Source organism: Miniopterus schreibersii, assembly GCF_964146895.1.
Source record: "Miniopterus schreibersii genome assembly, chromosome: 18".
Lineage (NCBI taxonomy): Eukaryota > Metazoa > Chordata > Mammalia > Chiroptera > Miniopteridae > Miniopterus > Miniopterus schreibersii.
Genome location: NC_138121.1, coordinates 16,243,154 through 16,315,242, shown reverse-complemented (window position 1 = coordinate 16,315,242; position 72,089 = coordinate 16,243,154).

Below are 72,089 nucleotides of genomic sequence, written 5' to 3'. Positions count from 1 at the left end.
CATATTTCAAATGGATTTGGATTTTTTTCTTTCATTTTTGCCATTCATAAGACTTGTTTACTTGTTCATGTATAAAGCTTCATAACCAGCCCAAGAAATTCTTAGTATTGACTTCCGCAGTCACCTTTTTTATTTATTAGCAGGATCCAAAAAACATCTTTTTGTATATGCTTCTGGAAACTTCTAAGAGTTCCTTCCTTTTTTATTTCTCTGCAGCTTCAATTGCTTCCTACTCTTGGAGGAAAAAAGTCTTTTTCATTTTAGGAATTCCAATAGAAATATTTCAGTGATTTAAAACCAACTCCCTGATGCAATGTAAAACTATACATGTCACCTCTAGTGTCACAAGTGGAACTATCCAAGGAAACATGACAGGATTCCTCCAAACTTATTGGGGGGGCTGATTTTTCTCTGCCTTCATGCTCCTCAGTGCTTGGAGAGTTGTGCAGCAGAGTGACTTTTTTGTAGCATGCAGCAGAACTCGCGCTAAGAAATAAACCATCTTCAAATAGGAAACCCTTTCATATGCTACCCAGCACGGGGAAGAAAGATGAGCCCAAGTGGGAGATAAAAACAGCAACCCAAATATGTACTAGCCTGCTCCTCATGAACAAACACCACAATTAGGAGGAAGGGAGGAGGAGAGAAATGAGACAGACAGAATAGAAAAAAAAGTCATTTCAGAGAAAAGTATTGTGATTAGAAACTTCTGGTATGGAGAGGTCAGAAAACTTCCCTGTGTATATTCATGTAATATTCATTATCAAGTTGTTTTTATCACTGCAAAGTAAATTTCCTTTGTTCCTAAACCTTCCACAAAGTTCCTCAAATGTGTCTTATGCAAAGGATTTGGGGGGGTGGGGAGACCAGGGCTTACTTCCATACCCAGGTTGTTGTGGCATGCAGAGATTTCCAGAAAAAGGAAACTTGATAGAGTGTGGTCAGTGTGGGGACTGGGAAGTCACTGGAAGTAAGCCCTGAGAGCTAGGGCAGGCAAAAAAACCCAACCATCAAGTCCCAGAAATAAACTGCATTTTTGGTGAGAGCTTTGGGTCTCCAACAGGACATGTTGTCAAACCATCAATTTAAGTCTCTAAAGGCAAACTAATGTCAGCTGACATCTGGGTAATCCTTATAGTCCTCGTGTGGTCAGACATCTTCCTCTCACAGGCTTCTGTGAATCAACAACTTCACTAAAGCAAAGGAACTCCACTCAACCTTATTTCAGGGGGTCAATTTTGAAGTATGTACTTGTCTGCTGCCACCCATATGAATTTAATTTCTTTTTTCCAGATTTTTACAGTTTTTACTTTTCTATTTGACACTGTGTAAAAGAGGGGGAGAACCTGATTTGTATTCCCTTTGGTACTGGAAATGACTCATGAGGATGTCCTTGAACTGAGAAATCCCAGTTCCCACCGCCTTGGCTTTTAACCTGCTAAAGGAAGCTCAGGTTCACCCCAAGTCCTGCCTGTTTTTCCAGTGACCCCCAAGTTACAAAACTGAGGCAGTGGTGGGAGCAACAGTGATGTCTGAGGGAAGGCTTTGTGTTCCAGGTATATGCCTGCCCCTACGTGAGTGCTGCAAAACCAGTATTTCATTTTAATCAATCTTATGACGGAATTAGATCCTGGCTTATAGCTGAAAATGAGAAATAAATGTATTGTGCTTTCTGTCCCATGTATCCCCTAGTACTTCTTGCTTATAATAATATGGAGATAAAGATTCATTGTGTGTGCAAAATTGGTTTTCCAACAAATTCTGTTGCTCTTAAAATAAAAATAAGATTCCCAGGGTAAAAAAAAAAAAAAGGAAAACAACCAAAACGGGGAGGAAGTAATAGAGAAAAGAAAACAAACAGTAAAGGTCCATTGAAAAACAAGATGCATAATCTAGCAAGATTTGTTTCCCCACAAACTGAGATTTGATGGGTTTGAACTGTATTGTGACTCCCCTCTGGAACAAACCACAGAGGAAAGACATTTGTCCACTTGGGCTGCTCTCCAGGCAGCTTTCTTGGAAGCTCAGAATGTCAGACAGTCTGGAGTAGGAAATGGGAAGGTACATGTGAGAAACAATCTTGAGAATAACCCAACAGGCTGGCCGCAATTGCACAAGTCCTGCATGGCAAACAAGGTCTGCAAAACAAGCCAGACTGCTTTGTGGCTGCTAGAAGATTCTGGTCTAAAAATGGAACATTTAGGGTTTTGGGGGCAGGCTTGGATACATACCAAGCTTGAAAAGAGTAAGACAAACTGTCTTGTACTTATATAGTCAGCTTATGGGAAGCTAGCAGGAAAAATAATGTGTGTAAATAGGAAGAGAGAAAAAGTGACCAGTGGCTGCCAAAAAGGCAAGCCCTTGGTCCCCCAAAAGACATCTTTGGAGCTCTGTCTATGCCTTTTACTTATTTATTTATTCACCTGCCTACCTACCAACCTACCAACGAACTTGAAAAGAATCCTAAGGGACTGCCAAAACTTGAATCAGTCTTCTCCCCCTTGACCTTGCTGTAGCAGAGGTGACTTAAAACTGTATTCACAATGTTTACTTCTTTTAGACTCATCCTAATTTCTTTTAGGCTGAACGATTTATTTTATAGTAACAAATATGTTACTTAAATGTAAATCCCAGCAATTCTGAATGACTAATTATGTGTTGTTTTTGAAAAGCAACAGGCAGACTCTACTGGTCTTTTCCCTTTCTGAAATACATTTAAGAAGAAAATAAATAGCACTGGAAAACCTCTAGGACAGTGAAGACAGAGTGGCCCCTGAATCTGCCTGTTCATATAGACAATGTTTCTGCCAAGTGAATGGTGCCCTTAAATGGGGGTCCATGAACTTCGGGAAAGATAATCGCCCCCAACACTGTTCTCAATATTTGTGCGCATGTGCATCTTTCTGAACTCCCAAAGAGGGCACTGTTTCCAGCAGATGTTTAGAACCACATCTACCCAGTCACAAAGCACTACATATTGTGATACATGATTCCACAGATAGGAAATGTCCAGAACAGGCGAATCCATGGACACAGAAAGTAGAATGGTGGTTACCTGCAGATGGCGGTGAGAGGAAGGGAGCTGGGAGGAAATGGGGAGTTGGGAGCTAATGGGTATGGAATTTCTTTTTGAGGTGAGGAAAATGTTCTAAAACTGATTGTGGTCATGGTTGAACAACTCTGTGAATGTACCAGAATTATGTAAATATGCCATTGAATTATGCACTTTAAATGGGTGAATGGTATGGTATGTGAATTACATCTCAGTAAAGCTGCTATAAAAAAGAGACATTTATAAAACCCTGACCCACCAGAAATACACAATTTAGCCATTCCTGAACAATAGCAATAGCTGGAGGGGGCTCATCAGACTGAATGAACGAAGAAAATGCCAAGGAGAGTAAATATAAGGGCTCCCTTACTTACCAACATAAACCTCAAAAGGAAGGAGACTTATTTGGATCTTTGATGACTTTAGTTTAAATTTATTTTTCTCTGTAGCAACTGGAGCAAACACTACACTAATTGAATTCTCCATGGGTCAAACACCAACAAGTTAGTGGCGACATGTGAAAATGAACCTGATAACCAAAGAAATTCTGTAAGCCCTAGTGGGTCAGTGAGTGGATAACAGCGAGTGGTGACAACAGCACCAGCTCCTCTGAATCTTTTGCTTCTGGTTATCGAACCTCTCATCAGTTAAAGTCAATGAGTTTTCAACGTCCTAAGATGGAAAGGCAGTTGTAAAGCTTGCATAAAGATAATTCAAAAAATCAAAATATTTAGCAACATTTTCTGGTATATAATACTATCCTTCCCTAGGCAGAAATTGTATATTATAGTGCAAAATATCATTTTCATTAAGGCTGGGTGGGGTGTTTGTTACAAGTTGTGCAGTAGCCCCATACCATATGTTTTCCTCTGTGGACAAATTGTATTTGGAGTTTGTCCTAGGAAATAAATTTAAAGACAAGTAAATTTTTTTAAATAAATACTTATAAATGTTTCTTTTTAACCAAGCATTACTGACAAAACCTTAAAATCAAGGGATAAAATTCTCTAGATTATAGACACAAGGAGAGGGATTTTAGTACAAACACAATGAAACTCCTAATTCAAGATTCCCTTTCTAGCCCAATATTAAGATACTAGGAAAAGAGAGGGAAGAGAGCATGACTTTTAAAAGGCAGCAATCTGACATAAAGCTGAATGAATTTTACCACCTTCTTTAGGGAAAAGAGGCAGGACAATAGGCAGTTTCCTCATAGCAATTTTCATTTTTTAATTATTTGCAGCATAGCCCAACTGGCGTGATTAACATTCACCCATCCATCTGCACACAAAAGCTTTCAACTTTCAACATTTAATTTCTACAGAGAGTTTTAATGTGTTATCAATTAAACAAGTTTTTCCTTCCACTGTGGTTTTTGGACTTAGAGATAAATCTGATTTATTTTTATTTGGGTTGGAGATGATGGGAAGGAAGAGTGGGAAAAGAGAATCTGAATTACCACTTTATCAAACCAAAGTTAAATGTCATCAGGTTACAACTCTATAGAACTGACACCCTCTGTACCCATGCAGTCACAGGAAGCCAAGATCGACAATGCACAGATTAAAATGCACCTTCTACACATCAGCCACACAGAAAGAAAAGGTGTAATATGGACACATACACACTATATACACACAGACATCTTGCTAGTTGAGTAAGGATATACACTAAGTAATTTTTCCTGCATTATTTCCACTTAAATGCAAAAAGAGAGAGAGAAAAGAAATAAAAGCAACCAGGTGTTACTGTCCCAGCAAGGGTATGACAGCAATAATTTACAATTTCCTTCCATCTCATTCTCTCAGCCTCCATCCCTCTGCCTCTCACTGTGCCTGCCTCTCCACTCACCATCCATTCTCCATTTCCTGATAACTTCTCATCACGTTAGTACGTACCTAATATAAAATGGTGGTGTGTGGGAGGATGTTTAAAAAGACAGGAAAAAGAAAAGAGAGAGCATGATTGGGAGGAGGACAGGAGAAAGAGAAAGATTGAGAGAAACAGAGAGAATGTCAATGCCCAAGTCGCGCATTTGCCTATTTAAATTCAATCCTGCAGCCCTGGACGAGCTGAGCGGTAGATGGGCTGCGTTATGAATTTCTGATCAGACAAGTGATAGGTTATGAGAGAGGACATAATCCCATTGAGAAGCCTTTTCTTCTGAGCTGGGGCAAGTAATAGCCTACCCTTGAGAGACAGCTCCTCGCTCTGCTGTGAGTGTGTGTGTGTGTGCGCGCGCGCATGTGTGTGCATACACATGCATGCACATATATAAATTTTTCCATTTTTAAAATAAGTCAAAATAAGCATTTTATGATGATAAATATGTAGTAATAATTGACGGTCGCCTGCATCTGAAGGGTATGCCTTGACAAATCAGAAACACTTGCCAAATAAATTGGACTTTTTTCCTGTTTTAAACCTAATTAAAATTCTCTCCTTTGCCCATATTGATGACCTGATAAGAAAGTGAAAAGATCGAAAACAAATAACAATGCTGGTGTTTTGGGTACATTCTCTGATTTGCCTCCCTTTCAGTACTTTGTGTTTGCCTAAAAAAAGAAATATCATTCATATACAATGGACAATATAATTCATGTACAATATGCAAAGGACGAAACCAAGCCTAAAAGACTTCTGTTTAATTTCTACACATGTGAAACAATATTTTATATTGCTTTGTGTAGTAATTATAGGCAATTAATTACTCTAGCTCTGCTTAAGCGTTACACTAACCAAGAGGTTTGCAGGTTAATTGAAACAGGTGTATTAGCGACAGGGTATTAAGTATCCAAGTCAAGACTTTGCCACAGCTTATGGCTACCGCACTAAAAAGTCAGAAACCACAGCTTGGGTATCAGGTCTGCTGGAGTTGAGTGTATTAGCCTCCTGGCACTGGATGCACCCCCACAAAAAAGACCTCCAGGTCCAATTTACAAGCAGAGGGAAAAGTCAGTCAGAGTTATATGAATGTAATGGAGAGCATAACAAACGAGAGAGGTGTTTATAGATAAAAGTAGGAAACGCTTAATATGTAAGAATAGTCATCATCACATTTAAAGGAAGGAAGGCAGTCGGGTCTCAATCCCTACCCCCCTTTTGAGTGACATCGCATGGAGTGAACGGCATCTGTGCTCCTGGTTTTCCTTTTTCTGCCAAAGGGCATCTCAACACCTGATGGAAATGGACTGCTGAAGAGGAGAAGGAAGAGGAAGGGGTAGGCGTAGGTTTTACATAATGTCCATCTTATGGCACAGATCCACTGCAGGGACCCTCAGCATTCCATCTAACCTAGAGTCCTCTGAACCAGTGCGTGCGTGCATGCGTGTGTGTGTGTGTGTGCGCGCGTGCGCGAGTGTAAAACTTTTCTTTCATGATTTAGGGACATTTTTCTTCACCTGTAAATGTACCAATTATTGATTATGGTCTGCAAGATCAAAACTGTGAAAGTCTATCAGTACCATTCTGCCTTTCAAAATATACTTTTTCACTTATGTCACACACGTATGTCAGGGTGATTTCAGTTCTCTTTACCCTCTAAGCTGTAACAGATCCATTAAGCAAGTGTGGATTGGGGGAAGGGAGTGTGATCTGAGAGTGCAAATTATTTACCTGACTTAGATTCATTACAGTCAGGCACACCGCCTGCATTTCGCCATCTTTTTAAGATGGGGAACTTGCCCTCAAAGAATATTATGTAAATCCTTCTGTCACAGATTATTGCCTCTATACACGACTTCCACACCGCGCATCCGCCTTCTGCGCAGGTTTGTTACACACGCACAATTTCCCGTTTTAACCTCCCGTCCTTCCCATTCCTCTCCTTCCCCCAACACTCATTAGGGGGGAAATTACCTTAAACAGGACACTCCTGGTTTTCTTCCATTCAATTTACATAATTGTCGTTTTGTTGCGCTTTTCTCATGTAGAAATTTTGTTCCCCAAAGGAAAGCATCAATGTTTAAATGGCAAAATGGAGTTACTCTCAGGGTTATAAATGTAGGGGTGCTCCTAGCAATGCGCTCTGGAGCATTCTGAACCCACCAGTCTATAAGTCGTTTTCAAGGCTTATGGTCAGTGTTTTCCACGCCGGTGACAACCCACAGTAAAATATATGGCAGCCAGTTACTCTAAGCTTCCTAGAACCACAAAAATAGCTGTTTTAGGACTGACCCCTCATTAAATGTTAGTACAACACAGTGCCAAATCTATAATGAACTGACTTAACTTTGATCAATAATAACAATTAACATCAACATTTGTATACATATAAAGAAAGAAAGAAAAAAACTACTTTTTTTGAAAGAAGCAATTTTTAAAAGAAAGCAAGCTTTAAAAGAGGTACCTTTTGTGGCTTCCAGATTCACATTCCCTTTTCTGTAATTTCTACATCAGGTCCTACAAGAGAAATAAAAAATGTACTTTTAACCATGAAATATATTACAGAATAGTGCAAATACAGCAAACATCCACATAACCTCAAACCAGGTTAAAAAGCACCAACACCTTAAAAACCAGCCCTCCTCCTCTCTCCCACTTCTCCCTATATTGGGCTCTACCATGATTCTTTTCTTCTCACAACCCTGTAAAATGTTCCCACTCTCCTGACTTTTAAGATAGTCATTCCCTGTTTTTTATCATACAACTTTTCTATCTGTATGTTAATCTCAACAAGATTTTAGTTTTGCCTGTTTTAAACTAACATTCAATATTCTTCAGACACTATCTTATTTGCTTAACATTACAAGATTCACTGATTTTGCCATGTGCAGCCATGGTCCATTTGTTCTCATTGGTGTGTAGCATCCCCTTTTATGAATATATCAGTCTTTATTGATCCAATGCTGGTGACAGACATCTCGATTATTTCTAGTTTGGGGCTATAATAAACAACACTACTGTGGACATTCTTGTTCATGCCTCCTGGTACTCATGAGCAAGAATTTCTCTGGAGTATGTATAGTCAGGAATGAGGGGGCAGTGTCTTAGTAGATGAGTGAGCTCAAAATTACCAAATAAACAGAACTCTTTTCCAATGTAGTTATCTCAATTAAGATTCCAGCAAAGTTCCCAATGATCTTTGTCTTCACCAACTTTTAAAAATGTTGTTAAGGTGCTGGGTATATAATGATACCTTTTTCTGGTTTTAATTTGTACTGACCTGATTACCAGTGGGGTGAAGACTTTTTTCCCCCATATATTTTCTGGCCAACTGGTTTTACTCTTTTATGAAGGGTGCAGATTTCTCATCTATTTTTTTCACTGGATTAGTCTTTTTTTTTATTCATTTGCCAGAATTCTTTATATGTTCTGGAAACTACTCTTTGGTCAGTTATATGTGTTACAAATATCTTTCCCACGAAATGGTTTTTCCCTCTCATTTTCTTTATAGTATCTTATGATAAATATAAACTGTCAATTTTAATGTAGTCCTATTTATTATATTTATCCTTATAGTTAGTGCTTTTGTGCCTTTTTAAAGAAATTTTCCCTAGCCTGAGGTCATAAAGATATTCTCTTAAATTATCTTCTAAAAGTTTTATTGGTTTGCCTATTACATATTTGGGTCTTTATTTCATCTGAAATTCATTATTTTGTATACTGTGAGGTAGAGTTCCAATTTCATTTCTTTTTCTCATATAATCAATTGTCCCAACATCATTTACTGAAAAGTCTCCTTTCCCCACTGATTTATAAAACTTCTGCTATCTATCTAAGTATACATACGGATTGTTTTACTTCTTGGTTTTCTATTCTGTCCTATTGGCCTGTTTATTTATACCTGTACCGTTACCACACTGTCTCAGTGTGGCCTAGTAACACATCTTCACACCAGGTAAGGAAATCCCAACTATGTTTCTCTTTAATATACATTTATTTTTTGTAAGTTGGGATTTTGATTGAGACTGCATTGAAGTTTTAGATCAATTGTGAGGAATTGCTATCTTCCATAAACATGCTACATTTCTTCATTTATTTAGGTCCTTTGTAATGTTCAATAGAGTTTTTAATTTTAAGGTTAGAGACATTATAAATCTTTAGTTACATTATGCCAATGTTCTTCATATTTTTGATACTTTTAAAAATGTTATATATTTTTAAATTTACTTTTTATTTGTTACTTGTATATAGAAATGTGGTTCATTTTTCCATTTAGATTTTGTATCCAGCAACCTTGTTAAAGTATTGTTACTTTTAATAATTTTTCAATTGATTCTTTTGGGTTTTCTACATTAATAGTCATATCATCTATGAAGAATTATAGTTTAATTTCCTCCTTTAAAATCCTATACTTTTATTTTCTTTTTCCCACCTTATTGCACTGGCTGGAATGACCAATGCCATGTTGAGTGGAAGCTATAATAGGTAAATTTACCTTTTTCCAGATTTCAAAACGAAATTTTTTTATTGTTTACCATTAAAAACAGTGCTTGTTGAAGGTTTTTTAGCTATTAGTTATCAAATAGAAGGAGTGCTTCTATTCCTAGTTTGTTAAAAATTCTCACATAAGACATAATGAATTTTTTCAAATTATTTTTCTATACCTATTAAGATGATCTTATCATTATTCTCCTTTAAGTAATTATGTATTCATTATTACATAACATATAATAATTATATTAATTGATTTTCTAATGTTAAATCAACATTGTATTTCAGAAATAAGCCCCCGACATAAAATATTATCCTTTATACATGCGCTGGATTTAGTTTGCTAATATTTTTTCCTTAACTTTGTATCACTGTTTTTCAAACAGATAGGCTATAATTTTCCTTTTCTCATACTAGCCTTGTCAAGTCTTGCTATCAAGCTTATGCTAGATTCATAACATGTTAGAAGATGTTTTAAACATTTTGTAATTATAGTCACACAACTAATGGCAGAAAACCAGTGGTGCCTTGAACATTTCAAGTCAACTGCCCTTTCTTGTCTTCCCCTTCCTACCAGATTGGTCGAGGTTCAGGCATAAGACAAAAATTACCCAGGTTAATGTAACAGAGAAAAATTATATAAAGAATTGTTAACTGGGAATAAAGAATTCTTAACGAGCTAACTGAAAAGACAGAAAGAACCCGAAGGTATCAGATAAGTGTAAACCACCCTAAGGCTGGGAGAATAAAATGAAAAGGTTGAAATTATTAAAGCTAAGGGGTTTGAAGAAAGGGCCAAACTCAGGTCTCTGAGGGGGGGTTGCTAGATGGCTGGTGCTGGTGTATCTGAGGGAGATGTGATAAAAACTGTTCTGAAGATGTTAGGATAAATGCAAATAGGATTCAATTGCTCCTACAGTAAGGAACTTTTATGGACAGAGTGGCAAAATGATGCTGGAAGGATACTCAGAGGGGAAAACTGACAGGAAGTCCAAAAGAGGCAGACCAAAAGAGTATGCCACTTTTTCCTCTTCAGCCTTTCAGTATCCTTCCAGTGGTTGCTATTGTCAGAGCTTAACAGGGAACCCACTGGCAAGGCAAAAAATATGATTTGCAGGGTTCTGGCCCCCCAAATCACAAAGCAGCATATATAAAGTTGGGTTTGGAACTGAAAGAAAATAGTTCAATAAGTGGCACAATATTAAAATGGCACATGACAACCAAGACAAAAACTTTCTTACAATGATGGAAGCCATCTCCACCACCTAGAAACTTAAAGCCATTTTGAGCATCTGGATGAGAAATTCTATATGTCATATGAATTCAAAGCTAAAAATTCTCACCATTGCTCCATGTGGTAGATTGCAAATTAGCCACAAAATACTCTTTCCCCATATCCTTGCTCCTTTATAAACAACTTCGCAGGTTCTCCTATCCAGGGTGAGGTCTATTTCTTCTTCCCTTAAATCTAGCCTTAAACATCCAAGCCAATGGGTGGTTTAATCAATGGAATATTAATAAATATGATGTGTTCAGAGGCTCACAAAGTACTTTTCATCTCTTGCTGCTGGGCACCAATATCACCATGAGCAAAAGCACAGATTAGCCTCCTGGAAAATGAGAGACCATGTGGAAAGAGGTCTCTCATTAGCCTCATTAATCTCAGTTATGTCTAGCCATTTCACCTGAGGACACAGACATGTAAAGTCATCCTGGACCACCAGGCCCCAACCAAGTAAGCACAAACTACATGAATTGCCTAGTTAATATATAAATTAAAAAAAAAAAAAAAAGTTTGTTATTTTAAGTGACAAAGTTGCAGGGTGGCTGGTTACACACCAAAACTAACTACGTAATACATACCATGTACAACCAAGTGCTTTTACAATTCTTCACTTAGTGGGTACGAAGAAATCACATCAACAACAATCAAATCAAGTTCTTATTCTTGCTCCACAGGCTGAAAAAGTATCTTAGGCTTTCCTTTGAAAATCTATCACTCCCAAGAACATCTAAGAGTATTCAAAAGGAGGGTTCCACGTGTGCTTGCAAATTACCTTTCCTACAGACACTGTATAGCATCTGACATGTTTTGTTCTGTCTTGCATGCTTGTAAAGCAACTTGGGTATCACTGTTCTCAGTGCCTTTGGAGTCCATTATGAGAAAGTGAATAGCTGGGTCGAGGAGACTTTCTCCAGATGCTTCCAGAGTTGCTAGTCTCTTAGCATTCAAAGTGCAACAATGGGTTCCAGGTAAAAGTAGGGAGACTTCCCCTTTCCCAAACTCTGTGCTCTACTTTTCCTCCTAAGCACTAATAAGTACAGATTCCTAAAGACACAGAATCTCAAGCTCTCATGAAAACACCACTTTCAACTTATGTTAGCAACTCTAAAACAAGAAGACACACATTTTCAAATGAAAAAACAAAACAAGTTTTCTAAGACAGTGCTATCTCCATCCACTTACAAAAGAAGTATCTCCATAACAGAAATACTGTCTCTAAGATTCACTCTACCTATACCATAAAATCAACATTAAATTTTCCACCAAGACTTTCTAAACACCAGGCCAGTGGAAAATTTTAATGGACCATGGGTATATTTTTTTAAAATAAACAAATAAGAACAAGTGGTAAAACTTTGTAAGGAACACTTTCTTAAATTTAAAACCCTAGCCATTTTTCTGATCTTATGTCTATTTATTTTTACTAAGCTGTTCTTTGTTTAATGAAATGATTATTACTATTTTTTTCCATTTTTAACTTGCTCCCTTGGTAAAACTAAAGAGTTGGGTCTTCATTTTTTTTTCTTCCAGGAACATAAAATCAAAAGTCTAGGAAACATCAATGCAGAGTGATTTAATTTGTTGGAACCTCTGGACAAATATCTCTCTGTTTTTATTTGGCTTATTCAGGCATATTTCCTAGAAAAAAAGGGAACAGCATCCAAGTATCCTTCTCTTGAAAATTAGAAAACTATGTTCCAATTTGAAGTGGCTTTTTTTTTTTTTCCAGTGTCCACCATTCCCACAAAGATTTCAGGGATCTTAGGGCTAATTTCAGCCATAGTTCAGGTTCAAGATACCACATGCTTTTTCTCACCTCCAGAAGATTCTACACAAAGCTTCTAAGAATGGTGACTCAACTCTGAGATAAACAGATAAAAAGAATGTCTTTTCGCTGCAGAACAATTCCAGTAACAAAGAGAGTAGCTCTGTTTCACCCAATAATGCTGCATCAGTAGTCAAAGTCAAGTCAGAAAATGGAACCACTGGAGGAATTTCTAACACAGAAATTTAACACCAGGAATTGGTTAGAAAGGTATTAAAAGGACAGAGAGTGTTTAAAAGGTAGTAATCCAAAGACTAGTAACTAACTAGAGAAAGCAACTTTCACTGCTAAGGCTGGTAAATGGAGGTGGTTGTATTATCAGAGCCTGGAAGTACAGAAGACTGAACTGCAATGCCAGGACTAAGGAGGAGCACCTCATGACTAAAGCTGGGAAGCGTTGAGGGGGTGCTGAATGCTGGTGATGGGACCAAGGGAAAGGTTCCAAATGGCACGTGTTTGAACTGCCAAAAAATGCTATATTCTATAGCTGCCCGCCATTGCTAGAGAAATGTCAAAGGAGGCTCGCAGTGAAAAGCAGCTTCTCCTCATATTCTATCTTTCAGTCCCTCCCACGGCGACTAATCAGTAGGGCCTAATAGAAGCCAGTTGACAGAGGAATTTGGAAGAAGTCACTTGCAAAGCCATGGCATCCCTATCATTCATACATAACAACAGAACACAGAAGGGTGAGAACAGGGCGGAGACTTAACCAGCAAATGACTGACACAATTGCAATGTGCTTGTTGTGTTTTTTTCCTTTTTATTGAATTTATTGGGGTTACAATGACTAATAAAATTATACAGGTTTCAGGTGCACATTTCTACAACACATCATCTGTACTCTGTACTGTGTGTTCACCACCCCAAGTCAAGTCTCTGTGCAACACCATATATCCCTCCTCTGCCCTCTTCCACCTTTTCCCACCCCCTCTCCTGGGCAACCGCCACACTGTTGTCCATATCCATGAGTTCTTTCTCTTTTCTTTTCTTTTTTGCTCAATCCCTCCACACACACACCCCTTAGCCCCACACCCTTCCCTGACAGCAGTCAGCCTGCTCTCTGTCTATGGAACTGTCTCTGTTTTGCTGTTAGTTCATTTTGTTCATTAGATTCCACATATGAGTGAAATCATGTGGTATTTGTCATGTCTGACTGGCTTATTTCACTTAGCATAATACTCTCCAGGTCCATCCATGCTGTCGCAAAAAGCAAGATTTCCTTCTTTTTTATGGTCAAGTAGTATTCCATTGTGTAAATGTACCATAACTTTTTTATCCACTCATCCACTGATGGACACTTGGGCTGCTTCCAGATCTTGGCTATTGTAAATAATGCTACAGTGAACATGGGGGTGCATATATTCTTTCGAATTAGTGTTTCTAGTTTCTTCAGATATATTCCCAGAAGTGGAATGGCTGGGTCATAAGGCAGTTCTGTGGATGGCCAACAGACATATGAAAAGATGCTCGATGTCACTAATCATCAGAGAAATGCAAACTAAAACCACAATGAGATATCATCTCACACCTGTCAGAATGGCTATCACCAATAAATTAACAAACAACAAATGTTGGCGAGGATGTGGAGAAAAAGGAACTCTCTCATGCAATACTGGTGGGACTGCAGATTGGTGTAGCCACTGTGGAAAGCAGTATGGAGTCACCTCAAAAAATTTAAAAAGTGCTTGTTGTTTTTTCTTTTAACTTTTAATAACTGAAATTTCCTAAGAGAGTAGAACTCAAATGTTCACCACAACACACAGATAAATACGTGAGATGACGGATGTGTTAGTTAACTAGACGGGTGGAATCCTTTCACAATGTCTACATATATCAAATCACCCTGATGTATGATTTGAATATCAAAGGCAGGAATTTGGCATTGGTGGAATGTGTACACAGTATAGTTCTACTATAGTTATTTTTATCATGTATCTGGAAATTACATAGACTGATTCTTTCCACTTATTTTTTTTTCAAAAGTGGTTTAGCTATTCTCATTCCTTTGCCTTTTCATATACATTTTAGAATATTCAGCATTATCAACAAAAATCTTGTTGGGATATTGATAGGAATTGCATTAATCCTATACATCAAACCGGGGAGAACTGACATCTTTACTATGTTGAGTCTTCAATGCCAGGAACACAGTATGTATCTCCATTTATTTAGATCTTTATTTTTTTTCTAGTTCTCCGCATACAAGTTCTGAGCATGTTTTGTTAGATATAAATCTAAATATTCTATATTTTGTAAATTGCATTGGTATTTATTTAGGTTAATAGACTATTTTTGAGCAGCCTTAGGATTATATAAAAATCGAATAGAAAATAGAGTTCCCATATATATCCCCTCATGCTGCCCTGGTAATTTCCCCTCTATTAATATCTTACATTAGTGTAGTACATTTGTAGTACTACATAGTCAATAAGTCAATTTTAACATATTATTATAAGCCAAAGACCATAGTTTACATTAGAGTTCACTGTTTATGTTGTATATCCTGAGCTCTGACAAATGTGTAATGACATGTATCCACCATTACAGTATGGTACAGAGTAGTTTCATTCCCCTAAAAATCCCCTGTGTTTCATCTGTCATCCTTCTCTCCCTCCCCCCAACCCTTGGCAATCACTGATCTTTTTACTGTCTCCGTAGTTTTGCCTTTTCCAGAATGTCATATAGCTGAAATCATACAATAGCAAAGTTTTCAGACTGGTTGCTTTCACTCAGCAATATGAACTTAAGTTTTTCCATGTCTTGTCTTGTCTTGATAGCTTTCTTTTTTTAATCACTGAATAATATTCCATCATATGAATATACCACAGTTTATTTATCATTCACCTATTGAAGGAAATCTTCTTTGCTTCCAAGTTTTGACAGTTTCTGAATAAAGCGGCTAAAAATACTTGTGTGCTGTTTTTTACATAAATATAAGTTTTCAACTTATTTGGGTAAATACAAAGGAGCATGACTACTGGTTCATATGCTAAAACTATGTTTAGTTTTGTAAGAAACTGCCAAATTTTCTTCCAAAGTGGCTGCACCATCTTGCATTCTCATCAGAAATGGATGAGAGTTGACGTTGTCCCACATGCTCACCAGAATTTGATGTTACTAGTGTTTTGAATTTTAGTCATTCTAATAGGTGTGTAGTGGCACCTCATTATTGTTTTAATTTGCAGTTCCCTAATGACTTTTTTAATGATGAGGAGCACCTTTTCATATGTTTATTTGCCATGTTTACATCTTTTTTGGTGAAGTGTCTGTTCAGATCATTTGCCCATTATTTAATCAGGTTGCTTATCTCTTTATTGTTAAATTTTAAGAGTTCTTTGTATATTTTGCATATCAGATCTTTTATCAGTATGTGGTTTGCAAATATGTTCTCCTAGTCCACGGCTTGTCTTTTCATTCTCTCAGTGGTATTACATTTTAAATTTCAGTTTGCACATGTTCATTGCTAAACTATAAAAATATAATTGATTTTGTATGTAGATCTTGTATCTGGAGATCTTGCTGAATTCATTTACTGGCACTAAGAGGTTTTTCTTTTAATTGATTCTTGAAATATGCTACATAGACAATCTTGTCATCTGTAAATAGTTTTATTTCTTCCTCTCTGATTAAAAGGCTTTTTTTTTTTTTTTTTGTCCTACTGCCCTAACTATAATTTACAGTACTATTGAAGATCAATAGTAAGAGTGAGCGTCCTTGCCTTGTTCCTGATCTGAGGGGGAAAGCATTGTATTTTACTATTAAGTATGACGGTAGCTATAGTGTCCTGGTAGATCTTCTTTATCAAATTGAAGAAGTTCTCCATTCCCAGTTTTATGAGATCGCCCCCCACCCCAAGAACAGGTGTTAAATTTGTTCAAATGCTTTTTCTGCATTGATTGATCCATGCATTCTTTAACCAGTCAATATGATGGATTGGATCGATTGATTTTCAAATAGTAAATCGGTCTTACAGCCTTGGAACAAACTCCACTTTGTTGTGGTGTATAATTATTTTTATATATTCCTGAATTATAGTTCCTAATATTTTGTAAGGAATTTTTATATCTATGTTCATGAGGGGTAAGGGATATCTTTTTTTTTTAAACTCCTTTTCTAGGTTCTATATCAGGGCAATTCTGCGGGTAGAATTATCCAGTGAAACTATTAGGGCCTGGAGAATTTCTTTTTCAGGGGATTTTAGGTCACAGATTCAATTTTCTTAAGAGTTAAAGAACTACTAAAATTATCTATTTTATAGTATGTGAGTATTAATAGTTTGTTATCAAATTTATGTGTGTAGAGTTGTTTATACTATTTTCTTATCTGTTTGATGTATGTGGGGTCTAGTGATACCTCTGTTTTATTCCTGTTATTAGTAATTTGTGTCTTCTTTCTTTTTTCTGTTGTCAGTCTTGCTATGGTTTGTCAATTTTATTGATCACTTCAAAGAACCAGCTTTTTGTTTTATTGATTTTCTCTACTGTTTTACTGCTTTTTATTGCATTGATTTCTGCTTGTGTATTTATTATTTCCTTCCTTCTGCTTGCTTTGGATTTATTTAGATTTTCTGTTTCATTGAGGTGAGAGCTTAGATTATTGATTTTGATATTTTTTCCTCTTTTCTAATATAAGCTTTTCAGTGCTATACCTTTTCCTCTCAGCATTGCCTTAGCTATGTCCCACAAGGTTTGGCATTTTGTACTTTTATTGTCATTCAGTTCCTTTTTTAAAAAATTTATCTTTATTGTTCAAAGTATTACAGATGTTCCCATTTTTCCCCATTGACCCCTCCCACACCGCCCCAGGCTTTCACCACATTATTGTCTGTGTCGATGGGTTATGCATATATGCATATAAATTCTTTGGTTAATCTCTCCCCACCCACCGACCACCACCTTCCCGCTAAGATTCCTCAGTCTGTCCCATGCTTCTATGTCACTAAATCTATTTTGTCCATCAGAATTTATCTGATACTTCCTCTGATGCATGGATTATGTAGAAAATGCTGTTTAGTTTTCCACATGTTTGGAGACTTTTATCTTTCTGTTACTGACTTCTACTTTGATTGCACTGTAGTTAGAGAACACAATGTATAATTAAAATTCTTTTAAATTTGTTGAGTTTTGCTTTGTGGTGCAGAATGTTCTATCTCCACATATGTTCTATCTCCACATATGTTCTATGGGCAGTTGAAAAAAAAAAGTGTATTCTGCTATTGTTGGGTGGAGTACTCTACAAATGTCAATTGCTTCCTGTTTGTTGATGATGTGGTTGCATACTTTCATATTCTTGCTGATTTTCTGTCTGGTGGGGTTGTTCTATTACCTATTGAAAGAGGAGTGTTGACGTCTTCAATTACAATTATAGATTTGCCTATTTCTCCGTTCAATTCCATCAGTTTTTGCTTCACACATTTTACAGCTGTGTTATTTGGTACATACACATTTAAGATTGCTATGTCTTGCCCGGCTGGGCGTGGCTTAGCGGTTGAGCGTCGACCTAGGATCCAGGTGATCGGGGTTCGATTCCGGGTCAGGGCACATGCCTGGGTTGTGGGCTCGATCAATGACTCTCTCATCATCGATGTTTCTATCTCTCTCTCCCTCTCCTTTCCTCTCTCTGAAATCAATAAAGATATTTTTTTTAAAAAAAAAGGTTTAAAAAAAAAAGAAAAAGATTGCTATGTCTTCTTGGTGGATTGATCTTTTCATTATGTAAAGTGGCTCTCTGTCTGTGATCAATTTATTTGCCCTAAAGTCTACTTTATCTGATATTAATTTAGTCACTCCTGCTTTCTTTTTTGTGTTTGCTGGTATATCTTTTCCCATCCTTTTACCTTCAAATGCCTATGTCATATCTGAATGTGTTTCTTTCAGATAGCATGTAGTTGGGTAATTTTTTAAATAAACTCTTCCAATCTGTTAATTGGTGCCTGCAGATCATTTACATTTAATGTAATTATTGATATGTTAGGGTTTAAGTCTGCCATTTTCTTTTTTGTTTTCTGTTTGATCTCTCTAAATTATTTTTCTTTCTTCTTTGTTTCTCTGTTTCCCTTCACTTGCCTTACTTTGAGTTACTTAACCAGTTTTTTTTCATTTACTTTTTATTTATCTTTAGTTTTTTGTTGAGGAGGGTATCTCTTCTTTAGCTTTTTTAGCATATGCTCTAGGTGTTTAATTATATATACATAATTTATCACAATCTACTGACATTTACCAGCTCAAGTGCTTTAGAAACCTTGTTACTTTACGTTCCTTTAGCCTATTTGTAAAATAGTTGTGTTAAATATTATCCCTACACACATTGAGAAACATATTAGACAGTGTTTTGCCATTTTTTTCCTTCAATCAAGAAATATAATTTTAAAAACTCAAATTTATACTCAGGTTTCTGCTATATCTATTGCTCTTTTTTCCCTTCCCATTGTTTCAAGATTTCTCCTTTTTAAATTTTCTTCCTGTTTAGAAAACTTCCTTCAGCTATTCTTTTAAGATATCTTTTGGCAACAATTTCCCTTAGTTTTTCTTTATCTGAGAATATTTGATTTCCCCTTCATTCCTGAATAGTATTTTCACTGGATACAGAATCTGAGTTCTCTGTTCTTTACTTTCAGGACTTGAAAATCTTGTGCCTTTTCCTTTTAGGCTCCATGGTTTCTGAAGAGAAATACTCTGTCATTCAAATTATTTTTTCTATAGATAATGCATCATTCCTCTCTGGCTGTTTTCAAGTTACTTTCTTTGTCTTTAGTTTTTAAAAGTTCAACTACGATGTGCTAATGTGGATTCATTTGGGTTTATCCTGTCCAGGGTTTACTCAGCTTCTTGGATGTGTAGGTAGGTCCATGTCTTTTGCCAAATTTGGGGGACTTTCAGCCATTATTTCTTTGAATTATACTTTTTCAGCCCTGTCCTCATTCTCCTCTCCTTCTGAAACTTCAATGACATGAACATTAGATCTTTTGTTGTAGTCCCAAATGCCCCTGAGGCTTTGTTTATTTTTTTCAGTCTCTTTTCTCTGTGTTGTTCAGATTGGGTAATTTCTATTGGTCTAGCTTCAAATTTGCTGATTTTTTTTTTTCTTTTCTCCTCTTCATTCCACTATTGAGCCCATCTATTAAGTTTCTTATTTTCGTTATTGTATATTTTTTAGTTCTAAAATTTTTATTTGGTTCTTTATGTCTTTTATTTCTGTAATGAGACTTCCTACTTCTTTGCTGAGACTTTCTATATTTTCATTGGTTTCAAACATGTTCCTAATTGCTCACTAAAGCATTTTTAAGATGGCTGCTTTAAAACCCTCATCAGGTAATTCTAACCTCTCCGTCATCTCAGTGGCAGTGTCTATTAACTGTCTTTTCTCATTTAAGTTGAGACACTCCTGGTTCTGGATAGGAGTGATTTTTGAGGGATAACTGGACATTCTGTACATTATAACACTCTGGATCTTATTTAAATCTTCAGTTTAGTAGGGCTCCTCTGACACCACTCCAGCAGGGAAGGGGAGACATCACCTCATTAGTGCCAAGTGGGAATAGAAGTCCAGGTTCTCCACTCAGCCTCCATTGACACAAAGAGAGTGTCTTGTTATTGCTGGCTGTGAGTGGAAGTTAACACTTCCCAGCAGGCCTCCTCTTACACCATCACAGTACAGAGAGAGGAGGGGTGTCCTAATACCACTGTGCAAATCCAAGTTCTTCAGATGGTCTTTACTGATTGAAACTGGGGGTGGGGGGCAATAGGGCACCTCATTACAGCCTGACAAGGGTAGAAGTATAAGCTCTCCACTTGGCCTTTGTTGGTGGGAAATGGGGTAAGGCCAGAGGTTTTTCTGTGATGTGATGTGTCGCTAGAGCAGAGCAGTTACTGTTATGGGCTAAATTGTGTCATCCCAAAATTCATATGTTAAAGTCCTAACCCCCCCACCTCAGAATGTCATATTATTTGGAGACAAGATCTCTAAGGAGGTGATCAAGTTAAAATGAGGTCATTAAAGTGTACCCAAACCCAATATGACTGGTGTCTTTATAAAAAGGGGAAATCTGAATGAAGAGGCATGCACAAAGGAAAGAATATGTGAAGGAACAGAGAGAGAAGATGGCCACCTACAAGCCAAGGAGAGAGGTCTGGGACAGATCCTTCCCTCCTAGCCCTCAGATGAAACCAATCCTGCCAACACCTTAATTTTAGACTTTTAGCCTTTAGTACTGTGAGACAATGTGCTTCTGTTGTTTAAGCTATGAAGCCTGTGGTACTTCCTTGCAGCAGTCCAAGCCAATATACTGTCTGAAAGTTTTCTATCTTGCAAGGCTGTCTCTTTTCTGTTCCTATTTACTTCATCTTTTCAGAAGCAGACATTCACAATGTGTTTTCAATGACTGGTTAACATAGAAGATATTTCAAAAATGCAAGGATTTGGAGAAACAAGAAACCTCCAGACCATATAGGAGGGTCTCTATTGCTACTACATGTATTTGGGTTTTTATCTTAGGAAAAATTAAAAGAAATGTGTGTACACCATGTCACAAGATGAAGTCAGTTGAGTTTAGGGAGAAGTCATTAGTTGTATATACTATATTTTCTCTCTTTAGTCCCTTAATCTTATTACTAAAAAATGCCGCATACTTATGTGGTATTATTTTTTCAGATTACAAAACCATTGTACCTCTCATTTGAGCTCACAGATCTGTGAAGTACATGGAGATGATAATCCCCAGTTTGCAGTTGAGACTTGGTAAGTTTGCAAGGTTGCCTAATGTCACTGGTCAGTAAGAAAAGGAACCAGAACTCAAACCTATGTCTTTTGACATCAAACACAAAACATTTTCTACCCTACTTCATCAAAATCACTCCTGCTTATCACAGTGGCCAAAAGTTCCCACACCATCAATTGTAAGCTTGACAACAATCCCTTAAAGCTTTCTCTTTTTAAAATTTTTATTGAGTTTATTGGGGTGACGTTGGTTAATAAAATTATATAGGTTTCAGGGGTACATTTCTATAATACATCATCTGTTTATTGTACTGTGTGTTCATCACCCCACAGCTTTCTAAAACCTTTCATAATCACTCTGGGAAGGGTTATAGCATCTTGCTCCTTTGGTTTCACATTTTTTAATTCAGTAAAAACCCATAACTATTGGTTACATGGGTGATCCCAAATAACCTAAAGTAATGGTTTTCAAAATGTTTTCCTCAGAGCCCTAAGGTTCCTTGGGGTCTACCATAAGGATGGGTTATAGGGCTCAACACTTCTCTTTCCTGCTTAGCCACAAAGCCTCTGCTAAAATCTGCTTCATGTACTAGAGTTCCTCACAGAATCTGATGTGAAAAATGATGACTAAAACAACATTGTTTTCAGGGGCCTATCCAAGGAGAAGACTATGCACTTAAGGGCAGTTCTTGCTGGAATAGAAAATATCAGAGTTTGTGCTTGGCTCACTTTATAAAGAGAGTAAGCATAAATAATAGGTAAAGTGGTCTAGTCTTGGCTCTTCTGGTTTTCCCTGACAAGAAATCCCAAAAGTATTTTTCCTATCAATAATTATTTATTGAGCACAAACTTTGGGATGGTTTCTGATAGGTTACAAAGAAGCACATGTTAGAATTCATTCTGTCAGGAAGCTTAAAATCTAATGGGAATATAGGGAGAGTATCCAAGAACAGTAATACAGGCAGGATAGGATGTGTAATAATAAATATGCAAACATTACACTATCAGATGTCACATTGGACTGGGAAAATAATTTTAAAAGTAGTAACCATCATTTATTAAACATCTTTTCAAGCCACTTATTCTACTACATACATTAGCTCAAATTCTCATGAGAACTTTGCAAAGTAGAAGTCACTACCTCCATTTTACAGATGCAGAAACGGAGGTTCCTAAGGGTTAGGTTACTTGCTCAGAGTCACTAGAACTAGAATTTAAAGCCAGGTGATTAGTTGCCCAAGTCTGTGGCCCCAAAAGGCATTCACAAAAAGAAACAAGTCATTATGAGATGGATACAGGGATGTCTCATGAACCCAAAGGTTGTAAGGCAGCTAGGTTTGGAAAGGAACTGAAATGAGGAAAAGAAATGCTGTCAGAAACCGCGGCAGTCCTTTCTCCTAACACTCACCTCAACTCCCCTCTGAATTCTTCTCCCCTACTCTGCAGAATGATCTCCTCTTATCCACAGTTCCCACAGTGAGTACAGATGGCTGTGCCATAGCTACTAAATTTATGTTTCAGGTTCACCTGCTTAAAGAGAGAATTTCTGACTTTCTCTGGGTTCTATGTTTAGGCCAGTGGCCACCCTCATCCAATGAACAGTTAGTGAGGAGAAGGGTGTTGGTAGCATGAAGAACTACATGGTAGCTCTTGGAGGGAGGGAAATACATCCTAGAATGCTTATGGCTGAGATATGTAAATAAGCATATCTCCAACAGAACCTCAGGCTCAGAATTCAAGAGCTAATAAGGTTCTTATTGCTAAAGGTTGTTATGTACCTATTCCTGATCAGGATCAGTAAAAAAAACCCACTTTGCAATAAAGAGAAGAAAAATTAATCAACACTACGTGTCACTACTCCTCTCTGAAAGACCTTAACTTCAGGAATGTTCAAGTTCTACTGTACCACTAATTTTGTCTGACATTAGAATTATACACACAGAAAAGCCATGCATATATCAATCACAAAAGAAGCTAAGAAACAACATGTATGAGTTTAGCTTTGTTATATTTGGATATACAGATGAATGAAAAATATGCAAACAATCAAACATTTTATTAACCTTTCCAACCTTTCCTTTCATTGGTAGATAAAATCTAGTTATATATGCCATATAGCTATAATATCCTACTGATTTTCAGAATCTCAACCTATTCATTTTCAGGATCAAAGTCAAAGCCATATAGAACATAAAAGAGGTTTAAAGGGTATAGAGGAGAGAATAACTGGATCTAAAATATATCTAAGTGGTATATCAGGTGAGCAAAAATAAAGAAAATGCAGGAAAGGAAATTTTAAAGCATTAAAAGTGGTGAATTTTCCAGGACTGATAAAAAAAAAACACATGATTCCAATGGATCAAGAACTGCAAAGTATCCCAAGCCAGATAAATGGAGATCCATGCCTAGACACACTGTAGTGAAATTACAGAATGGCAAAGACAAAAAGAATATATTAAGATAAATCAGCGAGAAAGGACTAGAAAAATAACAAAGGAACAATTAGAATTATCATAGACATCCCAATACTCATAGTAGATACAAGAAGACAGCAGAGTAATTCTTTTTTTTTAATATGTTTTTATTGATTTCAGAGAGGAAGGGAAAGAGAGAGAAGCATCAATGATGAGCGAGAATCATCTACTGGCTGCCTCCTGCACACCCCCTAATGGGGATCAAGCCCACAACCTGGGTGTGCACCCTGACTGGGAATCGAACTGAGATCTCCTGGTTCATAGGTTGATGCTCAAGCACTGAGCCACGCCGGCTGGGCCAGCAGAATAATTCTTTGAAGTGATGAGAAAATGATTTTCAATCCAGAATACCATATTCAATAAAATTATCTTTCAAGAACAGTGGTTAAGTAAATATATTTGAGTCCACAGATACTGAGTATCTTACTATGAAGAGGTCTATATCTAAGGACGGCCTACTATGTCCTTCAAAAAGTAGGAAAATAATTCCCAAAAGGAAGCTTGAGGTACAGAAATAAATGGTAAGCAAATAAAATGTAAATATAGATTTAAATCAAACAGATATTGCCTATATAAAATACTAATGATGATGATGATATCTAATGCGTAGTATTTAAAAGAAAAAGGTGGAACTGCACTATTGAACAGCAACACTACATGATTCTTGAGGGTTAACTTGAAAGTTCTGAGAACCCGGACTTACTGGAGAGTAGATGAAGATGTTATTTACCTACAAAAATGATGAGCAAGCAACCAGAAAATAATAAGACAAGAAGAAAAAAGAAGCAAGAAAGTAGTAAATCAAACAGAAAACAGAAAGATGATGATGCAGATATGTCCAAAGGTCAAAATAATTACAAAAACTGAACCCAGGATGTTAACAGTTAATAATTAATAGACATAAAAAAAGATATTTGAAAAAATTCAACATCCAGAGACTTCTGGCCATGACAAAATGATTGCTCTCAGACTTGCTCCTTTCCCACTATAAACAACAAGAAAACTGGATAGAATACGTGAAGAATTAACAGAATGACAGAAAAAACACATGATCCTCTCAACTGGTGCAGAAAAAGCATTTAGCAAAATGAAACATCCTTCCATAATAAAAAACACTCATCAAATTGTAAATAGAAGGAAACTGCCTTTTTGAAAACAAAAATTGGGTTATAGCAGATTTCCAGCATGTAGCATATATTTTATTTTATAATTTAGCATATGTTAATATTTCATATAATATTATACAAGGGTGGGCAAATGTAGGTTTATGGTCGTGAATACGTGAAACAAAGTTTACTCTTGTATTTTTTATTAATTTTTGTATTAGTGTATTTATTATTTTTAACCTACTTTGTCCCACTCCTGTATGATATTATTTTTTAATTTTTATATATATGATATAAACATGCTGTACCTCAATTTTGGTCCCCTGATTCAAAGCCCTCCTCTTGAGCCCACCCTCACCCCCTTTGTGGGGTCTGGCTGACCACTGACTGAATTCCCTAATGCTGAAGAACACATTCTCTAAGTCTGTAGAGTATATCAAGAACTTGTTGTCTGAGAACTTATTCTGAAGAGACTCAGACATCTCTTCTCCAGAGATCCATCCATCGACCCACCCATTAATTAATTTATTTATTACGTGTCACGGACCCTATTCTAAGCTCTGGGGAGCAGGTGGTGGACAAGATGGATGGCATCCCAGGCCTCACAGAGCCAATGTTTGGGTGGTGATGTGATGCAAAAGAAAATATCTGCATCACATGAATGTTTTATACAATATGAAAGAAACATTTCAAAACTTCAATTGACTGAGTTTTCAAAACAGAAATTTAATAGGTTTGTAGATTTCTGTCTGACATTAGATCAGAGGATCACAAAATCCTGGAGCAAAAAGGTACCTTAGAGACTATCAAATCCAACAGCATGTTCCCATCCACGTCTCACAGATGTTAAAAAGCTGGACCAGGGGTCCAAATCTGGCATTACTACCAAGTCCATTTATCCATATTATTAAATGTATATATCAAAAGTCATGTTAAGCAGGATTTAAAATCATAGCATCGTTACCATTCCAAGAGAACATGTTTCTTTCCTGTTCTGGTCTCTCGAGAAAACCAACTTCTAGTTGCTCACAGTCACAGCCAGCACCAAACAAATTTACTGAATAAAACATATTTGGAAACAAAATCAAAAGTCAAACTTTGAAAGAAAAGTGAAGAGCACAGAAGGGCTGGCTCCTTTGAACTCTCAAATCACAAAGAGAAAACATTGTTTCGTACATTTTAAATATGGTTCCTAAAATAAACAGAACTGCACTGCCCTCACTCGAGCTCTTTATTTTATCGGGAGAGCACTGACCATTAAACATACTTGTCTTCTGTCTTTGGGAGATCATACCTTAATGGGGAGAAAAGCAGCCCTGAAAGACAAACTAAATAAGATTTCCTGGGTCACAGGTTAAGTTCACCAGATGCAAACTTAAGTTCTGTGGATGAGATTCATTTAAAATATTAGATGGTATTTGGACACCATAAAAATCGTTATTTTCCACCCAATAACCCAAGTAGTTCCCAGCACCTGTCTACTCATCACTTAACTACATAATACATTCCACTCTTTTCCTTAAGGTGAAGTTACTTCAGAGGAACAATGGAAGAAAACTTAAGCTACCACCACAAGTTTGGCTCTAATATTACTTTTATTCGTTAATCACAAAAATCCGCAAGTCATGGTATTCTGATTTTTTAAAAAGTTTTCCATTAACCAGAATCTTTTTACAGCATGGGAAACATAGCAAATATTAAAATAATAATAATAAACCTCCAGTCTTCAAAATAGCAGGTTTTTATATCAATTTGGAGAAAATTTGTCAATGACTAGGTTCTCTAGGAATTGTGATCTACCCTACTTTCCTGTGATTTCTGAAAATATTTATTCCCCTCATTTGGTAGTACTCAACGTTTTTTATTTTTAATGGGAAGAACCCATTATATAATAAGTTATTTATCTTTCCCCTGGAGGTGGCCTCCCAAAAAATAAAATAAAAACATCTATAATGCTTTGAAATTATGGTAGAGCACACTTCAAAGGGAAAAAAAGATTCTGAGAACATTAGTCTGACCCCAAAAGAGAGAAACACTTATAATCAATTTTCTTTTCATTAATGCAATAAATGCTGTCTGCACTTTGTGTTCCTAAAGAGAACCATTCTGAGATAAAGGATGTCTCCCCAACCTTTTATACTGAACCAGTGGTTTCCCAAACTTAATATGCATGAAGAGTGCACGTGAGCCCTCTTAAATCCAAGAACCAAACCCTGCCTGTGTAATAAATCTCACCACTATTCCACTATTAGACAGGGGATTAAAACTAATCTAGCAATCCCCAAACCAAGCACCGAGTGGATTAAAATGCAAAATGCATGTGAGCAGGAAGATGCTTAATGCTAAATAACAAACATTTCAATCATAGGAATCATTTTTATCTTCTTGTTTATGCTAAATAGATACTATTAGACTTAATATCTGTATTAACACAAGTGGAGGAAAGAAACAGTTTTATGAAGACCTAAGTACCTGAATGCCTTGCTATAGCTGGCCAAAAAAAAAAAAGCAAACAAAAATGAGTTTAATAAAGGACTATACTGTGCTCTTTAGATTGTTAACTTAAGGTCAACTCAGTGACACTTGACTTTTAAATTTTCCTTTAAGACTAAGCAGTCCATGCTATCAGGGTTGAATCAAGAAAGACCAGGATTTCCAGGGACCCTAAAACTAAAGCAAACTCTCTATGTATAATGCCCATGTAATTTTTAAACAATCAAATGTTTTGCCTGGCCGGGCTTGGCTCAGCGGTTGAGTATCGACCTAGAATCCAGGTGATCGGGGTTCGATTCCCGGTCAGGGCACATACCCGGGTTGCGCGCTAGCCAATCAGTGACTCTCATCATGATGTTTCTATCTCTCTCTCTCCCTCTTCTTTCCTCTCTCTAAAATCAATAAAGATATATTTTAAAAATAAATAAGTAAATAAATAATCAAATGTTTTAAGAACATCTACTTTTGCCAAAATTATTATCACAGCACACAATGGGAGAGCTGTCATTGCAATGAACCCAGAAGATGCCCATATAGCCTTTGAAAGCTGTAGCTGATTGCAAATATAGGTAAGGGACTATGTGCAGGCCCTCGTTAGCAAGTCTATCCAAAGAACATACTACACACACACACATCTGGCATCTCCTAACAGCTGTGGAACACATTATACACAAAACCATTCACTTAGCTCCAACTGCAATCCACATACTGCTGGAAGGAATCCGTAAAGCTTTATCTGAAATACTGTTGTACCTTTCAACTCTGTCATCCTCCTCAATTTTCCACTTCTGGGTCCTGTTATACCCTTTTTCAGACATCTACATTTAACTTGAATTCCTTCCAGGACCCCTCCCTACCCCACCCTCATCTATAAAATAAAGCATCCTCAAGGCTCTCCTGCTGTACTGGTCTAAGTGATTACCACCCAGTCAGGCCCAGACATTCTCATGTAAAACAATTGATACAAATGGTTATAATACTGAAAGGGAGCCTGCCCTGGGACACTTACCTCATACCCAGCATTTGTTTCCCAGCACAAAATCTGGGTGGAAAAAATGGACTATTATACCTAAGTGAACTACAAATTGGTAAGTAAATATATGTATAATACTTGGACTAGCCTAGGCATTCACAACTGGTTTTCAGTCCTCAAGCATTGGTGTTCATTCCATTTCCTCTCAATCAAGTCTCCTTGGTTCAGAAAGGTTTACATATAACACAGTAGTAAGAGGAGTTAAGAAAAGTTATAATAGAAACAGGAAGATTTCTCAGTTCAAACATTATGATGCATAAGGTTCTTCAGTGAAATTGCTAAGGCATCTCATGTTTGAAACAATGGAAAATAGCAGTGTCTACTTAGATATAGTGTGATTTCCTCAAAAAAAGCAGGTTTCATATCGTTTTCTACATGTAAAGGGCCACAAGAATTGCTAAATCTTGGGGAAACAATCAAAAAGATAAATGTGATATTGGGAAAATCTTTAAGGCTGCCTGAGTAAAAATTATGTGTTTTAAGTTAATGGAATACTTTCACTTTTTTCTGGCATATCTATTTCATCAGTGAAGATCGCCAACAGCCAAAGTTCAATGGACCTCCAGAAGTCACCTTGTTCCCTCAAGTAGGTAGAGTTCTAAACAAGCAGCTGGGCTTTGCAAGAATGGTTCCCAAATCCTAATCAGTTGGCCAGTGTTGGTCCGTGATGAGATTTTCACTGTTCTTCACTAAGCTACCATAAAGCTAAATCTATTTAACATATAGGCACTTCATAATTCTACAATATCTCCTTCCTGCATTTTCAGTGTTCAAATGTCTTTCTTTCTATGAAATAACGGTTATAGTACATGACAGATAGTTATCCTGTTTTCTAACTGCTGGGCTTTGGTTTTTTCTTAATTTGAAAACATCTTTCATTATTTTTTGCTTCTTATGGAATTTATTGGGGTGACACTAGTTAATAAAATTATACAGGTTTCAGGTGCAAACATCTTCCTTGGGGAAAAATTTTAACTAGCAAAATTTTGAAATTTAATGATCTATGAAGTACAAATTTCTGGGAATATATGGAATAAGAAAAGCGTAGTAAGATATATCCCATCTCTTTTCTTTCAAAATACTGACTAACCTGACTGGTGGCATAGTCTGGGATGAGCATGAACATGAACTGTGTTGGCTTCGCTTCGGCTAACTTGGGTTTAAGAACCAAAACCACCATCACACAGAATTCCGTTCTCTTGTCCAGACGCTGCCTGATTCTGAGATTGGGACAAAGTCAACAACACAAAACAGTATGGAATTTGGATGCCATAAATCCCCCCACGTAAGCAACCTTTCCACCACAGGCCTGTCAGCTTTCCCCATCCTCTTTTCCCATTGTCCTAATTCTTGTTTTCAGAGGCCTTGAGTTTGCTGTCTTATAATGTTTGAGTTATCTGGCTCCGAAAGGTCTGTAGAATTTCTCCAAGTTCCCATTTGCCCGCTGTGGATTTTATTGAACGTACATTGCTGCTGACCCCATATATAATGGACCTAGAAAATATTCACTAGAAATTCAAATGCCCATTTCTCATCTTTATGGGACTGTGTGTGCATGTGCGTGTGCGTGTGCGTGTGCGTGTGTGTGTGTGTGATATCTTAGGATGCTGTTTATAAGGAGGTGCCATGAGTCACTTAGAAGACGCACTGTATTATATTTTCAGGATGCTCCAAAAAGCTGGGAGAGTTTAATCTCCACTATTTTTAGGCACTGTCATTCTCTCTCGAGACATGGGCTTTTATATGGTGTCATGACTAAAATGATAGCAACATGGCAATTTTGGACCTATGTATGGACATCCTTCATCACTGCCTACCCAGTCCACCAAATCACTCAAAGTGAGGAAAGTCAATGCCTGTAGGCATCCCTGGTTGAAATTCCAGTTAGAAAGGAAAATGAAAGACTGCTGTACGGATGATTAAAACGTGGAAGATTCCAAATAATACTGGGAGAAAGAATATCTGATGACCTTTGGATCCCTGGAGTATTCCAGGTGCTACTGTACTTACAATATCTCATAAGCCCTTAGGGAAGGCAATTTTTATTATCATTGAAGGTATAGGTGAAAATCATCCAAAGTAAAAGATGTTACATGAAACTGGCCTGAACAAATACTTGTTGGATCCCCATACTCGTGCCAAAAAAATGACATCCAGTATCAATTCAGATGATCAGAAAGGATTGCTGGAATATGTGGCTCTTTGACATGGTTTTTAATCAGATGTCCCCAGAATTCCTCTCTCATGAATCACAAAGCTAAAAATGATCTCCAGCAATTGCAGAATTCATTTGCCTCCCTCTGTGAGGAGCTGTACAGAAAGCATTGAAATAAAACCACCTGCCCTTTTCTTTCAAATGCCCTGAAAATGTGCCGCAACTCAGCTTTGATTCTATGCTCCAGTGTTTCACTGCTCTTACTGGCAGGAGAGAATTTTCTCCACATGTGGATGTCTAACCTAAATCCTTCATGCTGCAATTTGCATCTGTTCCTTTTGTTCAAAATGACTGTTTCTTCTTACACCTGCTCCCCATTAAATGACTATTACATACTTCTGGGTAATCATATTCTGGGGGGGAGAAAGACATAAACTACTGCAGCTGAGGGCAGTAGCATATATTTCCACACAGATGTGTGAGTCATCAACAAATTGTGAAATCCTTGTGAGTAGCAGCACATGGGAAAGATTGTCTTTTACAGACGCCAACTCTGCTCTGATAACATGTTATAAGGAAACAGACTACAGGAGTGCAGTTAGAAACAGTAACACTGGACCTACACACACACACACACACATGCCATTTATGGGCTTTAGTTGGAATAAAATGTGAATTCATAAGCCTTTCGTTCTAAGCACTAAGTTCCTGATGCTTGGATACAGTTTCTTATGTTTCTGTTTTCTAAGGCAGGTAATAGTTATGGCTGCAAGAAACCAAACTAACCAGCTAATTCTGTTAAAAACCAAATCTGTCAATCTGTTGTTTTATGCATTATGGTCACAACATCCAGTAAGTGGTATGTTTCATATTCTAACTGTTTTGAAACAATTTTGATACAGTCTTAATTAGAAGACTGTATTGTTTTGCTTCCTGGGACACAGACAAGTAGCCTTACCTGGTAAGTTGCTCACTCACTATATGCCTAGTAAGTCACATCTTTGAAACTCCAAGTATGATCACAGGCCAGCAGCATCTGCAACACTGTGAAGCACGTTACAAATACAGGTTCTCAGGTCTCCTTTCCAGGGCACTGAATCAGAATCTGCATTTTGCCCAGCCAGAGTGGCTCAGTTGGTAGAGTAAACGTCCTGTGCACCAGAAGGTTGCCAGTTTGATTCCAGGTCAGGGCACATATGGAAGGCAATCATTCAATATTCCTCTCTCACATCGATGTTTTTTTCTCTCTCTCTCTCTCTCCCTTCTTCTCTCTAAGCAGGACCTTGGGTGAAGATTAAAAAAAAAGAAGAAAGCCCTGGCCAGTTTGCTCAGTGGTTAAAGCATCGGCCTGTGGACTGAAGGGTTCAATTCCGGCCAAGGGCACCTACCTCGGCTGCAGGCTCGATCCCCACCCCTAGTCAGGGCATGTGCAGGAGGCAACCAATCGATGTGTCTCTCTCACATGGATGTTTTCCTCTCTCTCTCTGAAAAGCAATGGAAAAACTATCCTTGGGTCAGGATTAGAAAAAAGGGAGAGAGAAAAGAAAAAAACAGAATCTGCATTTATAACAATATCCTCGGGCATTTCATGATACATGCAAGTTTGAGAAGCACTGATCTATTTAATTTCTCAGTGTCTCTATTTCCTCATCTATAGAATTAATATTAACCAACACTTGCTACTTACTTCCTTCAGAGCAAAGGAGGATTAATGTCATAGGGGTTTTTTTTCTCCCCCAAAATAGCCTCCACATAAACAGAACACTGGAGAGCAGTTTCACTTGTTGGCACAGGCAATGACTGAACATTCTTTGGAAAAAGAACCCGGATTCCTTCCTAGATAATACATCTGCCCTTCATCCAAACTTCACTTCATGGCACAATGGCTCCAGAAACAGCACAGCAGTTCAACCGACTGCTTCTGGAGAAACAACCAAGGCTGCTCCCAATGAAAACAGTTTTCCTGCTCCCTGTCTTGGCTGTCAAACACAAACACAAACACTCGGTGGGTTAAATCAGCCCAGCTGGGTGTCTGCTGCTGAGCCATCTGCAGAACAACTTGCAGACCAGGAGCTTGACTCCGGCTAGACAAAAGCAAGAGGGAAACGGGGAGAAGGGCCATAGCCTGACTCCAGGGACTCCCCGCTTGTGCCTCCCTTGTCTAATTCCTTCCCTTGGAAAGGACAGGAATGGGAGAAACAGATGAAGTTTTCATGCATCAAGAAGGCTCTCGTGGCTGTCAGGCCAAACCCTAACCAGATGCCCAAGGGGCCCTACCCGGTGTTCACGTCACACCCCCACCCCAAGAGGGCCGGCACAGGAACAGGGAGGGGCAGCCCAAGGGCTCTTGAGTTCAGAACTCAAGAGGGCATTGAATCACTGCCTCCACCCATGATCTTGAGCCCCTTGAGGTCTGTCCAGACACTAGACAAAACCCCTTTACGCTTAGGAAGAAAAGAAAAACAGACTCAGTCCTTGACCGGTCTCCTAGGTGCCAGTTCACTTATATCTAAAGCCCTGGGTTGGAGACAGTGCATTCTCTCCCTGACAGAGAAACAATAGAGGGCTGGTTTCTCCAGGCTGTTATCACCTGAATAGCAATGTCAAAAATGCAAGACTAGTCCTACTGCCTTTGCAACCAGTGGACAAGACATGGTGACGGTGTCATTCTATTCTGCCAGTGAGTAATAAAGGCATCCCTAAGTACAGATAAGAAGAGACCCATGCTGAATTCTGAGTACACACACACACACACAAACATAACACATGTGCACACCAGGCTTCAATAGGTTCCAGAGCCTTCTCCCTTCCAATCTTGGTTCAGCCCAGAGTAGCCCTTAGCATGCTGACCTGCAAGGCATGAACCATCCTAACACGGCCCCCCAGCCTGAGCCCACATTGTTTATCCCTTTGTCCCCCTTATCCCTTAACTCTTTCCCTTTCCCTTCTTCATTCTGTCCTACCAGATCTCAAGGCTAAAAAAGGGGCAACTTTGGAAAAATGGATTGCAACCATCAACAAAAAACAATAAAAGGCTGAAGAGCAAAGGAAAATACCCTTGGACTAACCAAATGACCCAAAGAATTTGAGAAGAAACTACTTCTAGCAGGATGCCTTTTCATGTGTGTGTGCTTTTTTTCTCTCCATCTCTTCCACTCTTGTTCCCCCAACAGGACAGAAATCAACATGCAAAAGAAGAGAGGAGTGGATGCAAGAGATGCTTGCACTGTGGCTCCTCCACGAAACCGTGGCTGCCTCCGCAGAAGGAAAGCAGCAGAGCTGGTATGGAATGTTTGACCGTTCCACGTGCTCACTGGAAATTACACAGCTCAAATAAAGATCAGAGTTGACACAACCATTTTGCCCAAAGCTCTGTGGAAGGGTTGTCTTCTTGGAGTTCAAAGGTTATTGAGGTAGTTTTGAGTCCTGCTATTTGTCACCTCTGAGTTGGGATTTTTCCATCTGAATTAGATGCCTTAAGATTCTTCCAATATAAAATATGGAAAGCTCCCTCTGCCACCTTCATGGTGCCAAATACTATCCCCAACCTCCTACCTCCCACCCAAGGCAGCTCATCACATCTTTCAATAGACCTTCATGCTAGTATCTGAACTTCCAACACTCCTTAGGCCACCCCTCCACACACACACACACACACACACACACACACACACTCCCAACAACCTACAAGGTATGTTATGGAGACAGAAACAGAGGCTCAGAGAGGTAGGTGGGGTGCTCCCAGTGACAACAACAACAAAGAGAAGTCAGATACGTACACCCATGTCTAGCTGGCTCCAAAGCCTACAACCTTTCTAAATTCACCGTTCTATCTCCTAAAAAGGACAAGTGGTTTTCCCCTCAGTACCAGTGATGCACTTTTTCACCCATTCATTTTTTTCTGAGTTGCCCCCCTGTGCCAACCTGGTGCTGGCCATGCTGCCTCTCACTCTGCTCTCCCAGAGTCAATGCCCCCATCTTTGCTATGTCAGAGGAGGCAGGAGAGCACAGTGTTTACAAGCAAGTGCTTTGGAGAGGAAAGAAATACTTGGACCTCAAATCATCCACCTCTTAGCTGTAGTGCCTTGAACTTCACCTCTTTGTACCTGTTTCCTCTCCCATAAAGTTGGCATGATAATCTATTTCACGAGGACAAGGTATATATAAACTACACTTAGAATCTAATACAGTGCCTGGCACAAAGAATACACTTGGAAAATGAAAACCATTCATCTCCTCCTCCTCAAATTCAAAGACTGTGGCGGTAGGAATTTACTCAGAGAACAAGAGAAAGCCCCCATTATACCGCTCAAAGCATAAGACCCAGGCCACGGCCTATTTGGTTCATGTGTTGAATCTGTCCCACTCCTCCTTTAGCTCTCACTGGACTTAAGACAAAAGGGATCTAATGCATTCCTGGCAGTTTTTCAAAGCATGGCAGAAGTGAGTTGGGTTTATAAGATTAATTCTTTTCTCTCCAGGCACTGGGTCAAATCAGAACCTTCACTCAACCAACCCAGTGGATAATCTCCTTTTATTACTTTCAATCAAGCTAAGTGTCTGCAATCTGTACAATGGCCACTAATTTAGTGGGGGGAAAAATCATTTGTAGAGCATGATTATAAAAAGATGAGATAGAACACAAGGTCCAGACTGGATAAGCATCCTGTAAGTTTGCTCCTATCTCGTTGCATAGAAAGCTTCTATGACCCAAACTGCATTAAGGACACACAGCTGTTCCGCTAAAGCTAAAAATCAAAGAAAGAAATGGACATTGTTCGCAGATCAGTTCCTTATTTAAATAAGCGAAACAGCCTATCAGTTAAATTCAGATCCTTTGTCACACTCACATGGAGCCATCCACTGCTCATACAAGTTTAACATGAAAAGGTTTCATTGTGTGAAAACCAGAACCTTTTTTTTTTTAAGATAATAAAATTCTAGTTACACAACTGGACAACATCACAAAGCTGTCTGAATTGTGGAAACCACTCTCTTCCTGTGATGGATAATAAGGCATGGGGTTTTGCTTGCTTTGATTAATTTCAGAATATTGCAGAGAACCTGCATAATCCCTAAGACAGCAAAGGAGAGAAGGAGAGGTGATGGGCAGTGATAAAAGCATGGTAATGGAGCAGAGGCTGTGTTTCATCCGCTGGAGAAAAGCCCCCCCAAACTAATTTCATTTCGGCAAGTACTAGTCACAATAAGGGTCAACACGGAAAAATGTCCTTTGGCTCTGGGGCTTAAATTATGTGCACCGAGGCTCAGCAATGCAAAACAAAAACTATGAGATGTCGCCATGACTGTGATCAGATATATAACATAGCCAGAAAGTGCACATTTCCCTTTTTTCAAATCACAGCAGCCATTATTTATACAAGTACTGAATATGGAAAAGGCCCTGACAAATTTACAGTGGTGTCTGGATGGATGAGGGTGGCGGGTGATGGATGAGGGAGACAGAGGATTCCCTTATTAAAGCATCAAATTCTTCCCTAAATATCAAATAGACATCTTAGCCACAACCACACTGTTTCATACTCAAAATTACACCAACCGAACATGTTAAATGTTTTTCTTTAATAGAAAGAGGCAGGATTTTCTCCTAATAAATATTGTTAATTTGTACTATGGCATTAAGTACCTTTCCTTTTCTGCATAATGTGGACTTCAATGTATATGTTTATCAAACAAGAATAAATGTGACAATTCACAGATATAAATGAATGCCAGCAAGAACTGAGTAGCAATCTCAAGCACATTATTCTGTTCTCAAATTTTAGTAAATAATTTCAGTAGATATAATCTTCCAAATGTATTTTTGGTGTCTTTCTTGACAGGACAGTAGCTCTTAAGGGAAATTGTTTGATTATTTTTATACTATCCCCAGATAAAAATATACAGAGTTGGAAGCACTGCAGCACCCACTAGTGGACATATTAGAATCACAGATGCATCCTGTCTTCTGGGGAGTAAAAACCAGAAAGAGTATAAAATAAAAAGCATTTACTTTAAAAACCATTTACGTGACCGTTCACTTCTTATTTTATCTGCAATGATAACAGAGGCATGCACAAAGAGAAAAACTTTCTTCTGAGATTCTCAATTTCTCCTTCATTTGATCCTACTGTAAAGTCAACTGTACACAGAGAAATGAATTAGTGGCATGGAAGATATTTTTTAAATTAATAAAATGATCCATGTCTGAATGGATCTTGTCCCAGACAGAGTTAAAATCTAACATTTGGAAGTTTTTCTCAATAAAAAGAAATGACTTTACAATTCTAACCAATCCTACTCCAGTCAAATTACTCCTTCTGTTGCAAATTGTTAGCATAGTGTCCTTTAATGGTAACAAATCCTGTCTACTCCAAGCCTGTAATGACATCACTGGGAACCAGTCTTTTAGCATTAGCACAATGTAATGTATGATCCAATGGCAATCTGATTATAATTTACCAGGCAACAATGTTTACATATTGCAAGTGTTACCAGTTATTTTCTTTTTAAATGAAAAACAAGCCTCATTTTGCATTTTAATGTTTCTGTTTAAGTACAGTGGTGATTAAGTCTCATGAAAATATATCTTTGACATATAAGCCAAAAGTTACTACTTTAACTTAATTTCTGAATAATTCATAGATTTTAAGTACTTAAATGAAGTTTGAAAAAAATATGAGGGAAAAACATCTATAAAACTTCCTTCATAAAACTGTAAAACAACAAAATGATCCTAATTTAAGTTAACCCAAGACATCTTACTTAGCATGAGTGTGCTGAAAGAACTAAACACAAGCCATGGAAACCCAGCCTATAAATTAATTGTTTGTAAGATTCTAGAAGCAACTAGGCCTAAAACTAGACATTTTATCCTAACATATGTAAACTGGAATATATTACAGTTCATCAGCAAATCATCTGCATTTTGTTTACTTTACCTGATAAAACACTGTAATGGGAGGAATCTGCATTACAGAGAATTAGTGATGAAGAAGACCAATGGCCCTGCCCAATAATTTATTTCTCAGTTCTAGTTCTCTAACCAGTTAGACCTCCTCTAGCAGGTCCTGCCCCCTGCAGCTTTCAAATGCCTTCGTGGCCCACAATGAGGTGCCACCTTACTGTAGCAAAAAGTGCCAGAAGGGGAAAAATAGACAGGAGTTAGGGAAGCTATTCTAAGAAAAGATCTTTCAGGAAACGAAAGAAAAAGAAAAGAAGGTGTGTGTGCAACTGGTTTTGCTTTGCTTTTCTTGATAAAGCATTGATTATTTGGATCAAACAGTAGCATAATTCAGTTCTCCCTCAGCCCAGTTAAGAGTAGTGAGAAAAGCTGACAGGACAGCGACAGGGGAGGAGGTAGCATGGAGCTGCCTCCCCTTTGCTTCGCCTTTGCATTTTGTTCTTGATTTGGAACAATTAACTAGTCAAACATTTTCACAGAGCATATGGCTAAATAAATAACAAAATACATCCAAGGGGTGGAGGAGTCGGTAAATATCCCCGTAGCATTCCCAAGATTCCCAGAACGCCATTCCCAATCACAACTGGGCTTCTTTGAAGAAACAAAAACAGGCAGTAAATGAGCCATGATTAATACCAATAAACTGGCCTTCCTGCCTTCAGGAGAAAGTCCAACAGGGCTTCTCTGAAATGAATCAGATTTTACCTCTACCAGGCTGCAATATAGGCACTAAAAACACACGACTTTTACTTTTACTTTGTACACACACACACACACACACACACTTTTATTAATGGGAATATGTTTGTAATCTGTGGGAGCTGTTTGGCTAATGTATGCTAAATATTTTTTTTCACCTACTGAAAGGATATTTTACTGATCCAAGACTGCCTACCCTGTCTTCTCTATTCAACCTCTGTTTTCAAAACCCCCCCACTAAGAATATATCTTCTTGGGATGTCTCTCTGTATTATATACCAAAATAAAGATAATTTTCATAAGAAATAACCTAAGGACTATTCCTAAGATTGTCTTCTATGGAATATTAATTATGCCAATGTTAATAGGCACTCTCCGGGAAAATCAAGAGTTCTATGGACAGGTGGGTTTAGGGAATATTGGCTTAAATAAGATTAAACAGTCATGGTTTTTCTACAAGTATTTTAAGAACCATGGTTTAATGGACACCATCACCCTCCAATGGGTTAGACAGAGTATGCCACAGGAAGCTCATTTCAAGAGAGTGCACACATAGGAGAACACCAACTTGAATCCCAGATCATTCAGTACCGTAATAAGAGTAAGGCTACTGATGTGGTATTGGAGCAGCAGGTGACCCCCACATAGCAGAGCACTGTCCTCAGCACTTAACTGATGTTACCTATTTTACTTCTCAAAACAGCCCTATGAGGTTCCCTACTTAACAAATGAAGAAACTGATGTACTAGGGAGTTAAGCAATTTCCCCAGGCTGGTAAGTGGTGGAGAGGGGGTTTGAATCCAAGCAGTTTAGTTCAGAGACTATGTTCCAAGGCATAGATACATGGCCACTAAAACAGAGAGCGACTAGGCCCAGGAAATACTTGTGCACTAACAGTAACTGGAGCCCCCAGGCCTCTTCCTCAGACCTGCTGCCCTTGTCTCAACCTCTAACCATTCATCTCTACCCTGACCCCATCATAGCTGCCAGACCCCAGCAGTGAATGGGCTGAACACAGGGTGGCGAGGATTTCTATATTAACAGTGCCCTTATCCACGGCTACGAGAGCCACTCCACCCATCATCATCATGGATATGAGAGGCTCTCTGCTGGGTGCAGGAGGTGGGCAGGCACAAGAGAAGCCAGCATGCACTTCTAGAGAAGCATGTTTGACGGATCCCTGCACACAGGTGCCAGAGAAGGAAGGCCTGAAGACCCACGAAGGGCCTGAACGCGTGGAGAGCTATACTTTGTTCATGGACAGCACGGATATATTTTAAAATGGAAATTCACCTTAAAATAATCTACAAACTAAACACAATACCAATCAAAATGCTCAGTGGGACATTTCTTAGCAGTTGACAAGCTGATTCTAAAATTCATATGGAAGCAAAAAGTTGAGAACAGCCAAGGCAAGTTTTAGAAAATTTAGATTATGAAAGGAGGTAAGTCTCACCTCACCAGATAGCAAAGCTTATTATTATAAAGCTACAGTAATTATAACCATTAATATTAGAATAGAGATAAACATGGAAAACTTAAAACACTCTCACAGATACGGTATAGGACAGAGCTACATTGCAAATCAAGAGAGAAATGATGGACTTGGCAACAAAGACTGTTAAGACAATCAACCATCCACTTAGAAAAGTAGAAAAGTAGATTACTTTCTCACAAAATGGAACAATACACTGTACATAGATTAAGTATGTAAACTTGAGAAGGCAAAATCATCCAACTTCAAGAATCAGACTTGGGAGGAGATCTTTATGACCTACCAGCAAGACGCAAAAAGCACAAACCATGAAAGGCTGATCATTTTGGTTGTACTAAAATTTAAAACTTCTCACAAAACACACAAGGAACAAAGTGAAAGACAAGCCACAGAGCAGAGGGAGATATTTTCTACTCATATTACTGGCATAGTATTCTGATTAAACATATAAAGAATTCCTATATATTTATAGGAAATAGAAACTTGGTAGGAAAAAAAATGGGCTGAGGCCCTGGGCTTGGTTAGAGTGTCATCCCAATATGCCACAGTAGTGGATTCGATCCAGTCAGGCACAGACAAGAATCAACCAATGAATGCATAAGTAAGTGGAACAACAAATCGATGTTTCTCCCCCGACCCCCACCGCTGTTTCTCCCCCCTCTCCATTTCTCTCTAAAAATCAATAAATAAATTTTTTTAAATGGGATGAGGAAATGAACAGGCAATTAACAGAAGAGCTCCAAATGAGCAGTAAATTTATGAAAAGATATTCAAACTCACTAGTAATCACAGAAATACAAATTAAAACATACTAAAATGCCATCTTAAGCCCATCAGATTGGTGAGAAAAGTAAGTATGCCTGATAACACCAAGTGTCAGTAAGGAAAGGGGGAAATTAGAACTTTTATATATAACTGGGGGAAGAAATTTGGGGGACTTTTGGCAATTCCTATAAAGATGAAGCTGTGCATACTCTATTTATAGTGATCAATCCTACAGAAATATTTGCACGTGCTCCAGAAGGCATGTAATACGATGTTTACACCAGCATGTTCATCACAACAAAAAAAGCAGCTGAAACAAACTAACAGGAATGAATAAACAACTGTATTCACTTAGTGGAATACTATACTGCAGATAAAAGAATAAATTATTTCTAAAAAGTTTAAACATGGATAAATCTCAAAATTATAATATTGAAGAAAATAAAGGAATTCACATAGTCATATAGCCTACGTGTGTAGTAGGCTAGACCATCGATGTTTGTGTAAATATACTCTCTGACGTTTGCACAAGGACAAAATTGCCTAACGACGTGGGTCTCAGATTATATTCCTGTCATTAAGCAGCACGTGACTATATTTTAAAAAGTAGATTATTTCTTAATTAGTATAATTAGATATATTTTATATATATGCGCAACAAGAACGAAAACATCCTTGGGACTGATATAAACAAAATCAGAATAGTGGTTACCTCTAGGGTGGGAGAAAGGGGATTTGGATATCTGAAATATCCAACTTTTTAAAGTGAAACAATAAATGTGGCAAAGATCTGTGAAAACAATGTGGCAGGTTATGAGGATTATTTTTGTATTTTATTTGAAATATTTAAAAATTTAAAACTTTGAAACATTTAAAGACTCAAGAAAACATGATCAACACAATTATCTCTGTATGAGGATGAACCGGAAAATAATTTTGACCTCTAGTCTTAGTGCCAAAACAAATTAAGCTGCTTGACTGAACAGAAAAACAGTAATTAGCCTCTAACTAAAGTGGCTCAGGTTTGGGTTTTTTTTTTTAAATATCTTTATTGATTTCAGAGAGAGGAAGGGATAGGGGGAGATAGACAGAAACATTAATGATGAGAGTCATTGATCGGCTGCCTCCTGCACGCCCCCCTACTGGGGATCAAGCCCGCAACCCGGGCATGTGCCCTGACCGGGAATCGAACCCTGATCTCCTAGATCCTAGGTCAATGCTCAACTGCTGAGCCACGCCCGGCCCGGCTAAAGTGGATTAGTTTTAATGACATTTGGGGGAGACTGTAAGAGGCCGTTTGTTTCTAAGGGATACCTGGACCCCTTCCAGAACAGCACAATGAATGGTCTCAGGCAATCGTCCCTGGTGAAGGGATGGGAGAGGATGTGAGAAGCATCCCTGTGAACTTGGCAATCTGGTGAAGAACATCGTCTCTGGCTCCCAAACTGCTTTAACTTTGTTTTGGCAGCAAACCAGCTAAGCATTGTAATGGGTATGTCACTTACGCTCTCTGAGCCTTAATTTCATGATTTGGGAAAGAGCAGGGGTGGGGTGGGTTACGAAAGAGTTCATACAAAATGGTAGCGAGGATTTAAATATACTAACACATTGTTTGCGGGTAGTTTTTATCGCGCTCTCTACCACCAGTCAACGTAAAACGTATAAATACGTTTCCCGCATACAATGCGCTAATATATGTATGGTGCTGATGGCGGACTATTTTTTCCAAAGACAGTAGCAACAATATATCCCATCTCCCATGTTATTCTGACAATGTGACCTTGACACTCCGCCACTGAGAGGCAGGGTCTGTGTCTCCACCGGCCATGACTGTGGCAGAATGGACGCTGCATTGGCATGTGAGGCTAAGTGGTAAAAGCCAAAACAGCTTCTGCCTGATCTTCTGTCTTGGATACTCACCTTGGGGTCTCACCACCCTGTTGTGAGGAAGCCAAATACCACATGGAGGGGCCATAAGTAGATGTTCTGACCACAGCCCCTGCTGAGGTCCTAACTGCAGCCATCATCAACCACCAGACATGTGAGTGATGGAGCATTTGGAGGATCCCAGCCCTTAGCCATCCAGCCACCCCAACTGACATTGAGAAAAGCAGAGATGAGCTGTCCTCACCAAGCTCTGCCCAAATTGTAGATTCATAAGCAAAATGAATGTTACCACTGTTTTAATCCCCTAAGCTTGGAGTGTTTTATTTCACAGTAATAGATAAATGGGACAGCATTCCCAGGTGTAAAATAAGGGGGTAAACTACATTAGGGTTCCCCAGATCTCAGAAATTTTAATGTCACCTTTGCGAACTTGCCATATCCTGTGCCAGTGAAGTGTTAATACTTCTTCTCAAAATGACTCATTTTTTAAAACTTGAATTCGTTTACAAAATTTTATCTTTAGAACAATGTCTTAATGTCAATTGTATTTTTCTCATTAATATTTACTTTATCAGATACTATTAACTATCAACATTTTCTTTTTAATAGCTTCATTTTTATTTTAATACATTATAATATGTAAATAATCAGAATAAATATAATGTATTAAAATAAATGTGCCATGGTTAAAGTTAAAATAATTTTTGGAGTAAGCCACTGTTGGTATGCAGGGCTGGATGACCATGAAGGTAAGAACTTAACTTACCTCCAAAACTCTGTGGACCAGATCCTGATTGGCTCATTCCTTCTCTTTTATAACCATTCCTCGGGTGGATACATTTTACTTTGGTAAACTGCTTTTAAATGAGAATTATACTTCATGGGGTTAACAAAGCAGTCAATTAGCAGAAAGGCTAAAAAGAAGGAAGATGTTGGAGGTGGCAAAATGGCAGTAAATGAGTTGTAATTACTAATCATGGGGTACCTGTGCTAGAAGCTAGTCCGGAAACTGGAGGACCTGCATTTCTCTCCCCAGAGATCAGGTTTTCTCAACAGCACATTATTGACAATTTGGACTAGAAAATTCTCTGGTGGGGCCAGTGTGCTGCTGTTGAGGGCACTGTAGGGTGTTTAACAGCATCTCTGGCTTCTACTCATTAAATGCCAGTAGTATTTCCTCCCCACTCCCCAGCTGTGACAACCAAAAACACCCCCAGTGGGAAGGCAAAATCATTCCCCATTGGGAATCACTGATTTAGATAGAATAAAGGTGGAGGGGTGATTCCAGAGACCCACATGTGGCCTCGGTACACATAGGAGAAATTCATGAGAATGATGATGATATTTATGTTCTTCCTCACTCAAGGACAAATTTATTCTCTTTTCTAAATAGGCCGACAATAGTGTTTAACCCGAATCTTGTATATCTGGGATATTTTTGCTTTGTTTGTTCTTTGTGTGTGTGTGTATGTGTGTGTTTTCTAACAACTTAGCTCACAGTTAATAAGCAGAGCAGGAAGGAAACAGCTGCTGGATTATAGGCAGGTATTTTCACAGCTGCATATGAATTGGGCATCTGTATCATATCCCCCATCAGTGATTCACTGTAGATTGGAGAAATTATAATAAAGCACATGGAGTCTTCACAGTCCTTATCTTAACTTACCACTTACTGGATGTTGTTTGATGGAACTTTGATGGGAAATAAGGTTTCATGGCTCCGGCCAAGTAGTATTTTTCATGGAGGCTGGAATAATCCCTTCCAAAGGCACAAGCACCTCCTCGAAACTGTACACTCACGGGGAAAATCGGCACCAACATTTAATAAGAGAAGATAGTGCCTACAAAAATGCCTGGTTCAAAATCGACAGACTCAGGGTCTGGGCTGTCCAGAGTCCTGAACTTTGGGCCACATTGTCAGCCCAGGGTGCTGAAACAGGCACAGTGGCAAAATCTACTGATCGCAATACCCCCAGCTCAGGAGCAACGTTCAGCACTGGTGAGGATGTAGCTGATGCAGAGAGCCAGCACCCAGCGAGCACGGGATGTGTGCCAGACACCATCCCACAGACCTCACGCACAATGTCTTTCTGAATCCTCACAACCCCTGAGCAGGTACTACTATCATCCCTTTTTCTCAGATTAGGAAACAGAGGTTAGAGAGCTGAAGTACCTCATCCAAGGTCACAAGCCCAGTATAAAACAGAGCCAGGTCTGGGATCACTGTCCACGTAACCACAGAGATGGCACTACTAACTCCTGTATCACTGCCCTCCTATTAAACTACTGGGACAGCACCACACTCAACCTTTAGCCCTTGAACCAAAATCATCCACCCTTTTATGAGCCTTTTATAAGGGTAAACTAATGCTAGGTATTTAAAATATCACATGTGTGTATACACACACACACACACACACACACACACACACACACATAGACATACACATATTACACAGAAACACACACATATATATGTTGACTTCCATAAACAAGTTGAAGTTTTTTTTCTCTCCTCCTAGACCAGAGGTCAGCAAGTTTTTCCTATAAAGGTCCAGGTAGTAAGTATTTTAAGTTTTTCAGTTCTATACAGACTGTCACACTACTCAACTCTACCAGCGCAGCACAAAAGTATCTATAGACCACACAAAAGCAAATGAAGGTGACTGTGTTCCAATAAAACTTTATTTACACAAACAGGTACTGGGTTAGATTTGGCCCACGGGGTTAAGTTTGCTCACCTTTGTCCTAGACTAATACCTCTCAACATGTGGCTACAGATCAGAGTAACTTGGGCTACTTATATAAATAAGGGATTCATGGGCCACATTCTAGTCCTACTGAGTCACGATCTGCTTTTTTTTTTTTTTAACAAATTCCCTGGGTGATTTATGGACATACAAACATTTGAGGACCTCTGTTCCTAGACCCAGTTTTTCCCCAGGCCCCATAGAAGTTGCCATTCCAGCTATCAAAGTTAGAACACCTGTCAATGGAAAAGCAAGACCAGTGATTCAGACCAAGAAATGAAAAATTGGCTGCTTGTTGCAGTCAACCATCTTTATCAAGATATCAAAACTCTGACCCGTGACCACAATTCTCCTAGCTGGAAGACGTCTTTTAGTTTTACTGATTTAAAAAACAAACAAACAAACAAACAAAAAACTCATAAACCAGAAAAAACTTTTGTTCCCAGTGGAATCACACTGATCTTCTAATCAACTTGTTGCACATAAACACACACATAAAGGGCCTCTTTGAACTGTGGAATACCTCGTTTTAAATCTGAAAATTCAGTTGTGCTAAAGCTGCTTTTATGTTATTGAGGGGAAATGAGCACGGGGTCTTCAGAAATAAGAGGGACGGAACAATAAGTGAATTTGTACAGAATTCGCCAATACACACACTGCCTACTTCATGAATACATGAATGTGGCCTGTTTTATCTTTTCTTGTTTCAGAACTAAAGGTATTCACATAAGTGTGGATCTCCTTTTCTTTGGGGAATTAAGGCTGGCACCATCGGTCTCTGCCTTTACCCATATCAGCATGGGGGAGAAAAGGCCAACCCTTCACTGTCTTTTGACAAAAGATTGAAAAAAGTGAACGGGAGTGGAAAGGAATGAATACTAAGGCACATGCTGTAGCAGAGATGACCAGGTCACCATCCACCTGGGATAACGCCCCTCTCCAGCTGACAGCCACCAGTGATCTGGTTTCAGTCGCCAGCACCCCAAACTTATTAACTGGCTCTGATCTTCTCTCTGTCTAATGCCAGGAGCCTCCCCCACCCCACCTTGCATCATAAGACTAGTTTATAGACCCCTTTGCTTCATCTCACTTTTTATACTGTTCTCTGATCCTACTCTACCAATGACCCAAATGCCTCCAAAGGCACAACCCTGCCAGTGGTGATGGCAGTCCCCCTCTGACAGCTGGGATGTCCGGGTCTGGTTGTAAAGCCTGTCTCGGTACCACCACCAGGGGCCCAGTGGACTGAAACACGTCTACATATCAAACAGAAGTTGGCTTCTACTGCTTCCTTTTTTTCTCCCCAATACTTTGTATCCCATGGCCACCACGGTTATTTTGAAAGCATATTTTAGAGCTGGGTGATGACATTTAAATAAAGTAATCTCAATGAGGAGTTAGGGATTAATAAAAATGTAGCACAGGGCTCACAAGGCAGCACAGCTGTAACAATTGGGGTTAAACTAGCACTGAGGCTCAGGGTGCATTTTTATTTAAGTGAATCATGTCTTGTGTCTACACTGGCAAGTAAAGTGGGCCCTTCAGAGCTGAATTAACCTGATCTGTTTTGTGTAATCATGAGTCAGTTAATTAACCTCTGCAGTACCAGATTATGTGAGCTCTGAGGTCCCTTTCAGCTCTAAAATTCTATGTTCAGGCCTAAGCCTATTTGAGTAGCCAGATTTCTCTTACAATCGGCTTTTCTGGGGAATTTCCCAAAACAATGTTTAGATTTTTTTTTTTTATGCTAAAGAAATGCTAAACTGGATGTGGATCATGATATCCAATGGAATATTTTAGTAGAAGGAGCTGAACTATTCTCAGATCTTTTACAAAATTGGATCTTTAAAGTTACCCCAAATTGCAGCTTCTCTTGAAAACCTAATTTTAATTGATAATAACTTTTTTAAATAGACACTAATTTTTACCAAATGTTTCAGGATAAAATGGAGTACTTTTCCTAGATTAAAAAGGTCAGGTGGTTTCTGTACTGGTAAAATAAGTGATGATCTTTAAAGAATGGTTATAGGTAATGTTGATGCCCCCAAGCAATCTGATTTTTCTATTTTTAAAAATGGCTTTGCCTTCAGGAAGCTTATGATTTAGTTGGGAAGGCAGGACAAATTCTCACAAAACAGCACAAAGGAGCTCACAAACAACTGTTAAGTGAAATTTTGTAGCTACTGCTCCAAACTTATTCTGCAAGTAAGGAAATCAAAAGCAGGTCTCCTTGCTTTGCAGATGTGGCTAAAACCTTTCATTTTAGTACCACCTAGACTCTGTTCCACTGTACAGCTTCGAATAGCTGCATTTAAAAAGAGAGAATTCCATTTCCCCCCAAACTTGTGGCTACATGCAAAATTAAACAAGGATACTGCTAGATAAAATTATTCATGCTAGAAAATAATGCAGCTGACCCAATGGCCTTTTAAAAAAATACCAAATTTGGCCCACTTATTAGTGGTCGCAAGTAAAATTAAGGGAGATAAACAGAAAAATAATGATCCTCTCGCTAGTCTTCTGAACTAACTTATATATTTTAACCTTCTTAGAATTCAAACTTAATCGGAGCCTTTAAACAGAAGACTATTTATTCCTTGGCCCTTTACTCTTCCATGATGCCTCCTGACTCTTAGTCATCGTAACTCTTCTGTTTCCACAAGTCGTAAATTTAATGCGTGGTAAAAAAAAAAAAAAAAAAAAGAATATGTTAAATACATAGTATTTATTTACTGCTTTCATGAAAATTCTCTCGTTTAAACCACAAAACAAGCCTGTGACGAATCACTGCCCACATTTTCCAAAGGTGGAGGGGCCAACAGAAACAAAAGCCAATGTTTACTGAACAAGTGCTCTGCTCTCGATCCACACTGAACAGGAGAGTAGCTCCATGTGGACATTTAAATTTTAATTAATTAAAATTTCACTTTACTTTATCACGCTGGCCACATCTTAGGTGCTCAACAACCACATGTGGCCTGTGGCAACCACACTGGACAATGCAGATGTAGGTCATTTCCATCGCTGCACAAAGTTCTGCTGCACAACACGTGTATTACCTCATTTAATTATCCCAATGATCACCTAAAGAAGTCGATACTAGTATTATTCCCATTTACAGATGAGTAAACTTAGGTGCAGTGACTTAGCCGAGGTAAGAGAGACACTGATGTTCCAAGGCTAACTAGCCCATTTCTTTCCAATAGAATTTTCTGCAGTGATGGAAATGTTCTGTTATCTGGACTGTCCAAGTTGGTAGCTGCCAGTCCCATGTAGCCACTGACCACTTGACATGTAGTGAGTGACTGAGGAACTGCATTTTAATGTAATTTTAATTAACTTAAACTTCAGTAGCCACACTGAGCTAAGGGCTACCATCTTGGACAGCTCAGATCTAGACCCAAGTCCTTAAATCACCACCTAGTCCAATACCCCAGCCTTCTCATTCTTGCTACTAGCAGCATCGTAGGAAAGAAGATCCACTGCAGAGGAATGAAAGGAACAGGATGAGCCCTATTCACACAGCAGCTTGACAAAGGTTACTGGAAGCTGAGCCTTCTCTTTGGTCTCAGTCCCTAAAGCAAGCTGTGTTAGGGGTGGGGTGGGGTGGTTGGGGGTGGGGGTGGGAAATTAAATCTAGCATGGAATCTATTTTCAACACTTCCTTGATATTCTGGAATTACCTCTTTGCATGAGAGCCAATAAAAGTGTATATGGCATATGTTTTCCACAGGATGCAATTTTTACAGCACAACCAGATGAATTACAACATCGGTCAGGATGCAATTCTTCAGTGTGCCCAGAGTATCGGGCTGGGGGTGGGGAGGTGGGCGGGGGGAGGGGGCAGCAGGCTAGAAACATAAGTCAACGGAGGACTGACAAGGAGGGAAAGATGGACGGGCCTCCATTCTGCAGACACTTTCCCCCAACTTGAAACCTTTGCTTTATGTTTTAAGGCATCCAGAGCAGCCTGTTTGGCTTCCCTTGGGTTGTTTTGATATCAGCTTTTTATCTGCTGGGCTTTTTACGTGGTTCTCCTGGAAAACCCTGCCATGGAACATTTAACAAGAGGAGGAAGCAGGGAGCTCAAAACCTTCCATGTGCACACAGAGTTGCGCGTCTCCAGAGGTCCGAGAGTATGTCTTCCTCCAAGTTTTAGGACGAGATTGTGATTTCAACAATCCTTCCAAACAGATACTGTGCCTCTACTCAGAAAATGGATTTCTAGAAACCTGTATCAAACTCTAATGACAGCTTACGCTCTTTTCGGCTGAAATAACAGCAGTAGCTAGCAGCACTGAGCGGAGCAGGCAGCTCTGTAATATAAGAGGAAAGTCTTGCTCCAGTCTTCCCAGCTTGTCCTCAGTTCCCCTCAGCAGAATTCCACCCCCCCCAAAAAAAAAAGAATGTGAAAAGAGAAAACCCAAACCGTCATTTTAGATTTCAAGCATAGTGAAGTTTACATCATCCAAGAGCTTATTCCAGACATTTGGGATATGATCATGTTGCTAGGATGGGACCAATATTCGGTAAAACAGGTAGGTTTTACCTCAGAGCTCTGGGCATAACCTCCATTCTGATTTGACCAGTTCTAAAGAACAAACATGGCGACATCTTTTTACAAAATTACCTCACTTCTAAATCAAGAATACCTTCTGAAAGCCAAGATTAAAATAGTTAAATACAGTGACCTATCTAGCACAGCGTATGTCTAAGTTGAAAAGATCAGGAGAAAGAAAAAAAAAATTTAAAAAAAAAATATATATATATATATAAAATAAAGGCTTCTTCTCCAATCCTACCAGTCTATTACTTTTCAATAGATGCACACACACACAAAGGGTTTTCCGAATGTAGGAAAACAAGTTTATAATTACATAATTATGCAGACACACCACAATTTTTCTTTTATGTTACCTTTATCTTTAAAAGCCAACAGACAGGGCTGTACTAAAAAGCAATAAAGCATGGGTAATTTAATACCAAATTACATCCATATTGAAAAGTTTACATGCAGTTGAGAGCAGACAGAGGTCAGCTTTTCAACAGGACTGTCTTTAATTGTGGCCATCAGTTTTAGCAATCCCGATCTCCGGATCAAAGACAGATATAATGGGCTTCCTCAGCGCTGAATAGCAAAAGCAGACAGCAGGAACGGCGCTATCTGGCACCCAAAGGTCATAAAAAAAAATTGCCAGAAAGGGAATGTGTCTCATTGTAAAATTATATATCTAAGACAAAATATATATTTATTAAACCGTTCTTCCTCTCCCAGTTTCCAGTGAGCTACTTTAAGTGAAGAAATTTTTTTTTGTCACTTTGTCACAGGTGCAAGGCTTTCCTGCTTTTCCGCTAATAAATGTGCAACCTTTGGGTAAATCTTTATTAATTTTTCAGTTGCCTTCAATCATGATTTTCTGCAACCTGCACAGCAAGCCCTCTTTCCTTGAGGAAGGCCTGTGTGAGCTGAAACTTGGCTTTTCCCTCCTCTCTTCTGTGTCCGTCTGCCCCCCCACACACACTAAATCAAATGAGGAGTAAATTATCAGCAAATCAGACAGAAACAAGTTTCCTGGACCTGCAGATCCATTCTACAAATGAAGCAATTTCATCTCTGCAGGCTCTGGGTGGGGGGAGCAGCGTGGGAGGGGGGACTTTAAGTAGCCAAGGGGGACCAGAACAGAGATGCGAGCTGGAGAAGCATCCCCACGTTTGCATGCACAGAACACTCAAATCTGCACCAGGAGACTACTTGCGAGAATCCATCTTTTTTCACTTAACAAGATACAAAATATAAAACACATTTGCCTCTTATTAAACCTCTCCTGTAAGTGGTTCCAGGTCCACCATTTTTAAAGGGAGGAGAGGGGAGCCGAGACCCTCTTGGGAATTTCGGTGGAGTGACTGGAGATGAGGTACAGGCTGTGAGCCTTTATTACTTTAATTTTATTTTTTTTTTCTAAAAGCACAGAAGGAATAACATTTTAAATCATTAGCATTTGCTTTAAGTAGTTATTTCTTCCAACTGTAAGAATCTCCGCTCCCAGCCCCCTTTCCCATTAGCACCACTCCCAGATCCTGCACGGAAGAATTGCCCAGATGGAATTTCCCTCCACCGACCAAATCTGAAAGGTGCCTTTAAAAGAATTTCAGGCTCTGAATCGAGGCAGCCACAGAAGAAACTGCACTCACAAGTTTTCCTGAAAGTGCTTGGAGAATAAGGCTCTTGCATTTACGGCACCTGAGACTGAAAGCTCATGGTGGCATCTCAAAAGTATTTCAGTGGCAGCAGTTACTGTTTTGATAGAACACGGTCTCCTCTGTTAAAAAGGCAGTTCGTGGTCACAACCACTCAACTCAGAAGGCTCTGTGAGAGTGAAGAGCGGGGCACTTCTAAGTAGTGAAGTGAAAACCCTAAATTTTTTTTAGAAATGAAATAAAGTCAGTTGCTTTATTTAATTTAAGATGGACATAAAGAGAACAGTGAAAGATGAAGAAATCTGCAAAACTGGGAAGATAAACTCAGTTCCAGGGGCCATATTTGGACAGAAATGTCGATAAGATGGTTTAGCATCTCCTGGGCTGGTTGTTGGCTTGCTAGTCAGACTCAAAGAGATAAAATGAATCGCTGAATATTTCTGTATTTCCACTCCGCCAAGAGAGATGTTAGTTGAGGCAAGGTCTGCTTCATAATCTACAAAAGACATGTACCCAAAGTGGCATGAGATCACTGTGAGAAAGGGCGGAGGTGTCCCTGCCACCCACCTCTTCTGTGGTAATATAAGGGAGCAACAAACCAAGCCGGAAATCTGTCACAGGTCAGTGGAATAGATGAGCCATGTTCTTTTGACCAGCAATAATCAGGTACATTAATCAAAGGTGGGGTGTGGTGGTATTTTACTCACAGCAAGGTTTAGCTAATGCAGTCTATGCCCAGCACACCACCCAGTCCTCCACGGAGACTGCACAGGTTTGCCTTCTGCACCGCAGTCACTCCGCTTCAATGCCGTATGACGGAGAGTTGATGGATGGTTCTCCCCGTGCCTGCTCATTCTCATCAGCATTAGAGCTTATTTGTTGGGCACCAACAGGGCACCCAGCACCATCCAATATACTGTTGCAGCCAGGGGCCTGAAGCGAGGCATACCTTCCATCTACCTCAAAGAGAATTAAGGGCACTGCTGTTGGAAGCAGCGTAGAAGTTAATAAAAAGAGCTAAGTGTTGGTACAAATACAAGACCTCATGCTTGTGCAGTGTGTTAAAATAAAGAATTGTAATTATTGAGAGAGCCCAATGGGAAAAGGGAAATAGTTTCCTACAACAGAAAAGAAGAGTAACTTTCTGTTACAATTTAACAGAATTGAAGGAAAATGGAATTCAAGAACAAAGAGCCAAGAAGGCTGGTCTGGACAAAGCGGCAGGTGCCACAAACCTACAGGACAGGGATCAACATCCTGCTTTTGCCACAGAGACCCCGGATTCTAGTTGGGAAGGACATGTGGGATGGACAAAACCTGTCCAAAGCAAACCATGCCTACTGAAAATAAAGGGATATTTAAAAATAGTCATTTCATATTTTAAATGACTTGGGAAATTTTCAGTACAAATCAAGTACTGAAACAATAATACAGAATACAGATTTTTAATTTCAATGTCATCACAAACTTAAGAACCACGTACAGTGATACCTACTGACAAGATCTAATGAACACAATGAGGACATGGTTTAAATATAAGATCAAAACAAGGTAATGAATCAAGAACATAAGAATTCTACAAGCTCGAGGTAGTTTGGACATGCATTTCAGTTAACCCAACACCAAGCCTTTGTCTCCACCACTTTGATGGATGGCCCTGCAAGATAAATTGTGGTACTCAATGAAAGAATTCCCACGCTGGGCTCTGCATTATGTCTGCCTAATAATAATAATATAATAGCTAACACTTTCTATGCATGTCAAATGCTTATATTATCTCATTTAGTTCTTAAGCAGCCCTGTTAGATCAGTACTACTGTTATACTAATCTTACACAGAGCTAACAAAAGCTCCCTACCACCTGTGATACCATCTGGGGATTTAATAGAGACTTCTGTTATACCCAAACCAACACAAACAAGGTCAACCCATCTGAGATTTTTAGAGCAAAGAAAATGCCAATCTAAATGCATTCCAAACCTGAGTCTTTTGTGATGTTTCTGTCTCCTTCAGTCCCAACATCCAATTTACCACCAAATCCCTTCAAGTCTACTTTTAGAGCAAGTTTTCTCAAGCTTTTTAAAAGACTGAAAATTAATAAGAGAAGCATCCAATTCGAGAAGGTAGAAGAAAAGACGCCAAAGAGAGTAAAGGGAAAGAAGCAATACAGATAAAAGCAGAAATTAGGTAATATAAAACAAATACTAGAAATCAACTAAACCAAAGGGATGTTCTTTGGGTTAACCAGGTGGTGCAGCTACCCTTGGGCCAGCTTGATGGATCTTTGAAGTCACCTGGTGAATGGGCTGAGGTCAAATAGCCTCACTCACGTGCCTGGTGGCTACCATCTTGGTTGGTCTAATGGGACCTCAGCTGGGACTGTTGGTGTCCGCTCCAAATGGTCTATCTATCATCCTCTAGGCCAGGCTTCTTCTCATGGTGGTCTCAGAGTTCCAAAGAGCATCAAAAGAGGGGAAAGTCCTAATTCACAAGCACTTTTCAAGCTGTTGCTTTGTCACATTTGCTATTGTCCCATTGAACAAAGCAAGTCACAAGACCAAGTCCAGAGTCAGTATGGGTTTGGCTAAAAGGAGGCAAGAATGTCACTGTAACAATTTACCACAAGTAACCATACCACTGGCTCTGGTCCCACCAATTTGATTTCTGTCACCAGACCATAACTGTTGCTTGAGTCTAGTTGCATTAGAATTTGTTATGATAGATACTCCACAATGTACATCATGGGGGGTTAAAAAAAAAGCTAGAAAGAAACAGAATTTTTTTAACTTGCTGCAGAATTTTAAAGGGAAGGATGCTGAGCAATGGCTCACAGATACCTGAACAAAAGAAACTGGGACCCAAAATTAAACATTCAAAGGATCGTGGCTATAAGCCACTGATGATAATGCCCAATGAAGAATTTGGAAGGTGAATTTGAGGGATTACCAAGAGTCCTTTTATTCAACCTGAGTAATTCACCAATTTTTGTTAATTATATTGATCATCAACTACTTTAATAATAAAGATTTTTTTTTGGCTACTGCTCTCTGTCAAATAATTAATGGCCTTTATATGGAATGACTATAACATCAAAGTGGCTCTCCAGTAACAGCACCTGACTCTGTCTTCCGACAGCCCCATCAAAATGGAATCCAGCCTCAATTTTCTGTACGTAGAAGAATAGGCAGATCCTTGAAACACCATCGGTGGTTTTTCCAACCAAGAAAGGACAGCATGATGTTAGGAATTTTTCCCCAAAATTATTTTAATGGTCAAAAAAAAAAAAGTCTGCTGTGCTCTGAGAAGAACCTAATTTGGAACATACATTTTCCTGGCAGATTTTACATCAGAAAGCTTTGAATTTAAATATGAAAAGCTAGGATTTGCTTTCTAGACAGAATGCAATTCTAAAATGTCATGCAAATTTCTTTTTGGAAGAACAAATGCAAACATTTTGAGAAGAGCTCTAAATATGCACAGGGCTTTTGGGAAACCATGTGTAAAATACTATTTTGCCTGAGGCAATCTATCTCCCACATTTGTTGAGAAAGAAAATAATAGCCAATATTCTGTATGACTGTGTTGACGGTATGAATGGTTTTTATCTGTATGGTTCTTGTGCAACGCATGAGGCAATTCTTTGTCAGCTTTTCTGGGAGTTCTGAAAAATCATAGGATCCACAGACGGTGCACTAGACCATGTCTATTTTTAATATGTACCCTCCAGCACCTGGTTTAGAACTAAGCATCCTATGGACACGCAAATACTTATTCACTAACTACCATGTTTACCAACACATCCTCCCTGCAACCTCTGCTACTTCCCACATGCTGAGATGAAGGGAGCTTTTCTTTCTTCCTTCTTGCCCACTGTATATACACTCAAGAATAATCTGCTTCACACCTCACAGAAACAAAACAAGTAATGGGTTCACTGGCATCGCTTTGTGTTCTACCTTTTCTTGACTTTACCTTTTTTTCGTTCTTTGGCATATATGCACATGTAACAAAAGTATTAGACATCTGGCACAGCCTTTCTGCCAGCCCTATTCAATAGAACGTCTGCAGCGATGAAGTGTCCCACAGCTGCACTGTCCGGTATGGTAGCCACTGGCCCCTTGTGAAATAATTTTTACATATTATTTTATTTTAATTAATGTATTTTTATTTTAACTAATTTAAATTTAAACGGCCACATGTGGCTGACAGAATACCATAACAGATGGGACAGCTTTACGGTTTCAGATAAAGAATTTCTGAAGTTTCAACATTACTGGTAGAAAGAGAATTGAATTTGAGCCCCTACTCTGCTTTTGTCTGTATAAATCCGGTCACTTAGCACCTGTGACCCCAGTCTCCTAATTTGTAAAATGGCAATAATAATATCTATTTGCCTGGTTGTTGTGATGATTATAGGAGATGAAGATTGTAAAGTGGCCAGCACATAGCAACTGATCGATGACAAGTAGTGCCCTTCCTTTATAAAACAAACAAACAAACAAAAATCTATAAAATGAGATTCAGAAAAAGCATTTTTCAGGGCAATTGTAATAATAAAATCAGATAATATTATAAAATGTTTATTAACTACAAAGCATTAAATAAATATGAACTATTAATTTCCTTAGCTGAAAAAGTTTAATGAATATTTTTATTTCTTCAATCACCATTATCATCTTAGGTCTTTCTATTCTTCCTGGAATTTGACATCACCTCTAAACCCAAGCATTGTATTTCCTTCAAACATTTTAGTGTATTGCCTTTGATACACTAAAGAATCCATGAGCCCTGCTGTCTGTAGCCCTCCTCTACATTTGTTTTCGCCTCCCCACATTTTGCTACTCAGGCTTTCTCTGTGGTTTCAAATACAAAGTGCTAGAACTTTCTCAGCCAGACAAACAAATACAATCTCACAGGATTTCTTTACATCTAAAGATGATGGCAGAAGAGTGCTTGTCATGTTCTCATGCTTCCTTTTTAATGCTAATATTTCCCATCTGCTGACTTAAGCTTCCTCTATGCTTCTCCAAACCTCAGTTTCCTTCCACGAAAATAGAGCTCCTGAGCTATACCTATTAAGAGGCTGTAACAGTGATATTTTAGAAAGCAATTTAGGAAATGTGAAAAGACTCATTGCAAATGGGTCTGCTGAAACGTGAAGAAAACCTTCTTTCTGACTATGCAAAATGTCTTTGGATACAAAGATGATAGAACAGGAATTTAAAACAGAACAACAAAATAGATCCTGACAGTGTGGGACTTGCTCTGGACCTGGTGGAGAAAAAATGTTTTAATTGTCTCATTTAGCTTACAGGCAGGTAACCATTGATAAGGTAGGAAGCCCACCTCAAGGCAAAGAAAATTATAAAAGATAAAATATGGAACAAACGTGGCAAAATGCCAAGACCTAATAAATCTGATTTTAAAACAAGTGTACATGATTTCCTATACATTTCTATATATTAGAAATATTTTACAACACAAAAGTAGACAAATTTATAATAGATAGTTTCTCCTTGTTCTCTCAGAGAATTTGCTCTCTGCAATAAAATAAAAGGAATTCATCCCCTGGCAGCAGTAGAGGGAAAAGTAATTAAAAGTGGGCAGGACACTTCACACCCATTAGGATGACTGTTATCAAAGGAACAGAAGAAACCAAGTGTTACTGAGGATATAAAGAAATTGGAACACTTGTGCATTGCTAGTGGGAATGTAAATGGTGCAGTTGCTATGGATAAGAGTTTAGAGATTCTTCAAAAACCTAAATATAAAATTACCCTGTGACCCAAGAATTCCAGTTCCAGGGATATATCCAAGTGAATTGAAAACAGGGACTCTGACTGATACTGTTAAGCCAATCTTCATTGCAGCATCGTTCACAATGGCCAAAAGGTAGAAATAACTCAAGTGTCCATCAAAAGATTAAAAGAGAAACAATGTGATATATACATACAATGGAATATTATTCAGTCCTAAAAAAGGAATGATGTTCTGATACATGCAACAACATGGATGAACCTTGAAGAGATTATGCTAAGTGAAGTAAGCCAGGCACCAAAGGAACAATATTGCATGATTCCACTTATATGACATACCTAGAAATTAGGTATCTCATATAGTGGAGTTACACAGAAAGTATAACAGAGGCTACTGTGAGGTGGGAATGGAAGGTTACTGTTTAATGAGTACAAAGTTTCTATTTGGGATGATGAAAAGGGTTTGTAAATGAATACGGTACGTGGTTGCATTACACTATAAATGTACTTTTTACCACTGAATTATACACTTCAAATCGTTAAAATGTAAATTTTACGTCATGTATATTTTATCGCAATTAAAAAAAAAAAAAAAAGATCAACACAGGAAGAAAAAAACAGTCGGCAGGAGGCTCTAGTAAGGCATACAGCAGGCAGCAAAGCCTCACACCTCTCCCCTTTCATGTGGAGAAAATCTGCATTCTAGTGGGGAAGACAGGGGATACATAAGAATGTGTGAAGTGATTACCAGGGACTGGGAGGTGGGGGAAGTGGAAAGATATTGGTCAAAGGGTACAAACTTACAGTTATAAGATTAACAAGTTCTGGGGATCTAATATATTACATGGTGACTATAGCTAGTAATACTGTATTATATACTCAAAAGTTGCTATAACAGTAAATCTTAAATACTCTTACCATGAAAAGAAATGGGAATTATATGATGGTATGTAGGTGGTAGCTAATGCTATTGGTGGTAATCATTTTGTGATATACAAATGTATCAAATCAACAAAAGCTGTATATCTTACACAATGTTGTCATTTTAATTGTATCTCAATAAACGCAACCTGAAGAAGAAAAAAACAAAAATCGGCAGGAGGAGAAATAGTTTGGCAACCCTGGATGGGAGAGAAGAAAATATGGACAAAAAAATCAAGAAAAATCGAGAGGAAGACAGATAGAGACAGAAAGCACCAGCAAGCCAGCCACATGGCTAAGGCTTAAGGAAAAAAACAGTCAGTGAGACATCCTCAGGTGACCAAGGAACATGTGAAAAGAATGAGATTTAATATATAATTTTAGCTCATTCCTCACTGTGCAATGTAATCGCCCTCTTTGACCTTCAGACCTTCACTGAAATTCTGCCACACAAGGCAGACATGTTCCTCTGGTGATAAGGAGAGAGGAAAGAGGAACAGTGACCTGCAATAAGCCAAGTGTGGCATAAAAAAAATAGAGACTGAACTGGGATGCCCAGGAAATTCTGAAACTGAGTGTAAGACCTCAAAAATCCTCAGGAAACTTGAAATTACGTAAGATTTGAAACAGACACAAATAAAGATTAAGTACAATGCTGGGCTCCAAGAAGACTGTAGGACAGAGCAAGGTAGGTGTCTGGGAGTTCGAGGCAATGAGCAGGAACCAAAAGCATCCATAAAAGACGAAGGAGGGGAATAAAGTAGAGGGCAGCGGCTTCAAGGCACTCAAAATTAAAGGAATTCACTGGTTTTATGTGAGACGGATTATATACGCTTCATCTCAAGGCAAGAATTCTGCTCAAGGGTAAAGTAGGCAAACAGGAGACTCCAGCTGAGCTATAAAACATTTACCAAGATAAAGTTACCCCTTTTGGCAGGAAGATCTTAGCCACTGGGCCCTTGTGCAAGGCAATGGGCCTTATTTAAAACAGTGGTGATCTTGGTGAAGAACCTTAAGAAAAGGCTAGTAGCTCCACCATTCAAGCAAATTGTCAGAGCAACTGAAAGTTTTATGGAAAGAAGGGAGCAAAGAGACACGCAAGAAGAGGCCTCTTAGAATCACAATCAGCACTAGGAAGAGGTGAGTGTATGCTTAGGCTGCTCCAACTCAGGAGCAATCGGAGTCAGGTGCAGGGCAGACTTGAAAGCATTAACCAAACTGCACACAAACCTGTCAACTAGGGTGGGAGCCTCACTGGCACAAGGCGCTTCTGACCAAACAGTGAGTAAGCAATAATCTACTCTAACCCAGAGGCATCCCCTAAATAGCCAGGCTAAACAAAAACAAAGGAGGGGGATCATAGCAAGACCATCAGAGGATACACAATTAGTTCAGTCAAGTCACTAAACAAATATACAAGCAAAATGAGTAAACAACAAAATACCCCACAAGGTGGTGGTCAGTATCTAAAGTTGCTAAAATATATTATCTGATCCTGGTCCTGAAAATTAGAAGACATGCTAAGAAACAGGAAAGCGTGACCCACATTCAGGGGGAAAATCAGGCAATGGAAGTTGCTTTCAAGAGGCCCAGATGGTAGACTATGTAGACAAAGACTTCAAACAGCAGCTATTATGAATATGCTCAAAAACTAAAGGAAACAGTTATTAAAGAATTAGAAGATGACAATGGCTCATAAAATGGAGTAAAATGGAACCCCAACATAATTAAGATCAGACTTCTCATTAGAAACGGTTAAGGCCAGAAGGCAGCAGAACGACATATTCAAGATGCTGACAGTACAAAACTGTCAATCAAGAATCTTGTATCCAGCAAAAGTACATTTCAAAACAAAGGTGAAAGAGTTCACTTTGTTCATTAGATTCCACATATGAGTGAGATCATGCGATGCTCTTCCCCATCTTATCAAATGGCAGTCACCTGATAGTCATGTTTGATCCCTCACCATCCCCCATGCTCACCTCCAACCCAACAAGAGTTGCTAATTTTTCTTTTCAGTGTACATGAATCCATACATGTTTCTTCATTTCGGCTGCTATTACCATTTCCAGCCTGAGCTAACGCAGTCCCCTAATTGCCTCCTTCCCCCTTCCATGTTCACTCCTCTTTCAGCCATTCTTCATATGGAAGCCAAGAGCAGTTTTTCTAAAATATGAAGTAGATCATGTTACCCTCTCGCTTGAAACCCTCAGTGACTTCCTATGACACTTAGAAAAAATCCAACCTCCTATCCATGCTCCTTAAGATCTTGGGTGATCTGACAAAAACCTTCTTCTCTGATGCTACCTCAGTATCCACCTTCCCCTCATTCACTGCATTAGAGTGACAACAACCTACTTTCACTCCCTAGCATGTTAAATATTTTCCCATCTCAGGACCATCACACTCTTCCAGATACTCTCCACCTTGTTTCTTCCCATCCATTAGTCATCAGTTTAAATGTTATTTCCTTAGAGATACTGTCTCTGACAATCTTTCTAAATTAGGTCCTACTCATCCCTCCCTGTTTATCATAGCTCACTTGTGACTTGTTAGCTAGCTAGCTGGTATGTATGTGTATGTGTGTGTGTTTCTTTAACTATTCCATTTCCCCCTTTAGACTGTAAGCTCCATAAAGGTGGGTTCCATGTTTGTCTATCACTGTTGTATTTCTAGTGGCTGGTACAGTGACTGGTACATGATAAACACTCATGGACCAAGAAAAAAAATTCTGCTAAATGAATGAATACCTGGTTTCAAGTCCTCTCACCACTCGGAACATATTCTCATGTGTAACATACCTAAGATATAGTTCCCAAAACTAAACTCAGATTTCCAGGTGAGGCCTAACCCTTTCAGAAAGGTCTAGGCATGCCACGTGTATCTAATTCTCTCCTTTCCAACATCAAAATAGCCTACTTTACAAAACTCCCCAAGAAAGTGGTTTAATAAGCTCTGTAATAAGCCATTGATCGGTAAATGTGACCATTCATGTACTCAGTATGTCAAAAATTAAAGAGAGATTCTGAATATGGGCTCATTAAACATCAGTGCAGATTGCAAGTCTCTGGCTCACAATTCAGTGCTCTTAGTACTGCCCCCGATTAAACTTTGGTCCCCAAGTAGAAAATACTTCAACATGTCAGTCACTGGGAATACAGTAGTGCCCCCTTCCTCACAGGGGATACATTTCAAGACCCCCATTGGATGCGTGAAACTGCAGATAGTACCAAAGCCTATACTGTTATACATAGTTTGTATTTTTTTTGCATACATACATACCTTTTCACTTAAAGGAAGCACTTTGGCATATCCAAATTGACAGCACCACTACTCTTGCACTTTGAGCCATTATTAAATAAAATTAGGGTTACTGGAACATAGCACTGTGATACCCTGACAGTCAAGGTGATAACCGAGACAGCCACTGAGTGACTAACAGGCGGGTCACATAGACAACATGGGTATGTTGGACAAAGGGATGATTCACATCCTGTGTGGGGCAGAGCAGGACGGCACAAGATTTCATCATGCCACTCAGAACGGTGAGAATTTAAAACTTATAAATTGTTTCTTCCTGGAATTTCCCATTTAATATTTTCAAACTGCAGTTGACCACAGGTAAGTCAAACCACTGAAAGCAAAACCAGGGATAAGGAGGGACCACTGTCTGCACTGTGTAAAAGTATTTCTATTACCCTGCCTCCAAGATGCAGGATGGCTGACTAGTTTATTTCCTCTTCACTCTTCATGCTTCAAAGCACAAAGGTCCCAGGAGTCCCCAGGGCCCAGGGATTTCTATGGACAAAACAGATTCGGTTTATTTTCTGAGCGGCAAAGTAAGTTCGAAAGATTTCTACAATTCACATATACAAAGAAGTTAGAGGTAGAGGAGGGGGCTAAGAAATCACTTGCCATCTCTGCTGTGTTAGATAAGCAACGCATAAAATCAAACTAGTCTGCTAAAATTATTACCATCTTCTTACTTACCAACAATGATGAGAGCATTAATCACCTGAAAATACCTAATCAGTGTGAGACCTTTTTATATTACCATTCAAATTCATAACTGCCCCCAGCCTGATTTCTTTTAAGCAAATGCCCACAGGCCTTACACATTTCATGGCTGCTTTCTCTAGTTATGTAGCCTTTATTTTTTGTGTGTGTGTGTCTCATTTTGGACCCCTCCCCCTTCTATTCTTTCCTTTTAAATGGACAGAACCTGGTTCCTATCACCTAGAGATGAATTAACCTTTCCAAATATCCTGACATTGCCTTCCTAGAAAAGTTCCCTGGAGCTCTGTAGCCGTTGGAGAAGAGAGGCAGCTTGGCTTTGACTTTAATATACATTTTGAAATACCTTTTCCAGGACGGCTGGAAATACGGAACTAATAACAAAGCGCTTCTAAAATTACCGGTAAATCTGAAGCATTCCGCCTGGTGCACGGCCTTTGAGTGTCTTTAATTCATCAATTAAGTGATCAAAGATCTTGTTCAAGATACGATTACATTTCTTTTGTTCTCTTTGCACAATCATATTAAAATTGATAGCATTCCTAAAATCAAACGGGTTCCAAAGCTAAAAATAAAAACAGACAAAATGACACCCTAACATTCATCACTTTCAAAAGGCAAGGCTATGACTGGTCCTTAACTATCCTGGGATACACAGGCTAGGACAAATCATTCCACAGTGATGATGCCAAAGGAGGAGCTTGAAGCTTTCATAGTCCTAGAGCAGCTACTACGATTTACGTCATAGCCAGGCCCTCCTAAGTAAGAGGGTAGACAGAGAAGTTCTGGCTACTTGCCAAAGCCAAACCCAAGAGCAAATAATTTCAGTAACATAGAGTAGAGGTCTTTGAGTGGCTGCTGATGGCCTTCATCACGTACATAGGATCAGTCTTCCTTATACCACTAACAAAACAACACAAAACAAAATGATCTCATAGTCCGAGAATCAGCAGGACATTTTTCTTAAATTACCGCAACGCTTCTTAATCTTTGTTCCCCGGGAGTCAGCTATTTCAATTGTACTTTGTCTGAATACTCTTGATCACCTAAAAAGGGGACTAATAAACTGTATCTGTAAAAAATAAGATAATAAATATTTTTAGACTCTGTGGGCCACCCAGTCTGTGGGTGCAACTTAACACCACCACTGTGCTGTACCATGAAAGCAGCTGTAGATGACATACCAATGAATGGGCATGGTTATGTTCCAATAAATCTTTATTCACACAAAAAGCAGGATTTGGGCCAGATTTGCCTGCAGACGGTAGTTTGCCCATCCCTGCTCTAAAATATTGTAATAACTATAACCAACACTTGCAGATCTTAGCCTACATCACACAAACACTGGGCAATTTGCAGGAGAGTTCTTATGGCTCCAGGGGAGAAAAACAGAACTGGTCTGATAGGGGAAAAATAGTCATTGAGTCCACAAGCACAACTTTCATATGGTTTTCTCTTCAAAAAGTTCATTTTACTCTCCAAATTATATTTTTCGGCAATGTTCACTGTTTCTTTAAAGAACATTAGACTTCCCACTGCATCCCAGTTATTTATTACCTGAGCTTTGGTCTTAACAAATATGATTTTGTTATTCTCTGTCATCAATGGAGCAAGCACATGTGGTTCTGATTGACAAAATTGTGATAAAATTCACTGCATCCTTAAAAAAAGTGATTGAAAAGTTTTCAGACTGTTGCAGAGAATGCAGGGGGGGAGACAAGGGGATTGAATTTCAACAAAAGACATGCCAGATTTTTTTCCCTGCTCTTATTATTCAACATTCTCCCACTACTCAGTATCTAATTAGATATTGCAGCAATCCAGGAATCATATGTTTCTCTTTAAACTTTTGGCAAAGTCCCCTGCACTATGGTTAACATTGGACACACTTAGGTTCCCCTCCAGGGACCAGTACTAGGTGACATCATATGCTGTGTCACAAACAATGGAACATAAATAAGTGTGTATGCTCTGAGACAAGCAAAGCACTAGCAGTCACTTTGGGTTTTCCTCTTTTCATTTACTTCAAATTCACATTCATTTGGTTAACTGAAAACCCCCTTTATCTCAACCTTTTCAGAAACAGGTATCCCTTGCTACTACTGCCCCCAGGAAAAAAAAAAAAATCACAATTCGATTTTTTTTTTAATCTCATGGGTAATACAGTAGTTCTGTCTGAATTTTCAAACTCTGTTGAAATGGCTTTCTTGATTAACTTAAGACCGAACAAAACACATAACATCAATGAGAACCATGGTAGAGCCACCACAAAACCTATTTGCCCTTATAAATAGGTAGCCGACTGGGTAAGAAAAAATAAATAATGGACACAATGCAAACAACTTGACCTCCAAAGCATTTGGCATGTGGTTCTTTCCCTCACAAATTGATCATATCTGAGAAGACCATCCCATCTTCATGCTACACCCTTCCTGTTACAGAACTGGAGCAGAAGGAAATTATATAACTCATCAGCTACTAGGAAAATGTTGAAGATGCCAAAAAAATACAAAGACGTAGTCAGACCTTTTTAACCTGGAAAAGTGTGCTGTTTGTGAATGGGGAATAAATGTCCTGAAACTGTCTTCCATATGTCTTGCTTTCCTTCCACTGGGCTACATTCCAAAGGGGTTGTAGTAGTTCCATGTTTTTCTCTAAAATATGAAAACCTATTACTGAAAAGGTTCTGTAAATGGTTTTCTTCACGGTGACTGATGTGCAAATGCTCCAAATAATCGCTTTCAAATGAATTTACCCATGTTCAGAACTCCTTGGCCAGGTAATTTCTGATTTAAGATGTACTCTGAAAAGTTACTCTCATCAGATTATTCTCACCTACCTACTGGTGTTGGAAAACAAGCACTCTTTACAGAATACACCACTTAACAATAAAAATAATCTACTTCGTAACATTGCCTCATGGCTACAAATATCATACTATTGACCAAATACTTGACATCAACTTCCTTTTTAACAAACTCTTATAAAATATTCCCTTGAGGGTTAAAAATGCCAGTAAACTGAAGAATCTATACCTTCCATTGGGTCATCATGTAGACCAGGGATTTTCAACCTTTTTCATCTCATGGCACACATAAACTAATTACTAAAATTCTGGGGCACACCAAAAAATATATTTTTTGCTGATCTGACAGAAAAAGTATAATTTTGATTGATTTACAATAATAATAATAGTAATTAACTACCCTTTTTGATTCAAAGTGGCTTTTTAAATAATTGGGTGCCTATATTTGTATATAAGAATTTCTGGTACCAAAAATTAACCAATCAGATGCAACTTTATTATTCGATGTGACCAATAAGATGCAACTCTATTATATGACCTATATATTTATGGTTCAAGACAAGAGCATTTGCACTGAACAGCAATTGTTGTATTAGCTGTTGTCATTTTCTCCTTTGATAACCTAAGGGAAAGGAGGTCTAAATAGCCAAGTACTGCATGTTTTAAAAATTCTTGCAACACACGAGTGTGCTGCAGCAGACAGGTTGAAAATCGCTGATCCCGACACAAAATATCATGGTAAATTATGGCTTTGCAATGGACATGCACTCTGATGTTACATATTTTTGCTTACCAAAGCCAGCAGGTCAGCCATATCACTTATCTGGCTTATTGTAAAGTTCCAGAAAAATAGGACTGTCACCTGTAGAATTCTCACAGCAAGCCATACCAAAATAACCAACAGTCCTACTGCTACATAATCAGTTCTCCATTTCTCTTGCTTTTTCAGTGAGTTCCTTTAAACACTGTTTCTATCTTTTGTTCCGTGTTTTTATTTGTGTTATTCCATAGTACCTCCAAGGCAGAAATGTGGGCTTTGGACCTCTAAGACACACATAAATGATCTCAAAACTGTTTGAAGTGAATTTAACTCAAATGGTGATAGAGTTGGTAAAGAACTGAACCATTTTGATAACTTAAAAGATTATCTCTAAGTCATGTATTTAGCCAGGCCTAGGTCAAAGCAAAAACACAATAAAAAATGACCCCAGCTCATCTTTGTCTCTCTGGCCAAAGGAGCAATAATAATCTCCACATTCCATTTTTATAGGGGTCAAAGAGATATGCATGTAATGATTTTTTGATAAATTAGCAACATTTTTAAAAGAAATTCATTACGTTAAAAACAATTAAAATTTTGTATTGAGCCAGCTTCCTTTTGTTCAGAGTTCTGTCCTGTCAATGGAACTATTTTAAAATTTCTCTTCATATGGAAGCTTCTCAACTGCTTTTAATTGTTTTCATTTTCCTTCCCTAAATCTTTTCTAGCTCCATTACATTTTTTATTTAATTAGAGCAAAGGAACATGGGGCGGCTATTCTAGGAGCCAGATACATTATAATCTTAAAATAGATATAATCTTATATGCTAAAAGGTATGACAAGTCCTATATACAAGTCAGCACAAAAACTCGAGTTATTTCCTGCCACTATTCTCGGCAGCAGCCATGGGTGTTGTTTTCCCTGCTGGCTCCTGCAGTAACTGGCAAGAGTCAGGATGGGGAAAGTTTCCTTTCTTTTACGCTTAGCAATAGGAGCCAGACAGAGAATGCTGCCAATTAGTGTTTTGTTTAAGCTATTATTTCGTTCACCTTTGAAAGTTATATTAAAATAACATATTTAGAAATAAATGCTTTTAAAAGAGCATGATTACCATTTCCAGAATTAAAGCCTGGATACATAACTTCCAAGACACTGACAAAAATAGAAGCAAAGAATACACAGTTCATGGTTTAAAAGATAGGAGACAGCAAAAATAAATCATAAGGACGCTCTGAAAGCAACAAGAGTAATATAGATCACCTACTAATTATACTAATAAATATAAATGAGATAACCATGTCTATTCAGGGACAAAAATTCTTAGATTGGATTTAAAAAACAACAAAACTCGCTTAAGCACTTACAGTGTGACACAGAAAGTTGAAAAGTAAAAGGGTAGACAAAGATGTAACAAACTAATACAGGGTGTCCCCAAAAAATGTATACACGCAATGTCTGTAGATTCCATTACATTTTGAAAATGAAATGTATTTTAATAAACATTGCCTTTATAATTATTCAAATGTGTATACATTTTTGGGGACACCTTGTATAAACTGAAAGGAAGTGATAGTTCCTATATTAGTATCAGTAAAAGCAAAAGTCAAGGCAAATCATTAAATGAATAAAGAGGATTAAATTGATAAAAGGTACCACATACAATGAAGCTATAACAATCAATAACTTTTATACATATAATAATATTGCCTTGAAACAGAAAACTAACACTAAAAGAACTAAAGGAAAAAGTAATAAAAATACAAGGAATACCAGAGTGTAAATTTGACAGATCAGTCAAAATATAAATAACAATACATATGATTACCTCCACACAAAGCACTTTAATATCCAAAAAATATTAATATTATTTTCCCACATATCACATACAAAGAATTGAACTCCAAATAGTAAAAATTATGCAGGCATTATATTTTATTATCTGTCCACAGTGTAATATATTTTTAAGCATAAACAAAATTAAAATGAAAAACCTTCAACAACTCGAACTTTTGGGGGCCTCCTAATTAAAAGCACTCACAGATTACTTAGAAAATAACTACAATGAAACTACTACAGTGACACTTATAAGGTGTACCTAAAACTATGCCCAGCCCTGGCCAGTCTGCTCAGTGGTTGGAGCATCGGCCTACACTCAAGGGTCATGGGTTCGATTCCTGGTCAAGGGCATGCACCTGCGTTGCAGGTTTGACCTCTGGCCCTGGTTGGGGAGGCAACCAATTGATGTGTTTCTCTCACACCGATGTTTCTCTCTCTCTCTCTCCCCTCCCCCTCCCTTCCACTCTCTCTAAAATCAATGGAAAAAATACCCTCGGGTGAGGATTAACAAAACAAACAAACAAAAACAAAACAAAACTATGCCCAGAGGCAAATTAATAGTCTTCACTGCTAGCTTATTAAACAGTAAAGAATCAAAATAACTAAAGTATTCAATCCAAATATTTTAATATATGTATTTAATGTATATGGTATATTATTAAAGAAGCCCATCACAATCAACCTCTAGAGAAAAAGGGAGTGTGGGGGAAGAGAGGCAAAGCTGGCATTTTCAGCCTTTCCAGCAAGAGGTAGGTAGTGCCCACAACAAAGCTCATAAAATGAGGGAGAACCCAAGTCATGGAAAGGAGGTTTAGATACTGAGTGGCCAAAGCAGATGACACGTTTCCTGAAAGACCACCCTTCAACTGCTCTACATCAACATACATTTTTCTTCCTCATACTTTTTCTTCTTCCCTAAAGAGCTCTTGCCAACCATAATGCAACCGTCCTTATCTAATCTAGAGGCATGCCTTCTCTCCTCCAATAGTGGACACCCGAAGACCTTTTGATTAATGCATCCAGCTACACATCCAAGATCTTCTTTAGCACTGTCATTTTTCAATACTCTCAAACCTATAGACTAAACTATATAGTTAATAATCACTAACATACACAATATGAGATATAGATATGGAAATAGATATATCTATGAATGATAGTAGGGCAAAGGGAGAGAAAAGAAGAAAAGTTAATATATATAAATATACATGAGACATCAGAGCAGGTACAAAAATATGGGCAGATGCTACAGTCATCTGCAAATGGACGTGATGCTATCATTAGTACTCTGGGCTTCCCTCCTCCACACCTCCTTCCAGGTTCCATTTCATTCTGTGCCTCAGCTGACCAGGTTTCTTTACCCAGAGTGATGACCTAAACCTTCATTCGTGGGGACTGAAGATACTGATATGGTCTTTCATTAAGTTTTATCATTAGAGAAGTACAAGAAGGTACCCAAAAGCATCCGCGGGGTTCCAAACTCCTTCATGTTGCTATCTTATTAGCAGTAACCTTACTGACAGAAAAAATCTCCCATGCCAACGCTGAACACCCTTTTTCACATATTTGTCAAATGGCACAAGAAGTCTGAAATGACTGGGTGGATTGGCTCGGCCTGAATTCAATGGAGTAACTGTTGTTCCCCTGATAGAAACCATCTTTCTTTAGGTACTATGCCTCTAAAGCAGCAGATTACAGAGGTTCTGAGAAGAGAAATGTTCCAGGTAGACATTAAGTCTTCACTTAATGTTGTTGATAGGTTCTTGGAACTACAGTGAAACAACATATAACAAAACCAGTTTTACCACAGGCTAATTGATATAATTAAGAGTTAGGTTCCTACGGCATCTCATCAATGTTTCAACAAAACATTGAAAGAAATGACCTTATTTGAGAACCTGCTGTCATTGATAGGCATTTACCATTCCAACCATTTCTTCATTTCAAGAATTTCGGAACTGTGGCTACAGGGAGTTTTCTAGAACCTGATTATTCCTGAAATGACTCCTGATTCTCCTTCTTCCAGCCTTCCAATGATTTCATAAGCACCTAATTCCCTATATTAAAGCCCCTTCTGCCTAAAATACCTGAAGTGATTTTTGTTTGCTGCACTGAACCCTGAGTGATACGGGAAATAAAGCATTTGAGTGGGTCATTAGCTGTACCTGTGAGACATACCATTCCCTTTTCTTCCCCCTTGGTTCCCAAACATATATGCTTTATATCACAGACACAGAATCGCATTCTGATCACTAGTTCAAAGCATACATTGTATCCCACAGGACAGCACCTCAACCTCACAAAGCAATCTCTGAGCTGAAGCTGTAACAGTCTTCCAAAGGCCATTCCAGCTTTCTAGGTGATCGCATAAATTTCATAAAATGGTGGATTGGCCCTTAGCATTCATTCCTACCTTCTATATGCTTCCCTGAACTCCAGAGGCTGGAAAGCAAAAAATTATATTTCACAAACTCCACTGCAGTTTCTGTGAGATTGCATGAATCTCATGTACTACACCTACTGCCTTACTTCTTTTGATGTAAAGTGAATTCATGTTTGGAAACTATGTGGTGTAGGACCCCAGAGTGGAAAATAAAGCCATTAGTGAATCTAAGGATGGTGGGGCTGGCTAAATATGGCAGGCAATGAAAGAAAATTCAAATTTAAAATTATTTTTGCTCCATGATGATACAGTCTAATACAGCTGGTGTCTGGCTAATCTCTCTTGAGTGCAGTACCATTTGGGGGTTGCGGCTAGCAGGTTGAGCATTTAGCAATGACAGGAGTCAAGTCAACCTTGATAAGATGGAAATTTAAGAATTGAGGCCAGGCTATCCCTGATTATGTTTGTAAAACTAAAACAGTCCACCTCAGGTTGGTAATAACTTCTCATGCAGAACCAGTGGTAATTAAGCCTCCATTTTTCTTTCCTCCTTAATCAATTAGTCATAGGAACCTCCCCCTGAGACCATAAGTCTGAAAAAAACCTACCTGGGTTAGACCTCCTATATACCACCTCCACATGAAAATGTATTGTAGTTTGGCACACCCAAATATATGGGTGCACTAAAGTAGAGGAATTATAACACACATCATGGACAGCTCTGGTTGAACAATTAACTAGTATGCCATGGTTAAACACTGAGTCTCTACAAGTGCCCAAAGCAAGGTGAGAGCTGTTTTACTCAAGACTAGTTACTTGACTAAGAGAACATGGCTTTAATCCCAAAGCCCACGGGCATTTGCTATCCTTCTCCTAATGAGACTTAGTACAGTCTTCATACAGCATGCCAGTGTGTCAGACACTTTTAGTAATGGGAAAGAAAGTATGGTCGGGCAGCCAGAGAAATCCCTCGGGAAAAAGAGTGCAGGTGCTGGCAGCTGTAAGTTTTCTTAAAGTGGTGATGGGGGTCAAGGTGAAGGCATATGGGTGAGGTCCTGACAGCATCTGCTGCACCTAGTAAGTGGCTTCAGGCAGCACAACCAAATGTGGTATATAATGCCTTTGAAATGGAAACAGACCCACTAAGTTCAGCGTCTCTTTCTTGATTGGAAAGGATTCAAACTTCAGTGGATATTATGAAATTTTCCAAACCACTGGACCCTTAACACACTTCACTGAGCAACTCAGGCCTAGTATTTTCATGGATATCTCACCCGTTCTCTGGTATGCATGTATCGAGAGTGCCTGCTACTTTGTGTTCTCCAGATCATATGAGAATAAAATCATTAATGTCCTAGCTTGATGTCCTTTGGCATAATGAAATGATCAAGTTCCCTAAAGGGCAAAGTAGCAGAAGTATATTGCTAATCATGCCAAGTGTAAGAAAAATGCTACTGGTATTCTACATATATTGAAATACAAAAATATATATATTTGCAAGATTAGTAGTTAAGGCCATGTTCATTTGCTCCTGTAAAGACACCACATCGGGAGCATTTGATTTAACTGAAGTTACCACCTATTAAGCTATGATAATAATTCACCAGCATTCTCCAAGATCTATCTATACTAGAGAGTATGCCAAGATGTAAGATTCAACATCCCTGCCTTTTGAGTGGTTTACGATGACATTTATCTCTAAAGTTCTCCAGGGATATGGAATTGCTTCTCATTTACTTTCTTGGTAGTGGGACAAATACCAGTGGTTTCCACTTGGTCCTTTGTAGAGTTCCAGAATTGAAGATGACGCATAAAAATAATAATTTGAGCATAAAATTAACAGATTTAAAGAATTAGAACACCCAATACTGGTAAGATGTGGGGAAACAGCATTCTTATACCCTATCCTAGGAGTGGAAGATTTCTGGAGAGCAGTAAGGCAGCACACACCTCAAAGCCTTTCCATATCTTCTTTTGTGCCTATCTGTAGTTTCCAAAATGTTTAAAGCAAAGGTTATTTTATAATCAGAGAAAAATAAAGCCTTATTATTTAAAAATGTAAGTAATATTTCTAAGGTTTTAGGCAAGCACACATTCTCTTTTCTTTTGGAGAAACCTACCAAATAGTATCTTTTCTTTTTTCCCCCATGTATTTATGCATTTGTTCAGCAAGTATTTATTGAACATCTGTGTGTATACTTTACATCAGCAGCTGGTAGTTGTGAACATTATATTATTTTGTCAACAACATTTCTTAATTGATGGAGAAACCAGAATACAAATTGTCTCAAGTTGAACTTGAGTCAGCAGCTCAAGTCCTAAATGCTCTTAATTATACTCC